Genomic DNA, 68000 nt, shown 5'->3' with positions numbered 1-68000 from the left:
TGATTTTGATGATTACAAAGCAGATTGAAGGGATACAATATTTTAAAATGAAAAAGTCCTTATGCTCTTCAAGGGCAAAATCATAATTTCACTAAAATCCTGATTTGATAGTATCATTTGGTAGAACAAATGATTTGAAATCTATTGGTGAAAATTTCATTGTGTTTGGACTTATATTTTTGAAGTTATGAAGGTTTGAAGTGCATGAGTCGACTCATGAGTCAACTCATGGCACTGTGAGCTGATTGGCACGCAAAAATTCTCCTTGGCACGCTAGTTTTCTTGGCTTGGCGACCTGTGAGTCGACTCATGAGTCGACCCCTGCTAATTTGAGCCAAGAAATTCCAGAAAAGCATTCTCTGGTTTTTGCAACAGAGGTCGACTCATGAGTCGACCCCTGAAGCATGAGTCGACTCATGAGTCGACCCCTGCGACGGGAAATGTCAGCAACGGCTATTTTTTTGCCCGTTTTAATTGCCATTTATGCTTCCTAAAAATCCTCTAACGGCTCTTTATCTGCCTAAATTGTTTTCTCTTGCTTCTAATGCTACAAAATGCTTAATTTGATGAAAGAAATTGCAGATTAAATAGCGGATCAAACGTGAAATCAAATGTGAAGAGAAAAAGAAAAGAAAAAAGAGAAGAACAGAAGAGAGGATCCGAAATTTGCAAGAAAAAGCCTGAGATCAACGAAATATCCATAGAGAAAAAAGAGAGGATCCACAATATACCAGAGAGATGTGAAAGAGAAAAGGAAGATCTTTCAAGGAGAGAATTCTTCATGCCTATCATTTCAACCTTGATCTAGAGATCGTTCAAGCTTTCAAGAGATCTTCAATCAACAATCAACCTCTTCTCAAGCGTTCAACCGTTCATTCATCTTGAGAAAATCTGAAAAAGGGGTTCTTCATTTGAGTAAAGCTTTTATGTTATATTTGCTCATTTAAGGAGCTGTTATTGTATTATCTGTGCTCTAAATATTCTTACTCTTTGTGAGTTTTTGCTCTTATTTTTGGAGGATTTCCAAAACAGGAAAGGTTGATCCGAACCTGAAATCGGAGTGTTTTGGGTTGCTTGTACCCGGAAAACAAGTGTTCTAGCTTGGGATAGCTAGGGTCGGAGTTTTCGACGTCTTGTATTCTAGCTTGGGATAGCTAGTGTCGAAGTTTCCAACGTTTTGTATTCGGGTTGAATACAAAGAATAGTGGATTGAAATTCCCAAGTGGGATCTTGGGGAGTGGATGTAGGTGCAAGGTTAGCACCGAACCACTATAAATCCTTGTGTTTGTGGTGTGCTTTATCGCTTTATCTTATTTCTTTATTATATCCTTGCAATACTACTTTAGGTAATTAATATTGATTTAAAGCCATTGTTTTGTTCTTCATAAGTTACTTGTTGGGCTTAAAATTTTTAGAAACCCAATTCACCCCCCCCCCTCTTGGGTTGCATAGCTGGGCAACAAGTGGTATCAGAGCCAGTGCTCTAGCCCTTCTTTGATCTAACAATCAAAGAGCCAAAGATCTATGGAAACCCATGTTGGAACTTCTCTAGCCGAGGGGCAATCAACAAACCGACCTCCACTTTTCAATGGGTCTAATTACACCTATTGGAAAGCTCGGATAAAGATTTTCATACAAGCACTGGACTATGATATGTGGAGTATCATAGTGAATGGTCCTCACACACCCACCAAGATTATAGATGGTGAGGAGTCAACCAACCCGAGAAAGAATGGGATGAGGTTGACAAGAAATTGGCACAATTAAATGCCAAAGCTATGAATGTTCTTTATTGTGCACTAGATGCTAGTGAATTTAATCGTATTTCTACTTGTGCATCTGCTAAAGAAATATGGAATAGGTTAGAAGTCACCCATGAGGGAACAAATCAAGTAAAGAGTCTAAAATAAACATGCTTGTACATAAATATGAATTGTTCAAAATAGAGCATGATGAGTCCATAACTTCTATGTTTACTCGTTTTACTGATATAATCAATGGTTTAAAGAGTCTTGGCAAATCTTATACTAACAGTGAACTTGTAAGGAAGATTCTCAGGTCACTGCCAAGAACTTGGGAAGCCAAGGTGACTGCCATCCAAGAAGCAAAGGACTTGAACACTCTACCTCTAGAAGAGCTTCTTGGATCCTTGATGACTCATGAACTTAGCATGATGCAACATCAAGAGGATGAAATCAAAAAGAAAAGAACCATTGCCCTCAAATCCACAACTTCACCTGATTATGAAACAGATGACTCTGAAGATGAAGATCAGGATGAGAAGATGGCTCTCATCATCCGAAAATTCAAGAAGTTTCTAAGAAAAAGGAAACAGGGGATGAGAAAAAAATTCACAAAAGGGGATCAAAGTATAGAAAGGAGAAAGATCAAACCCCTATATGCTACGAGTGCAAGAAGCCAGGACATTTCAGATCCGAATGTCCTCAATTGAAGAAAGGTCTAAAGAAATTCAAAAAGAAGGCAATGATGGCGACCTGGAGTGCGAGTGATGACTCAAGCTCCGATGAGGAAACCTCAACAGAACAAGCGAATCTGTGCCTGATGGCACATGAAAATGAGGTAACTTCTGAATCCACTAGTGAATTTACTTTTGAAGAATTGCAAGAAGCATTCTATGATTCAATTGATGAATTAAAGAAACTAGGGAAGAAAAACAAAGAGCTAAAATTGGAAAATCAGTCCTTAGTGAAACAAGCTGAAAATCTTTCAATTGAAAAATTCACCTTGATTCAAGAAAATCAAAACTTAAAGGATGAAATGAACAAGCTGAAATCTATAGTAGATAAGTTCACCTTAAGTTCAAACAAGCTAAATATGATCCTTGATAATCAGAAAGCTATATATGATAAGGCTGGACTTGGTTATAAACCCCTGAAGAAACAAAAATTTTTGAAAGATATTTATACAAATTATTCAAGCAAAAAGCCTACAAATATTACTTGTTTTAAATGTGGAAGAATAGGACATAAATCATACACATGTCTTATTAACAAATATGCAAACACAAAGAAAATATGGGTTCCAAAAGGAACCATTCTGACTAACCTGAAAGGACCCAAGAAAGCTTGGGTACCTAAGACAGAAACTTGATCTGTGCTTGCAGGTGTGTCTAGCATCCCAAGAAGGAAACAGGAAATGGTATCTTGACAGCGGATGCCGAGACACATGACTGGTGATGAATCACAATTCATCACGCTTGATGCTAAGGATGGAGGGATGGTCACCTTTGGAGATAATGGCAAAGGAAAGATCATCGGGATAGGTAACATTGGTATCACTCCCTCCAAATACATTGAGAATGTTTTACTTGTTAAAGGTTTAAAGCATAACTTACTTAGCATTAGTCAATTCTGTGATAAAGGGTATAAAGTAAGTTTTGAATCATCTGTATGCATTGTGACGAGTCCTATTAACGATGGCATTAAATTTATAGGACATAGGCATGGCAATATTTATATGGTAGACTTGAATGATTTAACTAAATTAGACATGCAATGCCTAGTTTCCTTAAATGCTAAAATAAATGAGACTTGTTGGCTGTGGCATCGTAGACTTGCACATATTAGCATGCATTCTCTTTCAAAATTAATCAAAAAGGATTTAGTTCTTGGTTTGCCAAAATTGAATTTTGAAAAGGATAGAATTTGTGATGCATGCCAATTAGGTAAACAAACTAGAGTATCATTAAAATCCAAAAACACTGTTTCAACCTCTACACCTTTAGAGCTCTTACATATGGATTTATTTGGACCAACTAAAACCACTAGTCTAGGAGGAAAACGATATTGATTTGTAATAATTGATGATTACTCTCGTTTTACTTGGGTTTTCTTTTTAGCTCACAAAAATGAAACTTTTCAAATTTTCACTAAATTTCATCAAAAAGTCACTAATGAAAAAGGGTTTTCAATTCAAAATATTAGAAGTGACCATGGAACAGAATTTGAAAATCATGAATTTGAAAATTTTTGTGATGAAAATGGAATTGGCCATAACTTCTCTGCTCCTAGGACACCCCAACAAAATGGGGTAGTTGAAAGAAAAAACAGAACCTTAGAAGAAATGGCCCGTACCATGCTCTGTGAAAGCAACCTTCCAAAATATTTTTGGGCGGAAGCTATTAACACAGCATGTTACATTTTAAATCGTGCTTTAATAAGACAATTTTTAAAGAAAACCCCTATGAACTTTGGAAAGGAAGAAAACCAAATATTGTCTATTTTCATGTTTTTGGTTGCCGATATTTTGTATTAAATAATGGCAAAGAAAAACTTGATAAATTTGATGCAAAATCAGATGAAGCAATCCTTCTAGGTTACTCCTCCACTAGTAAAGCATTTAGAGTGTTCAACAAAAGAACCTTAGTAGTTGAGGAGTCCATACATGTTGTCTTTGATGAATCTAACGATCTTCCTTCAAGGAAGAATGAGGGTGTTGATGATGCAGATCCACTAATAGAAGGTATGAAGGAGATCACTCTGAAAGATTCAGCAACTCCAGAAGACAAGGATCAAGAAGATGAACAAAATGAAAAAGGTGAAGAAATTCGAGAACAACCTCAAGGTACAAATGACTTACCCAAGGAATGGAGGTATGTTCACAACCACCCTAAAAAATTAATTATCGGTGATCCTATGCTTGGGGTAAAAACACGTTCTTCACTTAGAGATGTACTTAATCATTGTGCTTTTGTATCTCAACTTGAACCTAAAACTTTTGAAGAAGCTGAAAATGATCATAACTGGATTAATGCTATGCAAGAAGAACTCAGTCAATTTGAAAGAAATAATGTTTGCACCTTAGTAAAAAGACCTAAAGATTATTCAATAATTGGCACAAAATGGGTCTTTAGAAATAAATTAGATGAGCATGAAAATGTAATTAGAAATAAAGCAAGACTGGTTGCTAAGGGATATAATCAAGAAGAAGGAATTGATTTTGATGAAACCTTTGCACCTGTTGCTAGATTAGAAGCCATTAGACTTCTACTTGCTTATGCTTGCTTTATGAAATTCAAACTATTTCAAATGGATGTTAAAAGTGCATTTTTAAATGGATATATTTCTGAAGAAGTATATGTAGAACAACCCCCTGGATTTGAAAATCATGCTTTTCCCAATCATGTCTTTAGATTAAATAAAGCTTTATATGGTCTAAAACAAGCACCTAGAGCATGGTATGAAAGGCTAAGCAAATTTCTACTAAATAATGGTTTCTCAAGAGGCAATATAGACACAACCCTATTTATTAAAAGAAACCAAAATGATATTCTAATTATATAAATTTATGTTGATGACATAATTTTTGGGTCTACTAATGAATCCCTTTGTCAAGACTTTGCTAAGCTTATGCAGGGAGAGTTCGAGATGAGCATGATGGGAGAACTCACCTTCTTTCTCGGACTCCAAATCAAACAATCAAAAGAGAGAATCTCCATCACCCAAAGCAAGTACACCAAGGAACTACTCAAAAGATTTGGAATGGAGAACTGCAAACCAATTGGCACACCAATGAGTCCCTCATGTAAGCTTGACAAGGATGATGAAGGTAAAAGCGTAGACTTAAAATACTATAGAGGTATGATTGGCTCATTATTATATCTAACTGCAAGTAGGCCTGATATCATGTTTAGTGTTTGCTTATGTGCATGATATCAATCTAATCCTAAGGAATCTCATTTGAATGCTGTTAAAAGAATCCTTAGATACTTAAATGGTACACAAACTATAGGGTTATGGTACTCTAAGGACTCAAAAATTAATTTGTTAGGATATTCTGATGCTGATTTTGCTGGATGTAAATTAGATAGAAAAAGCACAAGTGGAACTTGTCAATTTTTTGGAGTTAACCTAATCTCATGGTTTAGCAAGAAACAAAATTCGGTGGCACTGTCTACGGCTGAGGTCGAATACATTGCAGCCGGAAGTTGTTGTGCTCAAATCTTGTGGATTAAGCAACAACTCGAAGATTTTGGAATCAAACTTAATGAAACTCCAATAAAATGTGACAATACAAGTGCCATAAATCTATCTAAAAATTCAATACAACACTCAAGATCCAAACATATTGAAATAAGACATCATTTTATAAGAGAACATGTTCAAAACAAAAATATAATTCTTGAATATGTTTGCACTGAAAATCAATTAGCTGATATCTTTACAAAGGCCCTTAGTGAGGAAAGATTCTGTGAAATTAGGAGAAATCTAGGAATTCTAGATCCATTTGTCTGAAATTTCTCAATTTTCAAAGAATAGATGTCAAAAACTCTTAAAGCTCAATTTTCAATATCTATCCTGGTCCCAAAAGCTCAGGTTTATCTCTCTAAAAACTTATCATTGAGCAAAATTCTTTCTTCCAAAATTTTGAATTTTTTTGGAATTTATTTGTATTTTTCCTGATTTTCTGAACTTCATGAGTCGACCCCCATGAGTCGACTCAATGGCAAACTTGTAAATCCCACCAACTTCCATCGGGTTCATTGTTTTTAAAACGGGAAACCCTGTTTATGAGACGACTCATCTTCTCGTCGTCTTCCTTCCGAAAGCCGTCCTCTCCAACTCTTTTTGCTCCAAATCCAAGGATCAATTCTGAGGCAATTCTCCCTCCTTCTCTCCACCAAAAATCGCCTCCTTGAAAAGAACTTTTCTGTGCTTTCTCGCAGTGATTGGCGCGGGTGGAACGTGCCCTAAAACTTCACCGTTCATTCAAAATCCACTTCTTTTCTCCACCAAAATTCTTCTTTACTCTTTTGTGATCTCTCCTCCACTGAATTCAAGTCTTCTTGTTTGCTATTTTTTGATATGGCTCCAAAGATGAAACTTCCCCAAAGAAGGAAATCAATCCGAGAGCCTGAGGAAATTATCCGAAAGAAAAGGCATGCTCAGTCTTCCAGTATTTCCGATCCAGTTTCAGTACCTGCTCAAGGTCTCTCTCAATCCTCCATAAGCCCCAGTGTAAATCCTCTTTCTGATAGAAAAGTAGAAACCGGGAAAAACATAGATTTTCGGTTCTTTGAGAAAGAAGGCTTTACTTTTGCTACCAAGATAAAAAATCAAGGATGGAAACTTTATTGCTCTCTTAAGGAAGTCACCTATGTTGATCTAGTCAGAGAGTTCTACCAGAACCTAAATTATGGAAACGGGTCTGTGACTTCAACTGTAAAGGGGATTGACATCTGTTTGGATTCTAGGATATTGGGAGAAATACTTCAGTTGCCTAGTGAAGGATACTCATATATGGAACTCCCAATTAAAGAAGAAGGGATCAGAATTATCTTAGGAGAAGCTTTTTCAGGAAGTTTAAACAGATTGGAAGCAAAGCTATTATCCATTGAGATGAGGGTCCTGCATCAGATTGTAACAAAACTCTTCTTTCCTAGGAGTGGTGGGCATGATCTACTATCTGGCAGAGATGTTTGTGTCATGTTTCATGTCATCACTCAGACCCCCCTAAACCTCCCTGCACTTATGATAGAGGCCATGAGAGAAACTTTGAACAGATCCAAGGCACACTTGCCTTATGGTATGGCCCTTACTAGAGTTTTTAGGAGGTTTAGAGTTAGCTGTGAGGGGGAGACACCTACCAAGCTCTCACATGTGGACACTTTCAACCAACACAGCCTGCATTGAATGGGAATTACAAAGACTGTTGGTGGTTGGATCAAGGGCTCTGGAGAAAGAGCTGAGGAGAGAGCTGAGGAAAGAGCTGAAGACAGAACTGAAGGCAGAGTAGAAGAAGAAGGTCCATCTTCTCCTGTACATGATTTCAGGGCAGCTTCACCAGATACCCAGTTCATTCCTGATACTGAGGCTGGCCCTTCTAAGTTTACTAGGATGCCCACACCAGTGTATCAGCCAGAGAGCAGAGCACCTCCATCAGAGTTCAGACTGGCTGACGATCAGATCGAGCATATTTCACAGCGTGTGGCTTCTTTATTGTCTAGCCAGTGGAGTAGTACTTCTTTTGCACTTGGAGCTACTTCTTCTGATCAGACCATTACTCCCCACATCTCCACTGTATTTCAGATGATTTCAGATTAGTCCGTCAGGATACAGCAGCTTGAGGATACAGTCTGGAGACTTACTGGCAGAGTTCTTGACTTACAGGGGCAAGTTCTTGCATTGGCCCATCCCCAGCCACAGGAGTCTACTATTGAGGTCACAGACCTCACTGCAGAGGCTGGAAGGCTCAGAGGAGCATTAGAAGGTGGATATGAGCTACTGAGGAAAGAGATCAGAGGATCGAGTGAGCATGCTACCACCCAGTTCACTGCTCTACTTCAATCTATTTCCAGAGCACTGAACGTACTTGATTCTATCAGACTCATGGTATCAGCCCTAGTATCTCAGCGTTCTCAGCCACCCAGTTCATCTCGTTCTCCTGCTCGTGCCAGCACCTCCACTCGTGGCAGAGGCAGACGGGGTAGAGGACGCACTTCTGATCCATCATCTCCTCACTCTATATCTGATGACTCCGATCATTGACTTATCTTGATCTTTACTAGATCCTAGGTGTTAGTGTCTTGTTCTAGGATCTATACCTTGGGGCCATATATTGACATTTAGCTGGTTGAATCTTATGTATTGAAATAATTATAATATTAATGGAATCATCTTTTACCTATATTTCTACCTCTTTGTAATGATTATATTTTGGATATATTTCAATCTCCGATACATCTGTTGAAATATTATCTTCTCCTTATTGTTGTTTGCTGTTGATAATTGCTATATTAAGGGGGAGCAAATATTTGTGAAAAACTCTAAAGAGGAGGAAATTAAAGAATATTTCAGAAAAAGAAAAGGAAGAGTTAACTATGTTTGATGATGTCAAAAAGGGGGAGAAATTAAAATTAAACAAAAATTGAAATTAGACAAAAAGCAAAACCCTAAATTATGAGAAAAAGAGAGAGAAATTAAATTAAAACAAATATTGAAGAAATTAAACAAATATTGAAGAAATTAAACAAATATTGGAGAAATTAGACAAAAACAAGGATTGAAAGATTAAACAAAACTTTGAGAAATTTTGGTATCAAAATTTGGTATCAGACAGAACTTTAACAAAAAGTCATCCATCAAAAGCAAAATCATGAGTACAATGCAAATAAGTATTTTTTTATATATAAGCTCTGATATTCAAACTTGCTTTTGAAATTTTACTCACCTTGATACATCAATAAGAAATTTGTTTTACTCTGATACATCCTACAATTTCTTTTAACTTGATCTGATACATGATAACATTTGATCCGATACAGTGTGAAGGTTTCTCTAATATATTATAACGTTTGCTCTGATACAGTGTGGAATTTTCTCTGACATTTGCTCTAATACAGTATGAAATTTTCTCTGATACATTAAAAATTTTCTTGCTCTGATACATTATAAAATCTTTTCTGATATCATTGTAAAAATTATTTTTGCTCTGATACATAGAAAAAGTTATTTATCTTCTCTTGCTCTCAAAATGATCTAATACCCTTTTCAAATCTTTAAGAAAATGGACAAACTATTTTTGCATTTATATTACATGCCAAAAGAATCATACTCTTTTCAAGCATATACACCTATAATGGATTCTTTTGAAATTAATGCATTAACATAAATATTTTTGTTCAAATATTTTGTCATCATCAAAAAGGGGGAGATTGTTGCTCCTAGATTGATTTTGATGATTACAAAGCAGATTGAAGGGATACAATATTTTAAAATAAAAAAGTCCTTATGCTCTTCAAGGGCAAAATCATAATTTCACTAAAATCCTGATTTGATAGTATCATTTGGTAGAACAAATGATTTGAAATCTATTGGTGAAAATTTCATTGTGTTTGGACTTATATTTTTGAAGTTATGAAGGTTTGAAGTGCATGAGTCGACTCATGAGTCAACTCATGGCACTGTGAGCTGATTGGCACGCAAAAATTCTCCTTGGCACGCTAGTTTTCTGGCTTGGCATGACCTGTGAGTCGACTCATGAGTCGACCCACAAGGCATGAGTCGACTCATGAGTCGACCCCTGCTAATTTGAGCCAAGAAATTCCAGAAAAGCATTCTCTGGTTTTTGCAACAGAGGTCGACTCATGAGTCGACCCCTGAAGCATGAGTCGACTCATGAGTCGACCCCTACGACGGAAAATGTCAGCAACGGCTATTTTTTTGCCCGTTTTAATTGCCATTTATGCTTCCTAAAAATCCTCTAACGGCTCTTTATCTGCCTAAATTATTTTCTCTTGCTTCTAATGCTACAAAATGCTTAATTTGATGAAAGAAATTGCAGATTAAATAGCGGATCAAACGTGAAATCAAATGTGAAGAGAAAAAGAAGAAAAAGAGAAGAACAGAAGAGAGGATCCGAAATTTGCAAGAAAAAGCCTGAGATCAACGAAATATCCATAGAGAAAAAGAGAGAGGATCCACAATATACCAGAGAGATTGTGAAAGAGAAAAGGAAGATCTTTCAAGGAGAGAATTCTTCACGCCTATCATTTCAACCTTGATCTAGAGATCGTTCAAAGCTTTCAAGAGATCTTCAATCAACAATCAACCTCTTCTCAAGCGTTCAACCGTTCATTCATCTTGAGAAAATCTGAAAAAGGGGTTCTTCATTTGAGTAAAGCTTTTATTGTTATATTTGCTCATTTAAGGAGCTGTTATTGTATTAATCTGTGCTCTAAATATTCTTACTCTTTGTGAGTTTTTGCTCTTGTTTTTGGAGGATTTCCAAAACAAGGAAAGGTTGATCCGAACCTGAAATCGGAGTGTTTTGGGTTTGCTTGTACCCGGGAAACAAGTGTTCTAGCTTGGGATAGCTAGGGTCGGAGTTTCCGACGTCTTGTATTCTAGCTTGGGATAGCTAGTGTCGGAGTTTCCGACGTTTTGTATTCGGGTTGAATACAAAGGATAGTGGATTGAAATTCCCAAGTGGGATCTTGGGGAGTGGATGTAGGTGCAAGGTTAGCACCGAACCACTATAAATCCTTGTGTTTGTGGTGTGCTTTATCGCTTTATCTTATTTCTTTATTATATCCTTGCAATACTACTTTAGGTAATTAATATTGATTTAAAGCCATTGTTTTGTTCTTCATAAGTTACTTGTTGGGCTTAAAATTTTTAGAAACCCAATTCACCCCCCCTCTTGGGTTGCATAGCTGGGCAACAGTAATCCATCAGATGGATTTGATATTTTGAAATACAATGTGGACAACCTGATCAGAGTTGATAGTTGAACTCTGAGGTGCCTTATGAGCATTTTGGTCAAGGGGATGAATTATATGAAAACTATATCTGCATGGCTTCTAAGGATGTTGTTCTACACATTCGACCTATCCGACCGTTGGGTACCATTGCTAGATGGTCACTTCGATTGGTATAGAAATTTATTTCTATGCCACCGACTTACATTTGGACCTATGAGTTCACACACATTAGAGTTCATGATCTGATCGGATGGTTGATCAATGATTAAAAATTATTCTAGGGTTAAACGATCAATACGATTGACATTTAACCTAGTGCAAGTGTTGTAGGAGGATCGATTAGCAATTCGATTGCTAATTGGCTTAATTTGATTAAGCCCATTAGATTAAGTCTAATTGAATATAATTTAATTATATTTGATTTGAACTTGATTGGATCAAGTCCAATTGATTTATTGGATAAGCCAAGTGCAAGAAAAAACTAATCCTAGTTCAATTAAGACTTGGATCAACCTAATTTTTAATTCAATTAAAAAATTAAATCAGATTTAAATCTAATTTAATCTGATTAAATTAGGTTCTTAATTGGGTTAAGATATATTTTAATTGGATTGATTTGGTTTTGATTTGATTTGGTTTGAGAAACCAAATTTGAACAAGTCATAGATTGAATCCTAGTAAGACTAGGATTCCACCTTGCACCACCTTAGCCCCCGCCCACTCTCTCTTATTTTGTGCGATAAAACCTTCTCTCCCAGGCCTTCACGCATGCCCAAAGCTTTTCACTCTTTCTCTTTTACATGGAATGTGGTTGTGGACCAAGTCAAAGTAGGAATTAGTTTGGATTTCAAATTCTATGAGATAGAATTTTAGGAAACCAAAACTCTTTCCTTATGGCACTGATTTTATCCAAATTTTTTTTAATATTTTCATGACTTTTATAGCACATATTGTGTACCTTTTGCTGGTGGTCTATGGCAAAAAAAGAAGGAGGAGGCACCCAAGAGTTGGGCACCCCTTGTCTTGCCCTGTTTGGATTTTCCTTGACTAGGTATTTGACCTAGACAAGGATTCTTCATATCTTATTATTTAAGATGGATTTCTTCTTGAAATTTTTATAGATTATAGAGAATTGAGACATCTTTGGGATGTGTGAAAATTAGGAAGAATGAGTATAGGCGCGTGGAGATATAATAGACACAAAACTAAGTGTCTGGGTTAGAGCAAAGAGAAGAAGAAGAGGGTCTTCTTCTAGGATTGCGAGTTCACCTCTTTCCTTCCTCTATCTGTGAGTTTTCTGAGAGTGTCTTACATCTAAAAATCCTTCTCCTACTTCTCATCTTTGGAAGAGTCTAAATCAAGAAAAAAAAGGCATCTGATCGACCATCGAAGAAGGATCAGCACAGTACTAGCATACTGTGCTGATTTCCTAGACCAGGACTTCTGATCGTGATTCGTGAGCTCGTATGGATGACTTTTAAAAATTGGACATGTGTGTGGCTCACAACATCATCCTCAAGTCCGGATCAATAAAGTTAGAACATCTAACTTGCAAGGTAATAGATCTGATCTATTATATTTTACATACATTAGATGTAGTATAGAAACATGTTGATATGATCAACATGTAGTTCTTGCTCTCTATATTTTAATTTTTAATTTAATATCATTTAATAATCATGTAATAGAATCTTAGATCTAGGGATTTTTTGATTTTATAAGATAAATTTTGATTTATTTTAGTCTTCTGCTGCCTGATCTTGAAAAAGTTTCAAGATCTAACCCTGAAACCCTAGATATGGTTCCTTCAGATTTATAGATACATGAAATATGAATGGTAATATAAATACCCAATAAGTATAAAACTATATCCTAGAAATATGAAATGTGTTAGCCAAGATTAGCTTCTAGGGCATACATTAAACAGTGATAATCCAGCAGAATAGAATAATTAGAACCTCTAGATATAGTTATCATGTGATTTAGTTCCTCTGTCATGAATTCCGACACGATGGAGGTTATGGAAACTCATCAAACCCCAACATCCATCATATGAAAAATTCAATTAGCTTGAGTCCAAATTGTGATACTGATAAAAATTTCTTTTCATCAATCATCTTGCAGTGGCCACAGACTTTAGGGCTCTGCCTCTCAAACCTCATAAGACTATTCCTTATCTAGTAAGGTCGATAGATCCCATTTAAGTATGCATCCTACTCCTATAATGAACCTACTGTAGCCAACATACACTATAAGGATCCAAATGGCTAGGAGACCATGTTTATATGCAATCAAACTACAGCAGCCCCATTAGGAGCAGCCGAAGCATCGTAGATCAAAGAACTACTCACACCATTATAGCATCAAGAAGATCACCGATGAGTAAGTAGACATCCATATAATCTCTTATTTAGTCACGCTTAGTATCGATATTCTCTAACAACTACCGCACTCCCGCTCAGTATCTCTACACCATAGACTAGAGACTCATCTACCCTGAAGAAAGTAATCCGTACGTCAATCTAATCGGATCAATCACCATCTCCGTAATGATCCATCGATCAAAAATATTTTAGAAATTAATCATACATATCTATGAGTCTCAATTCTTGAGAACATGTATCTTTAAATTATTAATTTCTAGAACGATTCTTGGACACATTAGATAAGAATGGATCGAAAAATTTTATTTTATTGATAAATTAATAGTTTAAATATAAATATATATCCTAGAACTATGACAATGTGTCTATCATATTGGCTTCTAGGGCATACATCTAACATTTAAATCCTAGGGCAGCATTATGTAACACTTTTTTTTCTTCACTCTTTTCGAACCCTTGCTGATGCCCATCTCCTCCCCACTCTCTTTGCTGCCACATTATTTTAAGAAGTAGCATGGACAATTATTTTTTCTTTATAAATCATATTGAATATTTTGGTCTGATTTATATTAATTATATGATGAACTAACTATAACAGTTATCTTAATGAAGACATCAAGTGGTTAATGATTTCAATTTCGGCTAGGTTGGCTGGGTCATGATATTTGAGAATGGATTTGCTAAAAAATAGGAGCCTTTTCTTGACCATTAGCTTTCGGAAGCAAGTGCCTCTTTGGTAAGCCATACCAACAATCCAAATTGGTTTATATTTAGGGCAAATTAAATGTTCATAATGAATTCTACATGTTATTTATTGGGCACCTCCTACAACATGTTAAAAATATGGCTTGCAATCAGTAATATTTATACTTTTTTTGTGTCCTTTATATAACAAACTTTGATTGGTCGGTAACTTCTAATTATTACATTCCATATTTACATACAAATCTAGCAGCCTATTTATAGTTGCACTATTTCTGCTTTAGATGTTTTATCATACTTGAATTCAATGCTACTAAATTATATTTTTTTATGTTGATGATGCACATCTGAGTGCAATTATAGCTTCAACAACCTATGCAATCAGTTGCAAAAATCTTGATTTTGTCATATAAGCACACATAGTAAGATATCAAGATGTAAAAGCAATAACATCAATTGCACTACACAGTATATGCAATTTTTATGTTCTTGCTATATTTATTAAAAAGCATAGGAATCCTTAAACATAAGCTTACAAAAATAAAGCTTTTTTTCATTTTTAAGGGTCTTAATCGGGTGGGAGGCTCAGAGCAGCCAAATAGGGAAGTTTAGATCTATTCTCAAGAGTCTCAATCGGATGGAAGGCTTGCAGCGGCCGAGGTAACTCTCTTTCTCCCTCTCTTTCTATCCTCTTTGTATTGTTTTTTTTTCATTAAAATTTATTATTGTTAGATCTCAAAAGGAAAGAGTTGTTCAGAACCTCCAAAACGAGATTTGGATTAGCAATTTTGCGCTATTAGAATTATTTTATATTTTTTATTGTATTTAGATATGGTTGGTATTTTTATTATTGTAGTTGTCGCCATAGTTTATTGAGAACTATGTATGTTTTTGATAAGTCATTGAAATATATGAAGATTTAATTATTTTATAAATTTCATACATACTTTGCTACATGCGCGCTCACCCAATCATCTAAACTATAAGTGGGACCAATGCCTCAGTTCATCTAGGCTATTTGGATTTAGTGGAGGGTCTGGTATGGAGCTGGGATTTAAAGATTCCTTTTAGCATAATTGGTGATGTGCTCTCTTAATATGTTTGTCACTGTTACTAGAATTTCAATTGATGTTGGTATGGCAAGAAAAATATATTCAAATTTTGAAAAGAATAAATGAACAATTTAACAAATATAACAAGCTTAGTTCTCTAATATTTTACTTAACAAAATCATAGAAGTTTTCTCATGTGAGTATATTTATTATAGATTATCTGGTATTCATGGCTATGCTGAAGTTTATTTTTTTTCAAAAAAAAATTTATAATACTATTTATTGTATTCCATGTTGTGGGCCAAGATAACCATAAACTACACCAAAGTGAAATCATCTATGAAATAAGATTATGAATCTCATTATTATTTTTTTTATTAACTCTTTATTATGTTTCTAGAATATGTTACTATTTTTATAGCTTTTAGTTTACAAAAAAACATGAATTTTAAAATCAAAGATGAAGTTTTCGAACGAGATGATGATATATGTAGCTATTTGTTGTGGCATTGTTAAGTACTAACTACTTTGCATTGAATTGATTGTATGTTTCTAAAGAGAAGAAATAGGATCAAGATAATTTTTAAAAGAAAAAGATATATGTTCTAAAATAAAAATATTATTTTTTATTATTATTATATTTTATTAACTATATTTTTTCATCATTTAATTAGAGTTTGCTGCATAGCGTAGGTTACTTACTAGTTTATAACTTATTATCTTTTTAATATTAAAATGATGAGGACATCACGTGCTTGAGAATGAGAGAGAGTCATAGTTGACTAATAAAAAGTGCCACATGAATTTACCTGGGCCGATTCTGCTTAAGCTTTTGAGCTGCGAATCCATGGCACTTGGCTAACCCCAAAGAGAGGAATAAGAGGATCTTAATTATAAGAGATAAGCTCAGGACCCAGTAGCAGAAAATAGATCTTAGAAGAGGATGCTGACAGCGAAGATTAAAAAGAAGAGAGAAGGATGTTACAGCAGGGGGGTAGAGGTTTGGTTTGAGATTAGGAGAACCAAGGAATACGGTTGTTTTTTTGTTGGCAGCTGAAGTGCAGTCGTCAAACACAAACAATATATGGTCTAGCATCGGGGCTGGAAAAGAGGCTTCAAAATTAAAACCGCGTCTTGCATCCTTCCAGATTCCCCGGCATCCAATAGAGCTCAAACAAATCAATAGCTGGGAAGGTTTCTTGATCAGAGATGGATTTTCTCCAAGCAGACCAAAGCTCCTCTAAGTATGCAGGTAGGAGGGGACGTGACTGGACTTACTGAAGCAGAGGGCGCCTGCAGATTGATCTGGAGAAGCTCAGCAGCTTCCTCATCCAAGCAACATAAAATAGGCAATAGTCTGGTCTTCTCTTCATGAGAATGTCCGAAGTGAGAATTTTATTGTGATACTGGGAGCTAACTGAAAACACTTCAACTTTCTCATAGACTGGCAGCTTCCGACGTGTCATTTAATTCCTCAGTTGATGAAAAACCTGTAGCAGTAATTAACTGAGAAATTTTCCTTCTATTTTTCCAGAAAATTTTGTCTACCCTTCTGTCTAGCGTGATGCTGACCAAGAGGTTATTCAAGACATACGGTTCAGATAAGCTGGAGGGGTCTGGGGATGTTCTTAAGTTGTTTGACCAGTTGTCAGAGCTCTCGAAGTTGGCTAGGGGTGGCAGTCCCCATTCACGAGCAAGCATTCCACAAGATGCACCATTTAACCAAACTGATCCACTCGAATACGCATATATATATATATATATATATATATATATATATATATATATATATATATATATATATATATATATATATATATCACTTTAAAGGAGAAAATGACATATTCTACCAAAAACAAAAAAGAAGAAAATGACATACATAAGTGGTTCGACCGTGAAAATTTCTGTCCACGATCAGGGTCTTCACAATCTGTCATTTGAAATCCAGCAGACAAATATTGCTAAAAATTGACAACGGGAGGTGGGGGAAAAATGCATTACAGATGACGCTGAATAACCATCATCCTAGTTCCATGCTTCCAATACAAAGGTCTGCTCTTGATAATATGCACACATCTATAACAAAAGGAGAGGGGAGCAACACAACTACATGTCAGAGTTGCCGTTTTTAGAATTCTCATGCAGAGTTTGTCCTGGCGCTCTTCGCCCTTGAATACAGGAAAACGCCAGCTAAGGCCAAACCAGTTCCTGCAGGCATAGCCCAAAAAAAAAAAAATCAATTTAAAAGAGAGACTTTAAATTGGACACTTGTGTGCCAGCAAGTTTTTGAGTGTCATGAATACCAAGACAATTAATAGGTGAAACTGGGATCCTGAAAAAGAGAACTGATGCCACAATGACCACCACACGCTTCACGCAATTGCCAACAGAGTGGGTGACAGGTGACACCCTAGCCAATATCATATATGAAATCTGTCGATATTAAAAAAACAAGGTCAATCCTGCATGAGGTTAAAATTTACACACATGCACGCACGCACAGAGGGATAGAGAGAAGATAAGAGAGAAGAGATCTAACACGATATGCATATCCCAAGCCTAAGATTTCTCTCCAATAAATTAATTCATAAAAAGAAAGGAAAAACATATCAATAAAGACAATCTGATATATGTATGGAAATCCTGTTTCTTTATAAATGAATGTTTTACCTATTTCTAAAAAAATGCATTCCAAAATAAATTGCACACCAGAGGAAGAAGGTATTTACTTGAGGCATCTGGTGTTGCCATATAAAGAGCCCATCAAAATTGTTTGAATGGACAGGAATCTACACTTTAGATCCTGATATATGAGTTAGAAAATATAGATATAAGATGGTTCCTTGACATATAGATTTCTGGTTTTGAATCTTTTTCTTTTTTGTAAACTTACCTGTCATAAGGGCTGCAGACATGCTATTGTTTTCAGAACAAATAAATGATGTCACATGCCACATAATCATAAGAAAATATCATGCCATATATGGTGCACCATGCTTTAAGAACAAATAAGTGCTGCTTCTTCATTAGTCTTCACATGCTTTTCTGACCATTCTACACATCAAAATCATGCTCCATCAATGATAACTCTCATATGTTTGTTGCACATGTCCATGCGGACTCAATCTAACTCCATTACTCCATACTATTGTGGAGCAACCATTATAAATTGTTAAGTATCCTTGCCACCAAGAGTCAAAACTTGGCCACTGTTTTGGTTTCAGTGAGATAAAATGAGTTTCAGTTTTAGCAGTTTTAACCATTTTATTCTACTTCAAGCAATTTCAGTTGCAATTTATAAAATACTTCTAAAACTTCAGTTAAATTAAGAAAAATGAAAAATGACAAATAATAATCAATCAACACTAGCAAATTAGACATCATTAATAGATTATGTATTATTTAAGAAGCAATGCATAATCAAAACTTAAAATTTTAATATAATGCTCAAAAGTCATGTTTAGAGCACACTCATGACTCATGACTGGCAATATAGCATATGATAACACGTCTATGAATTTAAGTTCTAGGACAGCGAAGGCTGCCAAAAATTTACTTGTCCAAATCTCCTTGGAATCTGAAGTCATAGTACTTCTAAACTGACAAATTCAGAAAATGTTCCTTCACTCAAAAAAGATTTAAAGAAGATGATTCCCAGCATTTAATATAAAGAGAAAAGAAATTATGATTTAAATGATATGATAATTGGTTTGCCTGATTCATTGTTTCTAAGCATTCAAACAAGGAAGCTTTGCTCCGGTGTGTTTTAGGATGTGCGGCTTGTGATCATCACTATGGATTCGTTCGGCTTCCTTTGCACGTTGGAACTCCTCAAATATCTATCCCTCTCTTTCCTTTTTTTTGACCATGCTTGTGAGACCTCCTCTTTCTTGGCTTCCTATTAGAATGGATAACATGGTCTTAAGTTGCCGTCATTGATTATAACAGTAAGATAAGTTTTACATGGAGCTGAAATTGAGGATGACATAGGTAGCAGGCAGTGAGACTCCCTCAAGGAGATCTTTAAGCATATTTAGACCTCTCAATTAGTCTTCCAAGGATGATTATTTGGCACCAGGGAATGAAGATCTTATCCATGATGAGAGTTAAAATCAGATGGCTAGGATTTTTCACCCTATCCAATCATTGAAATATGACACCTAGTATATGTGTTTGTCGTTGGAGTGACTCCTAATGTTTGCAAGTGTATGTGTGTACATGCACGCACACATCATCAGTGGATTTACAACTCATGATGATACATGATTATATAGTATATTCATCCACAAAAATTCAAAACAAGCAAGATTTGCCATACTGATTGCTATTGTTTTGAACCAATACATTATCTCGTGCCATACTAACACTCAGTATGCTTGACCATCTCATACCATACCACATACCATGTTGAGAAAAATGCCTTGAGATTCGGTCCACAATAAGCCTAGAACGAGGTTCAGGACGACGAACGAAATCCAATGAAACCAAGAACAGCCCAAACGGAGTCCGAATGGCAAAGATACGCACGATGGAAGTCCAAGAGGAGATAGTAGGCCCACGGGCCGCCGCAAGGGCCCACGGGCCAATGCAGGTTGGCGGCGGTGTGGGCTAGGCCCGACAGCATGCTGGGCCAGCCCAGACACACGCGCGGCCCACCTGGGTGTCACAGTCCACGAACCACGTGCTCTGTAGCGGCTCACAGACGCACATGGACCGATGGTCATTTTGGTGCGATCGAACGGCCTTCATCGCTTGCAGAGAGGATCCGACGGCAGAGACTTGATCTAGGTTTGAGCTAGATATCAGAGGCGTGATTCGACGGCTCTGGAGTGAGCCGATCGCGATCGGATGGCCTAGATCGAATCCAAGCATGATCTGGACCCTGATTATATGATCGAATGGCTCTGGTTCAAGCCGATCATGATCAGATGGTCTAGAAGGGTTCTAGGATTTATTTGAGCCCGATATCCTCATTAAACATATTTTGATGATTCTGGAGCCTATATAGCTTCGATTGACAAATCGTTTATTGCGTTGGATAGCTGATGATATTCTACTCGTACAGAGGATTTCAAAAGAGATTTTAGAAAGCTTTTGTGAAGATTTTGGAACTTCTTGTTGAGAGATCTTTGTACAAGGATTAAGTGGTGAGTTTCTCTTGTATTTATTTGATTTTCTCTCTCATAGTGAAGCTTGCACGTCTCGTAGAGGTAGGCTTGAGGCCAATCCACATTATCTTGATTTGTTTATGATATTTTTCTCTCTCTTTCTTCTTTCTTGCTCCCTTAACAAGTGATATTGGAGCACAACATATCGATACTATAATAGATGGTATTAGTAATAGGGTCCGATATTGAGATGGAAAACCTTGAAATGAAGACTAATTAACAGCATAAAACACCAAGGCAAAGGAATAAATACTCAAAATGGTTAACGGGAAAATCTAATGTGTTGTTCAATACTTCATGGGTAACAGCAAGAATGCTTTCCAACATTCATAAATTGTAGCCAACCGGATAGAACAACATTGCTTTTCCACTCCCTCAGGAGATGTATATTAGGTATTATTGGTGCATTAAACCAGCCTCATGATACGTGGCATCATCATATAAGATCAAAGAGATATCAATCTCAAAGGGCCAGATTCCAGCAGACCAATTTACCAGTTAGCAAATTCAGCTCGGTATTTTATCGACCTAAACGAAGGACACCTTTGTATTCTGTCCGGGTGACGTCTCAACTAACAAGGAAATATTCAGATCGAATATTTACCGACCTAAATTCTGGTGCCGTCTCTATCCGAAATGACTATTATGGCGTTCCTATCTCACCCCGATCATATACCGAAAAGAACTATCATAGTGACGAACTTGGTCATTCTGCGAACATCCATCATGATTTCTGCAACCCAACTACAGCTGGCTACGATCTCATATCCAGCTCATATGCACAGCTGTACGCCAGCTCACTTATAGGTGGCTCTCTAACCGCCTAACAAACTCCTCTAACAGCCTAACAAACTCTGGAACGGCCTCCTCATCCCCTCTATAAATAGAAGGTCAGGGATCCTCCATAGGTAAGTTCTGCTCTCTGAATGTAGGGAAGAGTTTGTCAGTAGGAAATTAGATCAGACTCTTGGCTTCTACCCAGTTCTCCTCCAGTTCCATTCAACCTCTCTTGGACTTCCACTCTTTTCCATCCATGTTCTCAAGGCTCGAACTGACTGAAACATCGGAGGATCAAAAATCGAAAGATATTTTTGGTTGATTTTGTAGATTGGAGGAATTCTCATCAGATCGTAAGGATCACTCTAGCCCAGCCTCACTAGATTGGAGGAATTCTCATCAGGTTGTAAGAATCACTCTAGCCCAACCTCACTCTAGTTGATCAACTCTACTCCAGATTTTGAGCATTGCAGCAACAGATTAGTGCTAGGAGGGCTTCCAATTTTTTTTATGGAAAAGATGGTCAAGGCACAAGCTCAGCATCCCTCTCCCTCCACTCCATAAAGAGCACCTAAAGTGCCACTACAACAACCAATTGCTGTTGATCCTCAACAATTCAGCCTCCTTGTTCAGCAAGTCCAAGCCCTGACAATAGCTATTCAATAGCTTCAAAAAGTAGAGCAACCGTCAAAAGAAGCTCCTCCCCTGAATGCTGTCTCAGCACAGCCCTCAACCAGTCCATCAAGATGAACACCACATTAATGAGGCTGATAGTGAGTTTGCCCCCAGTACTCTGAAAGTTCAAAGAGGGGGCAACCTGAAGCACAAGATCCTGGATCTTGAAAGGCGTCTGATGGAGCTTCAAGTAGGAGGTCAATCTCAGAATAAAAATAATTTCAATTTTCGATCTTCTTTCTCTCATGAGATCTTGAATGAACCAGTTTCAAACCAGTTCAAGATGCCCGCCGTCAGGTCTTTTGATTGCTCTGCTGATCCAATGGATCATATCGAGGGTTATAGGACCCTCATGACTTTGCAAGGAGCTTTCGATGCCCTATTATGCATCATTTTTCCTGCAACCCTCAAGAAGATGGCGAGGGTGTGGTTTTCTAAACTACCACAAGGATCCATCTTTTCTTTTGAGCAGTTTGGAAGACTGTTCGTCACTTATTTTGGTACTAACAAACCTCATTTAAGGCATGTGGATAGTCTTTTTCTGTTCAACAACAGAAAAGAGAGGATCTGTGGAAGTATGTGGCTCATTTCAACACGGGCACCCTGGAAGTAAAAAATTTCAATAAATCAGTTGCCATGTCTTCTTTGAAAAGGAAACTCTAGAGCAACCATCTAATTTTTTTTCTAAATAAAAACTTTTCAGATACCTACGACGAGATGCTTAACCTAGTGCGTAGGTATGCCCAGGCCGAAGAGGAGGAGACTATCTTAAGGCAGGTGAGGAAGGATAAAAATAAAAAAAAATGACCGACGGATAATGATGAGATACAGTAGACTGAAAATTCAAATCGACTCCAGAAAAATCTAAGCTCAAGAAGCCCACCTCGGCACTTTAATTCTTGTTGGGTATAAAATACCCTCGACCGAAGTTCTTGGCGGAATTGGCCCTCGCAAGTCTCTTCCGACTTTCGACTGCCGTTGGTGAACTCCCATCACTCCGTCCGGATTCCTACGGGAGCCGGGCTCCGTCCTCGACTCCAACGGCTGCAGACGGACTTCGTCCGGACTCCTACGGGAGCCGGACTCCGCCCACGACTTCGACCGCAAGTAGACTCCGCTCGGACTCCTACGGGAGCCGGACTCCGTCCTCAACTTCAACTGCCGGTAAGCCCCGTCCGGACTCCTACGGGAGCCGAACTTCGCACCTAACCTTAATTGCAGGAAGACTCCGCCCGGACTCCTACGGGAGCCAGGCTCCGTCCACGACTCTAAGGAAGACTCCGCTCGGACTCCTACGGGAGCCGGGCTCCGACCACGATGCCAAGGAAGACTCCGCCCGGACTCCTACGGGAGCCGGGCTCCGTCCACGACTCCAAAGGAGACTCCGTCCGGACTCCTACGGGAGCCGGGCTCCGACCACGATGCCAAAGAAGACTCCGCCCGGACTCCTACGGGAGCCGGGCTCCGTCCACGACTCCAAGGGGGACTCCGCCCGGACTCCTACGGGAGCCGGGCTCCACCCACGTCTTCAACCGCAAGGAGGACTCCGCCCGGACTCCTACGGGAGCCGGGCTCCGTCGCCAACTTCAACTGCCGGTAAGCCCCGTCCGGACTCCTACGGGAGCCGGGCTCCGTCCACGACGCCAAGGAAGACTCTGCCCGGACTCCTACGGGAGCCATGCTCCGTCCACGACTCCAAGGGGGACTCCGCCCGGACTCTTACGGAAGTCGTGGGTGGAAGGAGCCGGGCTCTGTCCACGACTCCAAGGGGGACTCCGCCCGGACTCTTACGGGAGCCGGGCTCCACCCACGACTTCAACCGCAAAGAGGACTCCGCCCGGACTCCTACAGGAGCCGGGCTCCGTCGCCAACTTCAACTGCCGGTAAGCCCCATCTGGACTCCTACGGGAGCCGGACTTCGCACCTAACCTTAATTGCAGGAAGACTCCGCCCGGACTCCTACGGGAGCCGGGCTCCGTCCACGACGCCAAGAAAGACTCCGCCCGGACTCCTACGGGAGACGGGCTCCGTCCACGACTCCAAGGGAGACTCCGCCCGGACTCCTACGGGAGCCGTGCTCCGTCCACGACTCCAAGGGAGACTCCGCCCGGACTCCTACGGGAGTCGGGCTCCACCCACGACTTCAACCGCAAGGAGGATTCCGCCCGGACTCCTACGGGAGCCGGGCTCCATCGCCAACTTCAACTGCCGGTAAGCTCCGTCCGGACTCCTACGGGAGCCAGACTTCGCACCTAACTACAGGAAGATTCCGCCTGGACTCCTACGGGAGCCGGGCTCCGTCCCCGGCTGTGACTAAAGGAAGACTCCGTCCGAACCCCTGCGAAAGCCGGATTCCGAGCTCCTCTTGCCAGACACTCCAGCCGGACTTCAGCCAACAGACCACCGCCCCCTGACGCGCTGCAGTAACAGCCGTGATTCTGCTCCATTCCCTGCGGCAGATCCCACGCAGCTCCATCACTCCACGACTCTGCCCGACTCCGTGCGGCAGATCCCACGCGGCTCCAGCATTCCACGACCCTGCTCCACCTCCTGCGACGGATTCTGCGAGGCTCCATCTCTCCTTGGCAGGCCGCAATAATGGCCACGGTCCTGCTCCACTTCCTGCGACGGATACCGCGCGATTCTCCTATCCTCTGGCAAGTCGCGACAACGGACGCCGCTCCGCTTCTCGTGGTCGACTCCACGTGGCGCGCCCCGGTAATGGCCACGGATCCACCCCACTACCCTCCGCAATAAATTTCTCCTGACTCTGGGCGGCCCACTACCAGACGGTTACAGGCGTCGCTATCAATTTGTTGCCCCCTCCGTCTATAAAAGGGGAACCCCAGATACGTTATTCTATAAGCTCTCGTTTTTACCTAAAAACTCTGCTAAAATTTTCGTTCGAGCACTCCATTCTTGTTGAGGCAGAGAACTGACTTGAGCGTCGGAGGGTCTTGCCGGAGCAACCCCACCTCCAGTTTAGACTTCTTTTGTAGGTCCCGGCGGCGACCGCGACTCCCTCGACTCCAGCTTCTCCGGCGCAAGCGGATTTTTGCACCAACAGGATTGGCGCTAGAGGAAGGGTCCGTGTCTTCGCAGCATCCTTGTTCTTAAAGGAGCGCTCAACGGAGCCACCTCCGGTCATCTTCTCCGACACCCACTCCTCCTTTCCCCCACTGGATCCTCACCTGATGCCTTCTCGCGAAGCATCCGCGCAGCTACCCACGGCCTCCGCAGCCATATCTCGGACCCCGGTCTCGCCTCTGGTTTCCCAGGCCTCGCGCCCTCCGGCTATGATCGCCGGCATGGAGTGGTCGGGCGATCGGCCTCCGACGGATTCCGCCAACACCATCTCGGGAGGATCCCGGCAGAAAACGACCAACATACCGGCTGTATCCCCTAAGCGGCAAAAGACTGAAGAGCCCATAACCTTTACCGAAGAAGACACTCAGGGAGTCCAATTCCCTCATAACGACGCGGTCGTAGTTTCCTTGAATATAGCAAATTACGACGTCCATCGCGTTCTCGTCGACAATGGAAGTTCGGCCGACATCTTGTTCTACGACGCCTTTTCAAGAATGTCCACCCTTGACAGCCATCTGAAGCCGATTAGCTCCCCTTTGGTAGGGTTTACCGGCGACGCCGTTCCGACGGAAGGAATAATAACTTTGACCGTGGCCGCAGGTCAATACCCAAGACAATCCAGGGCCCTGGTGAATTTCTTGGTGGTGAAGGCGCCATCAGCCTACATGCAATTCTCGGCCGACCTGGCCTCAACGCTCTCCGAGCCGTCGTATCGACCTACCATTTGAAGTTGAAGTTCCCCACCAACCAGGGGATCGGAGAGATCCGGGAAGACCAAGCCCTGGCCAGACACTGCTACAATATAGCCTTGCAAAGAAGCGATCAATCCGACCCCTGTCCCGTCGATGGACTGGATGCTCGCGATGATCTCGCCGAAGAAAGGGGCGCCCCAATCGAAGATCTGGTACCAATCCCTTTGAATGACGGGAACGCAGAGCATGTAGCGATGATCGGCTCCAACCTAGGGGAGGAGGTGCGGACGCGTCTCATTGATTTTCTACGAAGGAATGCGGACGTTTTCGCTTGGGTTCCAGCAGACATGCCAAGGATTGACACGGAGGTCATGAAGCATCATCTGGCCGTCGATCCAAAGCATCGACCGACGAAAGAAAAAATCCGGAGTCACGCTCCGGAGAGGCAGAAGGCGATAGCCGAGGAAGTGGATAAGCTCCTTAAAGCCGGATTCATTAAGGAAGTCAATTATCCCGATTGGATTTCCAACGTTGTCCAGGTCAAAAAAGCAAACGGCAAGTGGAGGATGTGCATAGACTTCAAAAAGCTGAATAAGGCCTGTCCGAAGGACAGCTACCCCCTTTCCAGAATCGATCAACTGGTGGACGCGACCTCGGGCCACGAGCTCCTCACCTTCATGGACGCGTTCTCCGGCTATAATCAAATTAGAATGGCATCGGAAGACGAAGAAAAAACAGCCTTCATCACTAATCGTGGCCTTTACTGTTACAGGGTCATGCCTTTCGGCCTCAAGAATGCGGGCGCAACCTACCAACGGTTGGTGAACAAAATCTTCAAGGAGCAGATCGGCCACAACATGAAGGTCTACGTGGACGATATGCTCGTAAAAAGCAAGTCTTCCAGAGATCATGTCGTCGACCTCGAGGAGACCTTCGACACTCTTCGAAAATATAGAATTGTTGGGTATAAAATACCCACAGCCGGAACCCACGGCGGAACCACCGCCATCAGCAAGTGCAGCTCCGCCCGGACTCTTACGGGAGCCGGGCTCCACCGCCATCAGCAAGTGCAGCTCCGCCCGGACTCCTACGGGAGCCGGGCTCCACCGCCATCAGCAAGTGCAGCTCCGCCCGGACTCCTACGGGAGCCGGGCTCCACCGACGGCATCAGCACAGCTCCGCCCGGACTCCTACGGGAGCCGGACTCCACCACCATCAGCAAGTGCAGCTCCGCCCGGACTCCTACGGGAGCCGGGCTCCACCGCCATCAGCAAGTGCAGCTCCGCCCGGACTCCTATGGGAGCCGGGCTCCGTCCTTAGTATCAACTGCTGGTAAGCTCAATCCGGACTCCTATCAGAGCCGGACTTCACCCTTGGCTTTGTTTGCAGCGCAGCTCCGCCCGGACTCCTACGGGAGTCGGGCTCCACCGACGACATCAGCACAGCTCCGCCCGGACTCCCACGGGAGCCGGGCTCCACCGCCATCAGCAAGTGCAGCTCCGCCCGGACTCCTACGGGAGCCGGGCTCCACCGACGGCATCAGCACAGCTCCGCCCGGACTCCTACGAGAGCCGCACTCCACCACCATCAGCAAGTGCAGCTCCGCCCGGACTCCTACGGGAGCCGCACTCCACCACCATCAGCAAGTGCAGCTCCGCCCGGACTCCTACGGGAGCCGGGCTCCACCGCCATCAGCAAGTGCAGCTCCGCCCGGACTCCTACGGGAGCCGGACTTCGCCGCCAACATCAGAACAGCTCCGCCCGGACTCCTACGGGAGCCGGGCTCCGCTCACGACGGCTCCGACCGTTATCGAGCTTCAATCGACAGATCCACGCCCCCTGACAGGCCCTCAAAACGGCCGCGACCCTGCTCCACCTCCTGTGGCGGACTCCACGCAGTATCATCATTCCCTGACAAGCCGCAGCAGCCATAGCCGCCCTGCTCCACTTCCTGTGGCGGACTCCGCACAGCTCCACTATCCCCCTGGCAGGCCACAGTGACGGCCACGAACCTGCTCCACCTCCTGCGACGGATACCATGCGATTCTCCTGACGACGGACGCTGCTCCACCCCTCATAACAGATTCCACGTGGCAAGTCGAGATGATGCCCGCGTGTCTGCTCCATTATCTTTCGCAATCAATTCCCCTGACCGTGGGCGGCCCACTACCAGGCGGTTACAAACGTCGCCATCAGTCCGTTGCCTCCCCCGCCTATAAAAGGGGGGACTCAGATACGTTATTTCTTAAGCTCTTTTGCCTTATCTCAAAACTCTGCTAAATTCTCCGTTCGAGCACTCCATTCTTGTTGAGGCAGAGAACTGACTTGAGCGTCGGAGGGTCTTGCCGGAGCAACCCCACCTCCGGTTTAGACTTCCCTTGCAGGTCCCGGCGGCGACCGCGGCTTCCTCAACTCCAGCTTCTCCGGCGCAGGCGGATTTTTGCACCAACAGGATTGGCGCTAGAAGAAGGGGTGTGTCTTCGCAGCACCCTTGTTCTTGAAGGAGCGCTCAACGGAACCGCCTCCGGCCATCTCTCCGTCATCTACTCCCAATCCTCCCCCGCGAGATCGACACCCGATGCCTCCGCGCAGGGCGTCCACCCGGCGGTCCACGGCCTCCGCGGCCAGATCTCAGGCTCCGGCCTCCCCTCCCGTTTCTCAGCCAGCTCCTCCCCCTCCGGCGACGGCGGTCGGCGCGGAGCAGTTTGACTTGCTGGCGCAGCAGGTCAAAGGCCTCGTCGAGGCCGTATAGGCAATGCAGCAGCAGCCGCCGCAGGCGTCGGCGCATCCGGAAGAGGCGTCTCCGGAATGCCAGAACCCGGCGGTGGGGCGGGCCACCTGGGCCAGCCACCCCGTCCTTCCCGGGAAGGCGAATCCAAGGGTGGAGAGCCCTCAATCGGACCACGACTCCACCCCTGGGAGATCCCTGCCCCCGTTCTGCCAAAGGACCCTCGAGACTCGAAGTCGAGAGGATTTCCTGGACCGGAGGCTCCAGGAGATGAACCGGCGGATCGAAGAACTCCGCCATGCGCCTCCCGCTTACGGTGAGGATATCTGCACTGACCCTCCCTTCTCCCAAATGATTATGCAGGAACCGATCCCGCCGAATTTCAAGCTCCCCCAGTTTGAAAGCTACGACGGGACGTCGGACCCGGTGGACCACCTGGAGGCCTTCCGAACGATGATGCTGCTTCATGGTGCCCCCGACGCCATCTTGTGCCGGGCTTTCCCATCTACTTTGAAGGGAGCAGCAAGAAACTGGTACTCGGCACTGAAGCCGGGTACCATCTTCTCCTTCGACCAAATGAGCCACCAATTCGTGGCCCATTTTGTCAGCAGCCGACGTCCCCGGAAAGGTTCGGAGTCCCTCATCAACATCAAGCAGAGGGAAGGGGAGTCCATACGGGCCTACATCAACCGCTTCAACATCGCGGCGTTGGAGGTCCGAAACTTGGACCAGTCGGTTGCCATGGCCGCCCTGAAAGGTGGCCTTCAGAAGAATGATCTCTTGTACTCCCTGGAGAAGAAGTACCCCAGGGATTTTGCTGATCTGCTGGCTCGGGCTGAAGGATACGCCCGAGCGGAAGAGGCCTTCAAAATGAAGGATGAAGAGACTGCGAGGGAGCGTCAGGCGGGAGATTCTGGCAAGCCCGCAGTTGAGAAGAGGCCAAGGGAAGTCCGGCCTCGCTCCCGATCCCCTCCTGGGCACAAGCGCGCCCATACTCCACCCCGGGCACGCAGGCAGAGAAGCCCGGACAACAGGTTTCGGCGGGGTTCCCCGCCAGGGAAGTTCCGCAGCTACGCCCCCCTCAACGCTTCGAAGGCCCAGGTACTGATGGAGGTCAGGGGGCTGCTCCCTAGGCCGGAGAGGATGCGCACGCACCCCGGGAAGCGCAACCCCGATAAGTTCTGCCTCTACCACCGCGACCACGGCCACGACACCGAAGAGTGTATCCAGCTCCAGGACGAGATCGAGGAGCTCATCCGGCGAGGTCGGCTCGACAGATTCATCCGCCGCCGGCCTGAGGGTAGAGGAGACCGGCCAAGAGCCCTCCCACCGCCCGAACCGCAGAAAAGGGAGGAGCAGCCCGGGGACCGGCCTCCTATCGGGACCATCGACTCCGTCGCCGGAGGGCCTCAAGAAGGAGCGGGAATACTGTAAATGTATCGCTTACTATTTCGCTTTGAATCTACTTTTCTTTTTAGCTAACATGCTCCTCCCACCTAGCATGGATGTATTATGACCGGACATGATTCCTCCAAAAGAACGGCCATGTCAGGAACAGGAGGAGAACCTCGTCCTGGCATGAGCAAAGTCGAAGGCCCGGTTCTTTTAGACTGGATGGGGGGAGAGGCCTTACAACGCCCTAATGTGCCCCCACAGCCCTGTTAGGGACAGGAGGAGAACCTCGCCCTAACTTGAGCAAAGTCGAAGGCCCGATTCTTTTAGACCGGATGGGGGGAGAGGCCTTACAACGCCCTAATGTGCCCCCACAGCCCTGTTAGGGACAGGAGGAGAACCTCGCCCTAACTTGAGCAAAGTCGAAGGCCCGGTTCTTTTAGACCGGATGGGGGGAGAGGCCTTGCAACGCCCTAATGTGCCCCCACAGCCCTGTCAGGAACAGGAGAAGAACCTCGTCCCGACATGAGCAGAGTGGAAGGTCCGGACTCCCACGGGAGCCGGGTCCCCACGACAAAGGTAAGCATCACCCGGACTCCTACGGGAGCCGGGTTCCACCGCCCAGGGAAACTCCAGCGGGACTCCTACGGGAGCCGGGTTCCGCCGCCAAGGTAAAGCTTCACCCGGACTCCTACGGGAGCCGGGTTCCGCCGCCAAGGTAAAGCTTCACCCGGACTCCTACGGGAGCCGGGCTCCGCCGCCAAGGTAAACTCCAGCGGGACTCCTACGGGAGCCGGGTTCCACCGCCAAGGTAAAGCTTCACCCGGACTCCTACGGGAGCCGGGTTCCGCCGCCAAGGTAAAGCTTCACCCGGACTCCTACGGGAGCTGGGTTCCGCCGCCAAGGTAAAGCTTCACCTGGACTCCTACGGGAGCCGGGTTCCGCCGCCAAGGTAAAGCTTCACCCGGACTCCTACGGGAGCCGGGCTCCGCCGCCAAGGTAAACTTCAGCGGGACTCCCACGGGAGCCGGGTTCCGCCGTCAGGAAAGCTTCGCCCGGGCTCCTACGGGAGCCGGGCTCCATCCGCTACTTCACCAGCAAGGGTTAAAAACGGTGGCGAGGCTCGGCCACGTGACGAGATCGGATGGAAAGGAAGAGCCCTTTCCCACGACGACCTCTAAGCCAAACAGGCCAAACAACGAGAAAGGGTCAACGAACAACAATATTGGTGCTACGCGCGGACAAAGTAACACAAAATGCTTTTTCTCATTTCCGATATATGTACTACAGGACCAGGACGGCCAGAGAAAGAGGGACAAAACGACAAGAAAAAAAAAAAAAAAAAGAGGGGAGGCAGCTACAAAAAGGGAGTGTCTACAAAAGAACTCTAAGGAGGTCCTGCTCCCTCTAACCTAGGGTGATCACCACCATCCCCCAACCAGGACTGCCTCAAGCCATCCACGGTTTCCTCTAGTTCTTCCTTCTTTTGCAGCATATCCTGGAACGCCTGACGAAGTCACCGGCTCTCAGCCTCCGCTTCCCGATGCCACTTCCGCAAAACTTCGGACTCCGCTTCTGCGTCCGCGACGGCCTTCCGCTCAAGCCCCAGCTGGATTTTTACTTGTTGAAGCTCAGCTGTCTTCTCCCCAAGGGAGACAGAAATCCCTTCGACAGTGCCTCTCAGGGCTTGGAGCTCTTCGTTATCTTGGGCGTTAGCAAGCTGCGCCCTAGTAACCAACTGCCTCTGGAGACGAACCACCTCGTCCGCCGATCGATGGAATCTCCCCTTGTACTCCTCTACCTGTCGGCGCCAACTGGCCCGCTGCACATCGTGGCTCACCTCAGCATCTTGAAGCTGCCTCTGGAGGTCGGAAACTTTTTGTGGCCATATCTGCTCATCCCGCGCTGTGAGCCGGGATGAGTTCCCCTCCAGTTGGCCGATCCTCCTCTTTGCAGCTGACAGCTCCACCTTAAGGGCGCTGATCCTGGCTTCTTGAGCCCAAGTTCGGTCGCTGGCGCTCTTCGTGCATTCTTCGAGCTCCTTCGCGAAGTTCGCCTTCCTCCGACTGTAGTCCATGATTGCCTTCACCTGGAGACTCCTGAAGTGGGCGGCCTCAGCGGCGGCCTCGGAATAGCATTTTTTCGCCTGGCGGAGCTGCACAGGTAGTTGGAAGGGTCATAATTGCGCCGTACCTAGGCCAGCGTACCTGCGGGGTCTTCGAAGTGTCCCCTCGTACCGCCCCAATTCGAAAAGACTCCGGCACGCGCTCATTTAATGCCAAAATATCTGGGAGCGGCGGGGCGCGGGATTCGAAAAGACGGTTCCGGCTGTACTTCTGTGTACTTCCTTTGTTTGAAATTCAAAACTCGGATGTAGGAGGACTGGTGTTAGGTATAAAATACCCACAGCCGGAACCCACGGCGGAACCACCGCCATCAGCAAGTGCAGCTCCGCCCGGACTCCTACGGGAGCCGGGCTCCACCGCCATCAGCAAGTGCAGCTCCGCCCGGACTCCTACGGGAGCCGGGCTCCACCGACGGCATCAGCACAGCTCCGCCCGGACTCCTACGGGAGCCGGACTCCACCACCATCAGCAAGTGCAGCTCCGCCCGGACTCCTACGGGAGCCGGGCTCCACCGCCATCAGCAAGTGCAGCTCCGCCCGGACTCCTACGGGAGCCGGGCTCCGCCCTTAGTATCAACTGCTGGTAAGCTCAATCCGGACTCCTATCAGAGCCGGACTTCACCCTTGGCTTTGTTTGCAGCGCAGCTCCGCCCGGACTCCTACGGGAGCCAGGCTCCACCGACGACATCAGCACAGCTCCGCCCGGACTCCCACGGGAGCCGGGCTCCACCGCCATCAGCAAGTGCAGCTCCGCCCGGACTCCTACGGGAGCCGGGCTCCACCGACGGCATCAGCACAGCTCCGCCCGGACTCCTACGGGAGCCGGGCTCCACCGCCATCAGCAAGTGCAGCTCCGCCCGGACTCCTACGGGAGCCGGGCTCCACCGCCATCAGTAAGTGCAGCTCCGCCCGGACTCCTACGAGAGCCGGACTTCGCCGCCAACATCAGAACAGCTCCGCCCGGACTCCTACGGGAGCCGGGCTCCGCTCACGACGGCTCCGACCGTTATCGAGCTTCAATCGACAGATCCACGCCCCCTGACAGGCCCTCAAAACGGCCGCGACCCTGCTCCACCTCCTGTGGCGGACTCCACGCAGTATCATCATTCCCTGACAAGCCGCAGCAGCCATAGCCGCCCTGCTCCACTTCCTGTGGCGGACTCCGCACAGCTCCACTATCCCCCTGGCAGGCCACAGTGACGGCCACGAACCTGCTCCACCTCCTGCGACGGATACCATGCGATTCTCCTGACGACGGACGCTGCTCCACCCCTCATAACAGATTCCACGTGGCAAGTCGAGATGATGCCCGCGTGTCTGCTCCATTATCTTTCGCAATCAATTCCCCTGACCGTGGGCGGCCCACTACCAGGCGGTTACAAACGTCGCCATCAGTCCGTTGCCTCCCCCGCCTATAAAAGGGGGGACTCAGATACGTTATTTCTTAAGCTCTTTTGCCTTATCTCAAAACTCTGCTAAATTCTCCGTTCGAGCACTCCATTCTTGTTGAGGCAGAGAACTGACTTGAGCGTCGGAGGGTCTTGCCGGAGCAACCCCACCTCCGGTTTAGACTTCCCTTGCAGGTCCCGGCGGCGACCGCGGCTTCCTCAACTCCAGCTTCTCCGGCGCAGGCGGATTTTTGCACCAACAAGAATGAAGCTGAACCCAACTAAATGCGCTTTCGGAGTAACCTCAGGAAAGTTCCTGGGCTTCATGGTATCAGGGCGCGGGATCGAGGCCAATCCAGAGAAAATTCGCGCCATCCAGGAGATGGCCGCCCCAAAGTCGATAAAAGAGGTTCAGTGCCTCACGGGGAGGATAGCGGCCCTTAATCGCTTCGTCGCAAGGTCAGCCGAACGGTGCTTGCCGTTCTTTCAAACCCTCAAGCAGTCGAAGAACTTCTGTTGGACCTCCGAGTGCCAACAGGCGTTCGAAGAATTGAGAAGCTACCTTGGCTCACCCCCGCTGTTAGCAAAGCCTGAGCCTGGGGAGGAGCTATTTTTATACCTGGCGGTCTCTCCCATGGCCCTCGCGGCCGTTCTTATCAAAGAGGAAGCGAAAGTCCAGCGGCCAATCTACTACGTTAGCCGCGCGTTGAGGGACGCCGAGACCAGGTACACCAAATTAGAAAAACTGACTTACGCCTTATTGATTGCAGTCCGGAGGCTCCGACCCTACTTTCAAGGGCATACCGTGACGCTACTCACCAATCAACCAATCAAGGCGGTTTTGCACCAGACGGACACCTCCGGGAGGATGGCAAAATGGGCGATCGAGCTCACGGAATTCGACATCAACTATCGACCCAGCCCAGCGGTGAAGGCCCAAATACTGGCAGATTTCATAGTAGAGTGTACCATCCCAGAGGAAGCTGAACCTGAACAAAGCAAAGTTGACGACCTGAAGTCCCAACCGAACTCCCCCGAAGAAGAGGCCGATCCCTCTGATCGCTTTTGGGCCCTCTATGTGGACGGATCTTCCAACATGTCGGGCGCAGGTGCAGGCCTAATCTTGGTCAGTCCGGAGGGAGTCATCGCGGAATACGCTCTGCGTTTCGAGTTCCCCGCAACAAACAATGGAGCGGAATACGAAGCTCTGATCGCAGGACTAAGGATCGCCAAAGAGCTGGGAATAGGTCAGCTCCGGGTGCACAGCGACTCTCAACTAGTGGTGGGACAAATCAGCGGAAGTTACGAAGCGCGGGAGGACAATATGGCCAAATACCTTGAGAAGGTAAAGGAGCTCACTCCCGCCTTTAGCAGCTTCAACATTAGACAGATTCCAAGGTTGGAAAATACCAGGGCTGACCTTCTCTCCAAGCTGGCGACGTCGGCTCCGGCCGAATTGCCCCAAGGCGTTCTCTTTGAAGTTCTAAAGCACCCGAATACAGAAGAATCGCGGCCCGTTATGGAGATTGACCACAAGCCCAGCTGGGTCGACCCACTGATAATCTATCTCAGAGATGGAGTTCTCCCCCAGGATGCGAAAGAAGCTCGGAAGCTCCGAAATCAGGCCTCCCGGTACATCCTTTATGAGGGCAAGTTGTACAAGAGATCATACTCCTTGCCCCTCTTAAAATGTCTCCGGCCCTCGGAAGCTGACTACGCCTTGTGGGAAGTACATGAAGGAATTTGCGGAAACCATTTGGGGGCTAGATCTTTATCCCACAAGTTGCTCCGCCAGGGATATTACTGGCCAACAATGCATCATGATTCGATTGAATATGTCAAAAAGTGTGATCGATGCCAGAGATATGCCAACGTCCAGAGACAGCCCGCCACCAAGCTCACACCCTTGAGTGCCCCATGGCCTTTTGCACAATGGGGGATGGACATTCTCGACCCCTTTCTCCTGGCGTCTGGGCAAAGGAAGTTCCTCCTTGTAGCGATCGACTACTTCACCAAATGGGTTGAAGCCGAACCATTAGCAAAAATCACAGAAGCAAAAGTGCAAGATTTCGTCTGGAAGTCGATCGTGTGTAGGTTCGGTCTGCTTAGAACCCTAATCACTGACAATGGACGGCAATTCGCGGGAGCAAAATTCGCCGAATTCTGTGAAGATCTGAACATCTCCCACAACTTCACATCAGTAGCCCATCCCCAGGCGAATGGCGAAGCTGAGGTGACTAATCGAACCCTTTTGCAGGAGATTAAGACAAGGGGAACTTGGGCGGACGAATTTTATCATGTGTTGTGGGCGTATCGAACTACCCAGAGGCTACCTACGGGGGAGACCTGCTTAAACTCCCGTCGGCACAAGTCGTGGCATTCGACGAACATCAAAATTCGCAAAGTCTTAGAGCCAATCTCGACCTGCTGGAAGAAAGACGGGAGATAGCTCAGGTTCGAATGGCAGCCTACAGACAGAAAGTCGCTCGATATTACAACACCCGGGTCAAAAACAAAACCTTTAGAGCAGGAGATCTAGTGCTTCGACGAGCCGCTGTCTCGCAACCTCAGGATCGAGGGAAACTCGCCCCAAACTGGGAAGGACCGTATGAAGTCAAAGAAGTAGTCCGGCCCGGAGCTTATTATCTTAAAGAACTCAGAGGAGCCGACCTCCCGCGACCATGGAGCTCGGAAAACTTACGGATGTACTACCAATAACTTCATTTTAATCGAAAGTTGCATACCTGTATGTCTTTGGACAATTCAAACAAACTGTATCAGAAACTAAAGGAAAACCTCATCCCGACAAAGTCGAAGGCCCGGTTCCATTTAGACCGGATCGGGGGAGAGGCCCTGCAACGCCCATATGCGCCCCCACAGCCCTGTTAGGGACAGGAGGAAAATCTCGCCCTAACTTGAGCAAAATCGAAGGCCCGGTTCCATTTAGACCGGATGGGGGGAGAGGCCCTGCAACGCCCATATGCGCCCCCACAGCCCTGTTAGGGACAGGAGGAAAACCTCGCCCTAACTTGAGCAAAGTCGAAAGCCCGATTCCATTTAGACCGGATGGGGGGAGAGGTCCTGCAACGCCCATATGCGCCCCCACAGCCCTGTTAGGGGCAGAAGGAAAACCTCGCCCTAACTTGAGCAAAGTCGAAGGCCCGGTTCCATTTAGACCGGATGGGGGGAGAGGCCCTGCAACGCCCATATGCGCCCCCACAGCCCTGTTAGGGACAGGAGGAAAACCTCGCCCTAACTTGAGCAAAGTCGAAGGCCCGGTTCCATTTAGACCGGATGGGGGGAGAGGCCCTGCAACGCCCATATGCGCCCCCACAGCCCTGTTAGGGACAAGAGAAAAACCTCGTCCTAACTTGAGCAAAGTCGAAGGCCCGGTTCCATTTAGATCGGATGGGGGGAGAGGCCCTGCAACGCCCATATGCACCCCCACAGCCCTGTTAGGGACAGGAGGGAAACCTCGCCCTAACTTGAGCAAAGTCGAAGGCCCGGTTCCATTTAGACCGGATGGGGGGAGAGGCCCTGCAACGCCCACATGCGCCCCCACAGCCCTGCTAAGGACGGGAGAAAAACCTCGCCCTAGCTTGAGCAAAATCGAAGGCCCGGACTCCTACGGGAGCCGGGCTCCGTCCGCGACTTCTACCGCAAGGACTCCGCCCGGACTCCCACGGGAGCCGGACTCCGTCACCAACTTCAACCGATGGTAAGTTCTGCCCGGACTCCTACGAGAACCGGGCTCCGTCGCCAACTTCGACTAATGATAAACCCCGTCCGGACTCCTACGGGAGCCGGACTTCGCACCTTACTTGCAGGAAGACGCCGCCCAGACTCCTACGGGAGCCGGGCTCCGTCCGCAACTCCAATCACAGGGAGGACTCCACTCCGCCCAGACCCCTACGGGAGCCGGGCTCCGTCACCAACTTCAACGGCTGGTAATCTTCGTCCGGACTCCCACGGGAGCCGAACTTCGCCCCGACTTCGCCTACGAGAACCGAACTCCCGTAGCCTCGCTGAGAACGGAGGAAAAATTCCAGACGAAAAAGAAAAAAGAAGGCGATGGGCCACATCAGCGACGATTGGAAAACAAACAGCATCCAAGGTGCGGAGAACCCTATCGCGGCAAGGATTGGGGCCCTCATCAGGAATCCCAGCTTTCAAGAAAGCTTTCTACGCAAATCCAAGGTAGGACAACTTCCTCGGGGTGACAGAAGCTCAGACCTCCGAGCTCAAGCCCTGAGGGGGGACGCCAAGCCCGAATGGCCCCCAGGCGAGTCTGCGGCCACTGACGGAAAGGATGGGTCGATATGATGGCAACCGAGTATCTTCGAGCGATGCAAAAACCGAAAAGGAGCTCGGCAAATGACAATTCAACACGAATAAAAGAGCCACCGATGACCTAAGGGCGACGTCAAAAAAAAAAAAAGAAGAAGAAAAGGGGAGAAGAAGAAGAAAAGATGAGAAAGGGAAGGAAGTTCGGCAGACAACAATTCACGAGGTAACGAAATCTCCTTCTCATTTTTCAACTAACAAGATGTACGTTACAAGACCCGGAGGGCCAGAAAAGAATACATTATTACAAGGCTCGAAACACGACTTGGAAAGGATACACCGGAGGCCGCTTCAAGCTGCAAACTTCTCTTCCCGTTCCTGTCCTTCCCAGCTGCGTTTTCCAGCGCGTGTGGCAGACCTATCGGCTCTCGTCCCGCCTTGTTTCGCTCCACCTCCGAAATCCCAACCCCAGGGGGAAAAGGATGGGATAGATTCCAGGGGGCAGTCAGGGCAACGGCAGTGGCGACGAAGACCTGTTTCAAGAAGAACCGGAGTCACCCCGGAGGCAGCGGCGGCGCCAGAGATATGCGCTATCACCAAACGCTCCGCGACAACCACCGTCCAAAGTGTTCCGACAAGGTCGGCATGCGCTACTTCCACCGTCCCCGCAACAAGTTTTACTGCCCCATCATCGACGCCGACCGCTTCTGGTCCCTCGGCCCCGACGACATCAAGGATCCCGCCACAGCTTGCGACGACGGCTCTGCCCTCCTGACCGGTGTCACCCTGTCTTGCTACTCCGAAATTCTCAGGCAGAACGCCTTTACCGGCGGTCTCCGTCATTAAACCCCTGTTGTTGAAGGAATTCTTCCTCAAACCCCCTTTGAAGCGACGGGGACCTTCAGCGGCCGCTCGATGACCGGAGAACTCGCAGACCGCTGTTCTCCTTCTTGCCTTCCTCCAAGCCCTTGGCATCCTCTTGAGGATGGCCTCTGGGGTGGAGGACCTGGCGGGGAGCCCCTTAAAGAGGAATCGGGGGGCTGAGGATGGCAGAGAGACGGCAAAGACCGGCGCGGAGGACGCTCGGAGTTGGCAGGGGCACCGAGGGAGTGGCTGAGTAGCTAGGCTCTCAGACGAAAGAAAGGTGCCGTCTTTTAGGCGGAGTAAAGCCCCGAAGGAAGGGTAGGGGGTTTAAATAGGCAGCGAATCTTAGCGCAATTATGGTGGCGGGTATCCCTAGACCAACCGGTGCTTCCCACATGTCCCGCGTGTCCCACTCGCCGCTATCGAGGATTGACTGTTCGCAAATTTCCACGGCACGACGCTTGGGATCGCATCTCGGTGGGAGTTCCGAAAAGACTCTTCGGATCACCCTAATCGGAAAAAGGGCTCTGGCATGCGCGCATTAAATGCCGACATATCCGAGGGCGGTTGCGTCGGGACGTCAGGGAGGAAACTTCGGCTGCGACAACCTCTCTGAACTTCATTCGAAATTCAAACTCGGAAGTGGGGGGACTGGTGTTGGGTATAAAATACCCTCGACCGAAGTTCTTGGCGGAATTGGCCCTCGCAACTCTCTTCCGACTTTCGACTGCCGTTGGTGAACTCCCATCACTCCGCCCCTACGGGAGCCGGGCTCCGTCCTCGACTCCAACGGCTGCAGACGAACTTCGTCCGGACTCCTACGGGAGCCGGACTCCGCCCACGACTTCGACCATAAGTAGACTCCGCCCGGACTCCTACAGGAGCCGGGCTCCGTCCTCAACTTCAACTGCCGGTAAGCCCCGTCCGGACTCCTACGGGAGCCGGACTTCGCACCTAACCTTAATTGCAGGAAGACTCCGCCCGGACTCCTACGGGAGCCGGGCTCCGTCCACGACGCCAAGGAAGACTCCGCCCGGACTCCTACGGGAGCCGGGCTCCGACCACGACGCCAAGGAAGACTCCGTCCGGACTCCTACGGAAGCCGGGCTCTGTCCACGACTCCAAAAGAGACTCCGCCCGGACTCCTACGAGAGCCGGGCTCCGACCACGATGCCAAGGAAGACTCCGTCCGGACTCCTACGGGAGCCGGGCTCCACCCACGACTTCAACCGCAAGGAGGACTCCGCCTGAACTCCTACGGGAGCCGGGCTCCGTCGCCAACTTCAACTACCGGTAAGCCCCGTCCGGACTCCTACGAGAGCCGAACTTCGCACCTAACTTTAATTGCAGGAAGACTCCGCCCGGACTCCTACGGGAGCCGGGCTCCGTCCTGGACGCCAAGGAAGACTCCGCCCGGACTCCTACGGGAGCCGGGCTCCGTCCACGACTCCAAGGGGGACTCCGCCCGGACTCTTACGGGAGCCGGGCTCCACCCACGACTTCAACCGCAAGGAGGACTCCGCCCGGACTCCTACGGGAGCCGGGCTCTATCGCCAACTTCAACTGCCGGTAAGCCCCGTCCGGACTCCTACGGGAGCCGGACTTCGCACCTAACCTTAATTGCAGGAAGACTCCGCCCGGACTCCTACAGGAGCCGGGCTTCGTCCACGACGCCAAGGAAGACTCCGCCCGGACTCCTACGGGAGCCGGGCTCCGTCCACGACTCCAAGGGAGACTCCGCCCGGACTCCTACGGGAGTCGTGCTCCGTCCACGACTCCAAGGGAGACTCCGTCCGGACTCCTACGGGAGCCGGGCTCCACCCACGACTTCAACCGCAAGGAGGACTCCGCCCGGACTCCTACGGGAGCCGGGCTCCGTCGCCAACTTTAACTGCCGGTAAACTCCGTCCGGACTCCTACGGGAGCCGGACTTCGCACCTAACTACAGGAGATTCCGCCCGGACTCCTACGGGAGCCGGGCTCCGTCCCCGGCTGTGACTAAAGGAAGACTCCATCCGAACCCCTGCGAAAGCCGAATTCCGAGCTCCTCTTGCCAGACACTCCAGCCGGACTTCAGCCGACAGACCTCCGCCCCCTGACGCGCTGCAGTAACAGCCGCGATTCTGCGCGATTCTGCTCCATTCCCTAAGGCAGATCCCATGCAGCTCCATCACTCCACGACTCTGCCCCACTCCCTGCGGCAGATCCCACGCGGCTCCAGCATTCCACGACCCTGCTCCACCTCCTGTGACGGATTTCGCGAGGCTCCATCTCTCCTTGGCAGGCCGCAATAATGGCCACGGTCCTGCTCCACTTCCTGCGACGGATACCGCGCGATTCTCCTATCCTCTGGCAAGTCGCGACAACGGATGCCGCTCCGCTTCTCGTGGTCGACTCCACGTGGCGCGCCCCGGTAATGGCCACGGATCCACCCCACTACCCTCCGCAATAAATTCCTCCTGACTCTGGGCGGCCCACTACCAGACGGTTACAGGCGTCGCTATCAATTTGTTGCCCCCTCCGTCTATAAAAGGGGAACCCCAGATACGTTATTCTATAAGCTCTCGTTTTTACCTAAAAACTCTGCTAAAATTTTCGTTCGAGCACTCCATTCTTGTTGAGGCAGAGAACTGACTTGAGCGTCGGAGGGTCTTGCCGGAGCAACCCCACCTCCGGTTTAGACTTCTTTTGCAGGTCCCGGCGGCGACTGCGACTCCCTCGACTCCAGCTTCTCCGGCGCAAGCGAATTTTTGCACCAACAATTCTTATGCTCCTTTGTCCGCTCCCTGAGCTCAGATTCTAATGAAAATTGAAGGAGAGAGATATCTCCAAAGGTCTAATCCCTTGAAGGTCCCTTCAGAGAAAAAAGATAAGTGGAAGTATTACCGCTTCCACAGAGATCATGGCCACAACATCGAGGAATGCAGGCAGCTGCATGATGAGATAGAAATCTTGGTGCGTCTGAGTTACCTCGATAAATATGTCAGACCAATCAAAATCAAAAAATACAGGCCTCCAGCAGAAGGAACTTCTGATGACCACACCGACCAACTACTGATGTTATCAATATGATATCCGACGTCCTACCTAGCACTGATGACCCATCTCCCAAGAGATAGAGAATGTTAGATGTATATCTTAGGAGCCAATCTGGTTGACACATTGTAATAAATCTAGAACATAATTTTATATTTAATATATTGATTTGATTAATAAAAAGATATTTTATTTTTATTCAAGAGTAATATGTCTTTGAATTGTCCATGAAATTAATATTTCGATATATATTCTCAAAGTATTGAGAATTAAAAATATGTATAAAATTTTTAAATGCTTTCGATCATAATATCATGAGGACGGTGATCGATCCGGATAGACCGACGCACAGATCGCTTCCTTCTAGATAGATATATCTTTAATCTACTATGTAGAGACACTGAGCGACGAGTGTAGATAGTTGTTAGAGAATAACTAATACTGAGCATGACCATACGAGACATTACTTGGATTGCTAATCAATCGTCAGTGATCGTCTCGATGCTGTAGTTATATGAATAGTCCTTTGACCTACGATGGTACGACTGCTCGCAGTGAGACTGTTGGAGTTTGACTGACACATAAACATAGCCTTATTGAGATCTTGTAGTAGATGTTGGCGACAGTTGGTCCACTGTAAGAGTAGGATGCGCATCTAGATGAAATCTATTGATCTTGACAGAGATGAGTAGTCCTATAGAATTTAAGAGACTAAGTCCGAGAGTTTGTGGCCGCAGGAGTATGATTGATGAAAAAAATATTTCATGAGGATCACAATTGGACTTAAGCTAATCGAATTTATCATATGACTGATGATGAGGTTTGACAATTTATCTATGACCTGCCATCTAGTTGAAACTCACGATAGAGGGACTGAATCATATGTGAACTATACCTTAAGATTCTTTTTCGATTCTACTAGATTGCCACTACATACTGCTAGGTATCACTAGTGGATTGTGAGAGCTCACTAAAGTTGCTTAGGATCGGTAATCCTTGATGAGTTAGAGTAGAATCGTTCCGATCTGTTGAAAAAAATTTCAATGATACTATAACAGAGATCACTGTATATCTCACTACCAGATAAAATTGAACCTATGAGATCATACAACAAAGAGATTAGATCTGAAATAAGCAATTGAACTTATAAAGTCTCATTTGGATTTAGAGAAATCCTATTAGATTTAGAATAACCTTGCTAGCACATGATTGAACCCAATTTCCTTTTTGATGAATTAAAGTGAAATTGTTCCGACCTATTGAAAAAAATTTGAATAATACTATGATAGAGATCATTGTATATCTCACTATCAGATAGAATTGAACGTATGGGATCACATAACAAAAAGATTAGACCTGGATTAAGCAATTGGGCTTATAAAGTCTCAATTAGATTTAGAAAAATCCTATTGGATTCAAGATAACCTTGCTAGCATATGGTTGAAAATTATATCTCACTATCAGATGGAATTGAATCTATGGGGTCACACAACAAAGAAATTAGACCTGAAATAAGCAATTGGGCTTATGAAGTCGCAATTGAGTTTAGAGAATCCTATTGGATTCAAGATAACCTTGCTAGCATATAGTTGAACCTAATTTTCTCTTTGTATTTGAATTTCTTATTTAATAAGATTAATTCAAGTTAATTACCTACTAATAATCTTAAATGAATTAGATTTATTAAGTTTCAATTGTCGAGTGCCTAAGATTTTTGGATCATATGTATTAAGGGTTTAAAACCTTAATCAATTTTCTTGATTATTTGCATGGGGCGCCACTTGATTTGATCAAGTTGGACGTGCCCACCTTAAAGAGAGCATGTGGGATCAGCATGGGGCATCCCCTAGGCCCCATGTGGCATGTGAAAAAGTGGGTGCAAAAGCTCCAACAGTTGGGGCCTAATGGATCTCCTAAAAGGGGTCAAACATCTAAGGCTACAAGGATTCCTAATGCAAGTAAGACTTGTATTAAAGGGGCTATTTGGTTTTGAATAGGATTCAAACCTTTTGCCTGTTTAAAAGAGCCTTCTCTAAGGCTCTTATTGTTAGATGAGTGCCCTAAAAGTCAATTGATGGCTAATACATTTTGTAATTCTAAGACTTAATTTTGTACTTGTAATATTTTTATATTAGTAAAAGATTTTTATTTTTCAATTATATTTATGTGTCCATGATTTGTCCTAAAAATTAACAAAGATGATTTTTGTATATTCTCAAGGTATTGAAAATTTGAGACATATATTAATTAGTGGTTAATTTCTAAATGCTTCCGATCAAAGGATCGTCACGGAGGATAGTTATCAATCTATTTAAGATCGGTGCACATTCACCTCTCTTATAGGCAGATGAGTCTCGAATCTGCAATATAGAGATACTAGGGTTAGAGTATGGGTAGTTGTTAGAGAACTGCACTGAGCGTGACCAATACGAAAAATCACTTGGATGTCTACTCACTCGTCAGTGGTTATCTAAATACTGCAGTGGTGTGAGTGGTCCTTTAACTTACGATATCATTGGCTATTCACAGCAAGGCTACCGAGTTTGACTGCACGTTTTCTTAATCCCTAGCTATTCAGGTCCTTACTGTGCATGTTGGCTACAGTAGGTTTATATTCCCTGTTAGAAGTAAAATGCACCTAGAAGGAATCTATCGATATTGATAGAAAATGAGAAGTCCTATGCGATTTGCGAGACTGAGTTCAAAAAGTCTTTGACCAAAAGCAAGTGTGAATACTAAAAAAAAATTTTTACGAAATTCACAAATGAACTCGAGTCGAGCCAATCTAGCATATGACTGACGATGAAATCTCACGAATTCTCCATGACCTCCATCAAGTCGGAACTCATGATAGAAGGACTGAATAATACAATAACTGCACCTAGAGGTTCATCCTTTCATTCTACTGGATTACCACTACATACTGTTAGGTATCACTGGTGGATTATGGGATCATTGGATGTCGTCTTGATGATCGATAATCCTCGAAGGATAAAGCTAGAATTGTTCCAACCCACTAAAAAAAATTTCGATGATATTATGATGGAGACAACATATCTCACTACCAGATAGAATAAAACCTATGGGGGTCACATATTAAGGGATTTAATCTTGAATTAACCAATTGGACTTGTGAAGTTCTAATTAGATTAGGATTTAATAAAATCCTATTGAATTTTTTAGAACCATACTAGCACATGGTTAAACCTAATTTTTTTCTGAACTTCGATTTTTTATCAGATAAGGATTGGATCAAGTCTATTGCCTTGAACCTAATCTAAATCCATTTTGATTTAGGTTTAGTGGGGCACTTTTTTATGGGCCCAAATGGACTAGATTAAGTCAATGAGTTGGCAAACTAATCCTCTTATTTTCTGTCTTATTTTCCTTTTATGGCGAGGATTAATTGAAAAGAAGAGATGCCGCTTGCCCTTGGATAGGGCGTGAGATAGAGTGAGGGGCCCACCTCCTCTTTTGCTTAGGTGTGGAAGGAGAGAGAGAGGGGCCACGGCCCCTATCTTGTGCATGAAAACCCTAAGGGGGCGCCAACTATCTGCCTAAAAATCAAGTGGTGCCACTCATTTTGCCTTATAAGATGAGGGCGCTTCATCCACTTGACTTTTAAGATAAGGGCCTTTCCAATTAGGTCTGATTTTTTTGGAAAGAAAATCAGATTAAAAGGTAAGAGACCTTATGAGATAAGATCTAATCTTTTTACCTGATTGGATAACGAATTAGAATCAAGAAAGGCCTATTTAAGGAGATGGTCTTTCAGGGTTTAATGTGAATTGAATTTTGAGAATTCAAAACTCCTCTCCTTCTCCATGCCTCCCCTCTTCTTCCTCTCTTTCTAATGCCCAAGTGTTTGGCATCCCATCCTCCCACATGCCCAGGTGAAGGGTGGCTTCTTCTATATCAAGCAAAGGGAGAGGCTGCAGTTCAAGTGTTGACACCGCCGTCAGAAATCAACATGTGATCAAAGATTCAAAAGACTGAGATTCTACTTAGAGAAGAAAGATCTACAATGAGAAGAAGAGTTCAAGGTTGATCCTAGTAGATATCCGTAAAGGCCGGACACATGTGCGGCTCAAGAACCTTCAGATTTAAGATCATTGGTTGCGATGAATTTCAACCCGTGCAAGGTATTAAGATCTGATCTCAATTTTATTTTAATTTTCAGATTATATGCATATCTTAGATTCAGGACTCGAATAGATGTAGATTAGATCTACTGCATGTGGCGTTAAAAGGTTTAATCTATATCTGTTTTTGCTGCTACAAAAAAGTTTTGAAATCTATGCATGCAACCCTACCCGATTTTCTAACGTGGTATTAAAGCAAGTGGTTTTTAAGACATGTATAATCTGATTTTTAGTCATAGATCTGAAAATTTAGATGATTTAAAATTGATATTGTGATGGTATAAGGTTGTTCTGGTATAGGATTTACCTCCTATATTGAAAAAATTGTCCTAGCACAAGATTGATCGATTTTGAGAACTGTTATCGAAATATTTAAATCAATCTTTTAACTCTAAAAATTGATGTATATGATATGTCTTTATTCATGCTAGATCTGAAATTAGAATGATTAAAAGTTCACATCGGACTGATATAAGGTTGTCCTGGTATAGGATTTAACCCCTATATTGAAAAGATTGTCCTAGTTTGATGCGAACCGATTTTTTGAAAACTGTTTTAATCATTATTTTAGATCTGATTTTACATGTATTTGATATGTGTAATTCTTGTTTTAGATCTACAATTTAATATATATGTGATATATGTTCAAAGTTTAGATCTAAAACTTGATATATGCGATATATAATATTAGGTTTAGATCTAAAATTATTTCAAGATCATAAGTCACTAATGCATGCAATGAAACATAATCTAAAAAATATTTTTAGAATCTGAAAATTATGTTATTACATGTGAGTATGGGTTAAATAAATTAGGTCTAGTGATCAAACTATAATTAAGATCAATTGATTATATCAGACTAGAACTCATTATCGATTTTGAACAGTTGATTGAACCTAATCATTAGTTGGTTAGGATTAGGTCAAAGGGGCTCAAAGTCAGTTTAGTTGTAGTTGGTTGCATCAATTCATATTTTGATGTAAATTGATTGACTCAAAATCAAATTTGGCTCAGTAGTTCAGACCCATTTCAATAAAGTAACCTGATTGATTCTAATCGACCAATTTGGTGTCTAAAGTAAGTATCTAGATGATGGTTATTTAATTGGTTCCGTTGTCTGACCAGGCCAATTCGTTGGTGTCTAAAGAAAGCAATGGGGGCACCCCCATTTATCTTAACTTGGCCATTTTGGAAGATTCAGTTTCATGCTAGGTTATTTGTTGACTCGTGTTCACCTATGCCAACTAGGTAAGTCAGACATGGATTTGCTAACCTGAACTTGATCAGTCGGATGTCATATCTGTTGATTTAGAAGAGATTTAAACCTAAATCTTCTCACTAAATATTAAGTCTAGAGGTCTTTCATCGTTATAGAGATGCGGGTATCTTTCTGGTGTTGATCGTTCTCGGCTAATTACAGTAGTTCGGTTGCATCGGAAAAGTACAACCACTTTATTGACATTTGATGTCCCAGGGTAGAGATGGGATTGGGCTCAATAACTGTTAGGTGAAAATCCCAATGACGGTTTTGTGTCCGCTGATGAACGATGGGTTTAACTTAACCAAAAAATATGCCAATAACTATTAGGTGAGGCCACAAGACTTAGAAATCAAACCCGTTGCATCTTGCTTAGTGAAGCAATGGACAAGGGGTTATCCACTCACTGATCTATGCTCACTAATAACTGTTAGGTGAGATACGTATGGATCAATGGGACCGCAGTATCCATTAGAAATCGATCATGTATAGATTTTTGTTTCTCCATCTGAGTGTGGGAGATTCGAAAAAATAGTGAGAGCCTTTGTTTGTTTTTAAAATCTCCAGAACAAACATTTAATAAGTACAAATATCTAACTAAAACTGTTCTCTTTGCAGATAACCATGTCGAATTCCAATACCTTAGCTCGCACCCTTGACACAAATAGGTTGACCGAAATGAACTACAAAGACTGGCTCTGGAATTTGAAAATCGTTCTCAATTCCAAGAAACTAATCCATGTTCTAGACCAAGATGTGCTTGTGTTACCAGCACGTCTATCCCCTAATTAATGAGCAGCACTTGATAAATGGGTGGATGAGGACAATAAGACGAAATGTTACATTCTAGCGTCCATGTCCAATGATCTTCAGCGACAACATGAAAACATGAGGACTGCTAAGGAGATGCTGACTCATCTATAAGAGTTGTACAGTGAGCAGAGTCCCACAGCTCGCTTTGAGGTCTCTCGATGACTATTCAGAGCAAAAACGTGTGATGGACAATCCGTCAATGATCATTGTTTGACAATGATCAAGGACATCGAAGAACTTCAGAAGCTCAGGATGAACATGGATAAAAAATTGCAAGTGGATTTGATCCTCTAATCTCTTCCTAATTTGTATAGGCAGTTCATTATAAACTACTATATGAATAAGATTGATAACACTTTGTCCGCATTGCTGAATATATTGGTGACAGTTGAGGGCACCTTGAAAAGTTCCAAAGATACAGTTCTGACTATGGAGCGGGCTTCATCTAAGAGAAAATCTTCTTTCAAGAAAAAAAAACCTACAAAGAAGCAAAAGAATGAGACCAAGCCCAAGAAGCAAGTTTCGAAGAAGACTGATGACAAGAAAAGTTTTTCCATTACAATGTCGAAGGCCACTATAGAAGAAACTGTCCGGCCTAGCTAGCAACTGTGAAGAATAGGAAGAAGGATGGGCCTTCTAAAGGTACGTCTGACTTACTCGTAATTGAAACTAATCTCACGATTTCCTCTTCTTCTAGTTGGGTTCTAGATTTTGGTTCAAGTGCTCATCTGTGCACTTCTATGCAGGATCTTGAAGAAGTTAGAGAGCTGAGGAAAGGCAAGATCACTCATCAGGTCGGCAATGAAGCAAGAGTTGCTGCTGTAGCCGTCGGGACTTACCCTTTACGATTACCATTAGGGATTAATTTAATTTTGAAAGACTGCTATTATGTACCTGTAGCCAGTAAGAATTTAATTTTTATATCTGTGCTAGCACAGGATCACTATAATTTTCATTTCAATAAAAATGTGTGCAATTTATTTTAGAAATAAAATTGTTGCACATGCTTTCTTGATTGACGGTTTTTATCATTTGCATATGAACGTGAGTGTTAATATTAATGAGCAAACTGTGAATACCGTAGGGTCTAAAAGACTTAAAGATCAAATTAGCCAAAAGTATCTATGGCACTTTAGGCTAGGCCATATAGGAAAGGACAGACTTAACAAACAAGAGAAAGATGGTCTTCTCGGACCATTGATATTTGAGTCTTATCCAGTTTGTGAATCCCGTCTTTAAGAAAAAATTACTGAGCTGCCATTTGTGGGACAAGAAAAAAGAGCCACTGAGACATTAGCCCTGGTAAATACTGACGTGTGTGGTCCATTCGATGTACAAGCCAAGGGTGGCTATTCTACTTCATAACTTTTACCAATGATTATTTATGGTATGATTTTGTGTATTTGATGCACCAAAAGTCTGAAGCCTTTGAAAAATTCATAGAATTCAGACATGAAATAGAAAAACAGACCGAAAAATCTATAAAGATTCTTCGATCAGATCGAGGAGAATACCTTAGTGGAGAATTTCGGATCAATCTCAAAAATAATAGCATAGTCTCACAGTGGACACATCCAGGAATACCTCAGCTCAACGGGATATCTGAAAAGAGGAATCGGATCCTATTAGATATGGTCCGATCCATAATGAGCTCCACAGATCTTCCTATATTTCTCTGGGGATATGCATTACTTTCTGCAATCCATCTTTTGAATCGGATTTCTTCTAAATCCGTTCCCACCACTCTATACGAGTTATGGCATGGTAAGAAGCCAACTCTTGGATATCTCAAGATTTGGAAATATCCGACCCATGTCAAGCGACAGCAGGCGGATAAGTTAGAGGCTGAATTTTTTAAAGCTCATTTTATTGGGTATCCTAAGGAAACCATGGGATACTACTATCTTCCTGAGGATCACAATGTGATTGTGAGCTGTCATGCCGTCTTCTTAGAAAAAGAGTTTATCCAAGATGAAGGCAACGGGAGAAAGATTGAGCTCAAAGAGAAGATCTCAGAAGAGATCGAGTCCAAGAACCTGAACCCAATAGTGAGCCAGTAGATGTGGTATCTCCTCCACCTCGTAGATCAAGTAGGATCTCCCGTCCTTCTGAAAGATACTCAGGTATTCTTACAGAGAATTTAGAAGAAGCGTTCCTTGTGAGAGATACGGACATTAAGAATGATCCTAAGACCTACGATAAGGCAATGTTAGATGTAGACTCCGAGAAATGGATGGAAGCGATGAAGTCGGAAATTGACTCTATGCATTCCAATCGGATTTAGTCCTTAGTAGATCACCTGAAGGTATTGTTAGATATAAATGGATTTATAAAAAAAAAAAATAGATCGGATGGTAAGATAGAGACCTATAAGGCAAGGCTGGTTGCAAAAGGTTACAATCAACGCGAAGGTATTAACTATAATGAAACCTTTTCACCCATGACCATGCTGAAATCCATCCACACTTTGCTTGCGATAGCAGCTTTTCATGATTATGAAATTTGGCAGAAGGATGTGAAAACTACCTTTCTAAATGGATATCTTGAGGAAGATATCTATATGCAATAGCCTTTAGATTTTACATCTAGTGATAGTGATCACATGGTCTGCAAGCTGCAAAAGTTCATATATGGACTCAAGCAAGCAACTCAAAGTTGAAACACTCGCTTTAATGATGTGATCGAAACGTTTGATTTCATCAAAAATGAGAAGCCGTGTGTATACAAAAAGATCAGTGGAAGCACTGCCACATTTCTCGTATTGTAAATGGATGACATCCTCCTAATTGAAAATGATATTTCCATCCTGACATCGGTCAAAATATGGTTGTCAAAAAAATTCACCATTAAAAATCTAGGAGAAGCTTCCTACATTCTTGGTATAAAGATCTATAGGGATAGATCTAAGAGAATGATAGGACTCTCACAGTGAATGTATATAGAAGAGGTGTTGAAGAGGTTTAGCATGAAAAACTCCAAGAGAAATCTCTTGCCCCTTAGACATGGCATTAATCTCTTCAAGGAGGGGTCTCTTACCCCTTAGACATGGCATTAATCTCTCCAAGAAGATGTGCCCTGACATATCTGAGAAAATCCAGTGCATGAGCAAGATCCCTTATGCTTCAGCAATAGAGAGTCTCATGTATGCCATGTTATGGACATGACCTGATATAATCCTTGCCATAAGTATCATGGCAGATATCAGATGAATCCAGATGAAGAACACTGGATTGCTATAAAGAACATCCTTAAGTACTTGAAAAGGACTAAGGATTTGTTCTTGATCTTTGATGGAGGATCGAAGCTGAAAGTGGAGAGATACACCAATTCAGACTTTATGACTGATGTTGGTGATAGAAAATCTACATCGAAAAATATTTTTTTGTGTAATGATGGTGCGGTTAGCTAGAAGAGTTTCAATCAGCCGGTCATTGCAAATTCAACTATAAAAGTCGAGTACATCGCCGTCTCTGAAGCTGCTAAGGAAACCTTTTGGTTCAAGAAGTTCGTTGTGGAGCTAGGTGTGATGCCATCACATGCCATTGCACTGCACTGCGACAACAACGACGCTATAGCTCTCGCTAAGGAGTCCAAATCTCATCAGAAGTCCAAGCATATAGAGCGGTGCTTCCACATCATACGCGAATATCTCGAGAAGAAATTCGTCGAGATGTAGAGAGTCGACTCCATGCATAACGTGGCGGACTCGCTAACCAAGTCTCTCAGCTAACAGAAGACCGAAGCTCATCTTGAGAAGATGGGCCTTAGGTAGCCAATTGGCTTTAGGTCAAGTGGGAGTTTGTTAGATGAGTGTCCTAGAAGCAAATTGATGGCTGACATATTTTGTAATTCCAGACTTAATTTTATACTTATAATATTTTTATATTAATAAAGAGCTTTTTTTCAATCATGTTTATGTGTCCATGATTTGTCTTAAAAATCAACAAAGATGATTTTTGTATATTCTCAAGGTATTGAGAATTTGAGACATACATTAATTAGTGATTAGTTTCTAAATGCTCTCTATCAAAGGATCATCATGGAGAATAGTGATCAATCCATTTAAGATCGGTGCACTATTCACCTCTCTTATGGACAGATGAGTTTCGGATCTGCAATATAGGGATACTGAGGTGAGAATATTGGTAATTGTTAGAAAACAATTTGCACTGAGCGTAATCAATATGAGAAAGGGTTGCTGCTGTGGCTGTGGGGATCTACTCTTTGCGATTACCGTTAGAACTTAGTTTAATTCTTAAAGACTGCTATTATGTACCTGTAATCAGTAGAAATTTGATTTCCATCTCTGTGTTGCCACAGGATAATTATAATTTTCATTTCAAAAAAGATATGTGTTCAATTATTTCGGAAATAAAGTTGTTGTACGTACTTTTTTGATTGACGGTCTTTATCATTTGCATATGGATGCGAGTGTAAATATTAACGAGCAAATTGAAAATGCTATAGGATCTAAGAAACTTAGAGATAGGATTAGCCAAAAATATCTATGACACCTTAGGCTAGGCCATATTGAAGAAGACAGACTCAACAAACTGAAAAAAGATGATCTCTTCAGACCATTGACTTCCGAGTGTTATCCAGTTTGTGAATTATGTCTTCAAAAAAAAATGGCCAAGCTCCCCTTTGTGGGACAAGGTGAAAGGGCCACTAAGATATTAACCCTAGTACACACTGACATGTGTGGTCCATTCGATGTACAAGCCAGGGGTGGCTATATTTACTTCATAACTTTTACCGATGATTATTCACGGTATGGGTTTGTGTATCTGATGCACCGAAAGTCTGAAGCTTTTGAAAAGTTCATAGAGTTCAAACATAAAGTAGAAAAACAGACCGAAAAATCCATAAAGATTCTTTGATCAGATCGAGGAGGGGAATACCTCAGTGAAAAATTTCGAACCTATCTCAAGGATAATGGCATAGTCTCACAGTGGACACCTCCAGAGATATCTCAACTCAACGGGGTATCCGAAAGGAGCAATCGAACCCTATTAGATATGGTCCAATCTATGATGAGCTTCACAGACCTTCCTATCTTTCTCTAGGGACATGCATTGCTTTTTGCGATCATCTTTTGAATCGGATTTCCTCTAAATCCGTTCCTACCACACCATATGAGTTATGGCATGGTAAGAAGCCAACTCTTGGGTACCTCAAGATTTGAAGATGTTCGACCCATATCAAGCGACAGCAGGCGGACAAGTTAGAGGCTAGATCCTTTAGGGCTCGCTTTATAAGGTATCCTAAGAAAACAATGAGATACTACTTCTATCTTCCTAAGGATCACAATGTGATTGTGAGCCATCATACCATCTTTTTAGAAAAAGAGTTTATCCAAGATAGAGGCAGTGGAAAGAAGATTAAGCTCAGAAAAAATTTCTGAAGAACATTGAGTCCAAGAATCTAAACCCAGTAATGAGCCAATAGATATGATACCTCCACCTCGTAGATCAAGTAGAGTCTCCCGTCCTCCTGAAAGGTACTTACGTATTCTTACAGAAGATTTAAGGAAAGCATTCCTTGTGGAGATAGGCACATTAGGAATGATCCCAAGACCTACGATGAGGCAATGTTAGATATAGACTCCGAAAAATGGATGAAAGCGATAAAGTCAGAAATTGACTCCATGCATTCCAACTAAGTTTGGTCCTTAGTAGATCCACCTGAGGGTATTATACCTATTGGGCATAAATGAATTTATAAAAAAAAAAAAATTGGGTCAGATGATAAGGTAAAGACCTATTTGCGAAGGTTATAGTCAGCGCAAAGGCATTAACTATCATAAAACCTTTTTGTCCGTGGCTATGCTGAAATCTATCCGTACTATGCTTGCAATAGCAATCTTTCATGATTATAAAATTTGGTAGATGGATATGAAAACTGTCTTCCTAAATGGATATCTTGAAGAAGATATCTATATGAAGCAGCTTTTAAATTTTACATCCAATGATAGTGATCACAAGGTCTGCAAGCTGCAAAGGTCCATATATGGACTTAAGCAAGCATCTCGAAATTGGAACTCGCTTTAATGATGTGATCAAAACATTTGATTTCATCAAAAACAAGGAGCCGTGTGTGTACAAAAAAGTCAATGGGAGTGCTGTCATATTTTTCGTATTGTACATGGATGATATCCTCCTGATTGGGAATGATATTCCCATACTGTCATCGGTCAAAGTATAGTTGTCAAAAGAGTTTGCCATGAAAGACCTAGGAGAAGCTTTCTACATTCTTGGTATAAAGGTCGATAAAAATAGATCTAAGAGAATGATAGAACTCCCACAGCGAATGTACATAGAGGAGATGCTGAAAAGGTTCAGCATGTAAAATTCCAAGAGAGATCTTTTGCCCCTTAGACATGACATTCATCTCTCCAAGAAGATGTGTCCCGACACACCTGCAGAGATCCAGCGCATGAGCAAGATCCCATATGCTTCGACAATAGGGAGCCTCATGTACGTCATGTAATGTACACAACCTAATATAGCCTTTACCGTGAGTGTCATGAGCAGATATCAGACGAATCTAGGTGAAGAACACTGAATTGCTGTTAAAAACATCCTTAAGTACTTGAAAAAGACTAAGAATTTGTTATTGATCTTTGGTGGAGGATCAGAGTTGAAAGTTGAAGGATACACCGATTCAGACTTCATGACTGATGTCGATGATAGAAAGTCTACATCGGGATGTATCTTCTTGTGTAATGGTGGTGCGGCTAGCTGAAAGAATTCCAAACAGCCAATCGTTGTAGATTCGACTATGGAAGCCGAGTACATCACCATCTCTTAAGCTGCTAAGAAAGCTTTTTGATTCAAAAAGTTCATTGCAGAGCTGGATGTGATGCCATCAGATGCCATTACACTGCACTACGACAACAACGATGCCATGCCCTCACTAAGGAGCCCAGATCTCACCAGAAATTCAAGCATATAGAACGGCGGTTTCACATCATACACGAATACCTCGAGAAGTTCATCGAGATGCAGAGAGTCGACTCCGCGCTAAACGTAGCAGACCCGCTGACCAAGCCTCTCAGCCAGCAGAAGATCGAAGCTCACCTTGAGAAGATGGACCTTAGGTATATGGCCAATTGGCTTTAAGTCAAGTGAAAGTTTGTTAGATTTGTGCTCTATAAGCCAATTGTTGGCCGACACATTTTGCAATTTTAGGGCTTAAACTTATACTTGTAATACTTTTTATTATCAATAAAGGACTTTTTCATTCCAATCATATTTGTGTCTATGATTTGTCCTAGGAATTAACAAAGATAATTTTTGTATATTCTCAAAGTGTTGAAAATTTGAGACATACATTAATTAATGGTTAATTTCTAAATGCTCTCGATCAAAGAATCATTACGAAAGACAGTGATCAATCCATTCGAGATCGATGCACAGTTCATCTCCTTTACGGACAGATGAGTCTCGGGTCTGCAGTGTAGGAATACTGGAGTGAGGGTACAGGTGATTGCTAGAGAACAACTTGCACTGAGCGTGACCAACATGAGAAACCACATGGATGTCTACTCACTCATCAGTGGTCTTCTCGATGCTACAGTGGTGTGAGTGATCCTTTAACCTACGGTATCATTGATTATTCGCAGCAAGACTACTGAGTTTGACTGCACGTTCTCTTGATCTCTAGCCATTCGGATTCTTACTGTGTATGTTGGCTTCAGTAGGTTCAGGTTCGCTGTTTGAAATAGGATGCACCTAGATGGAATCTATCGACCTTGATAGAAAAGGAGAAGTCTTATGCGATTTACGAAACTGAGTTCCGAAAGTCTTTGGCCAAAGCAAGTGTGAATACTGAAAAAGAGTTTCCATGAGATTCACAAATGAACTTGAGTTGAGCTAATCTAGCATATGACTAACGATGGAGTCTAACGAGTTCTCCATCACCTCCGTCAAGTCGGGACTCACGATAGAAAGACCGAATCATACGATAATTGCACCTAGAGGTTCATACTTTCATTCTACTAAGTTGCCATTACATACTGCTAGGTGTCACTGATGGATTGTGGGACTTATCGGACGTCGACTTAATGATCGATGATCCTCGAAAGATAGAGTTGGAATTGTTCCAATCCATCGAAACTCTTTTCGATGATATTGTGATGGAGATCACGATATATCTCACTACCAGATAGAATGGAACCTATGGGGTCACACATAAAGAGATTTAATCTTGAATTTATCAATTGGACTTATGAAGTTCTAATTGGGTTAGGATTTATTAAAATCCTATTAGGTTTAAAAGAATCATACTAGCACATGGTTAAATCTAATTCTTCTCGGGACTTCGATTGAATCAAGCCCATAGCCTTGAATCTTACTTAAATCCATTTGAGTTTAATTGGGCTTCTAATTGTGAGCCCAAGAGGATTAGATTAAGTCAATTAGTTGGCTAAATTATCTCCTCATTATCTCTTCATTATCTCCTAATGTGTGTGTGGGATAAATGGAAAGAAGAGTGGCACCTTCCTCTCTTTTTGGCAGGACCAAGGGTGCTAACCCCTGGATAATGCAAAAGGGGCCCGCCCCCTCTTGTGGATTGGCGTGGAGGAGAGAGAGGGGCCACGCCTCCTTTCTTGAATGAAAACCCTAGAATGGGGCGCCAAGGGTTGGCGTCCCAACTACCTGCCCTGTATTCCTTGGGTGCCTATTCAGATTTCCATATCTGACTGGAGCGCCTCATATTCTTATCAAAGGAGGATGATAACCTACCAATTAAGTCTGATTTTATTGAAAAAAAATCAGATTAAAAAAATAAAATTTCTTATGAGATAAGGATGTACCTTTTTAAGTTAATTGGATTCCTCTTTTGAATCAGAGAAGGGCCTATATAATGAGGTCCCCTAGAATTTTATAGTTAGTTTTTATTGACTAAAAACCAGATCTCCCTCCCTCTCTCCCTTCTCCACACTACACCCTCTCCCTCTTCTCTTTCCCACGCCCATAGGTTGGGCGTCTTACCTTTCTACACGTCAAGAGTTGAGGAGTAGTTCATCTACAGCGAGGAACGAAAAGAAAAGGCTGCAAATTAAAGAGTTGATTCCGCAATCTAAATCAAAGGGTTAATCAAGGTTCTAAAAGGTTGAAATCCTACTTGGAGAAGGACCTACTACAAAAAGATCAATTCGAGATTGATCCCGATGGATATCCGTAGAGGCAGGATACATGTGCAGCTCAAGACTGGTTGCACCACAGCTTGTACGCCTTCATGACCTCCACTAGGACCTCTTTAGGAACCCTTTCCTAAAAGATCTCACCACACAAAAATTAAATCAAATGTTCAATACTTGAACAATCTAATTTTAGAACAAGTATCTCATGCTTTCCTTTTTCTCTTCCTTTCTTTTCTATTTTTCTTTCTCTTTTTTCTTGTCTTTATCCAGACTTTTTCCTCTCATTTTCCTCTCATTCTCATGCCAACTCTCAGACAGAAAAATGGACATGGAACCAAGGTGTAGCACCCCCTTTAAATAGGTAACAAAGGGGCGCCATATAATCTCCAAGGGATGCCAACTCTTGGCGTCCCAACTTCTCCACGCGGTGATTTCAATAAATCACCACAATTATATGGCGTGTGGGGAAGTTAAGGAGCAGAAGGACTCTTCCTTCTGTAGTCCCATAAAAATGGCATATAATAGTTAAGAGACAAGGGAGAAAAATAAAGTTTGGCGCAACATCATCCCATGCGACGTCCCATAACTTCCACCAAAGATTAAATTCTTTATATAGAAGTTATTTGGGTGTGGAAGAGCCTTCAAGTAGGACTCCTCCACTTCTATGTCAATATAACTCCAGAAGCCATCAGATGGTGCGTGGAGTAAAAGGAATGCGAGAAATAAAAGGAAGAATTAAGAGTCCAATGTGAAATGGACTCTTCCATTTCAATGCCCAGAAAATGAGGCATCCCAAAATATTTTGGTGTGGAGTTCCTTCTCAGAGAAGGACTCCTCTTCCACGCCTCATATCCCAAGCGCCATCCCATGACACGAGGATTAATGGAAAACGCATGGAACTTGAAAGAATTTTAAGATACCATGTTAAGAAGGACTCTTCCTCCTTAACGCCAAAATAAATGGGGCGTTAATTTTATTCTTGCGTGGCTTTTGGCATGGAGATGGTTTAAACCATATGGAACACTTCCATAAAAATCAGATAAACCAACTAATAAATTAGATGGTTCAAACCCAATCACATTAGATCAAGGCAAAAAGCAAAAGGTTAGCACAAACATATTTGCACTGAATCCAATTGGGAACTTGGGTTAATTCATGTGCTAGCAATTCAATTAACCTATTGGATTTATAATAAATCCAAATAGATTGGACCAAGACTAAATCCCTATTGTGTGTGACCCATTGAGTTCAAAATCTAACCAGCAGTGGACCCAAAACCTTGACGTAACCCTAATCCGATTAGATTAGGTCAACTCAAGAGTTTCAATCAACTAGGACTCTTTTTAATTGATTCTTGAATTAAACTCTTTTAATTCTGATGAGTCCACAAATCAAGATTGACGTCTAACAATGTGTCGTGACTACTCGGAAGATTTGAAATTTGATGGAAATACCAAAATTATCTTTCCTTGGTGAGTTACCATGCAATTCAATCCTTCGATCACACAACATCCTGAAAAGGCCATGGATATAGAAATATGTCAAATCCAAATACCTATCTATATATATCTCGATCCGATGATGATGACTCGGTTGATGAATCAGTAGAAATATTTTCTACTGTTCATCCTTGCTCTGGTCAAAGACTCTCAGAGTCATCATCCTATGAGATCACATAGGATGTTCTCTCCTCCTACAAAGAGTGATCGATTCCTTATTGACCACTCACAACTTCCATGCACACTTCGCCATACCCAAAATATCCCACACACATCTCAAAATGGTATGCTAAGGAATAAACCAAAGTAAGGGTCCATGTATATAAGGTACTATGGTGATCTCAGATCAAAGGATCACATGCACCACTCCCACTGAAGAACCATTGTTGACATGCTGTAAGGCTCCATCAGATATTCTTCCTACAGGTTAATTCAGTGAACTCATTCTCTAATAAGCACCTACATATTTATATTAGTGTCACCATATAAGTGATTATGAGATCAACCACCCTCTCCATCGAGCATACATAGGATGTACCGATCTTGTCGGAATCATCGATCTCTGACTCGATGATCCAACGACTGAAAATATTTTAGATTGGGACTATCAAGATTTTAGGTCTCACTGGCATGATCTCATTATGGCCCTAAAATCATTGTCCTAATCTATGAGGTTTATCATAATCATAAAAATATGATACAGCATATGATAAAACATAATACCTCATGAATAATAACTAATATCATGTAAATAAGTAGGAAGAAAATATAGAAAAGTCCCTTCGCATTCCCATGCGATTGGCTTGTAGGGTACTATTCTTTCACCGTCTAGACAACGATGGTAGAAGATCTAACGGATCATTTCCTAAAATGTCAAGATTCTTCGTTTTCAACCAAGAAATTAATTTTAATACCCTCAAGGTACGACGCATTTATTCCAGACGGCGGCAACACCAGCTCGGAAAGTTTCGAAGTAAAATATGGAGATAAGATCTCCTAGTCGGTGAACGACAGAGCCAAAAGCAAGTGCGGAGATAAGATCTCCTAATCGATAAAAATTGAATCAAAAATTCAAGTGTGATAAGATCTCCTGATCGATGAACGACTGAGTCAAAAAGTCAAATGCGGAGATAAGATCTCCTGATCGGTGAACGACCAAGCCATAAAGCAAGTATGGAGATAAGATCTCCCAATCGATAAAAATCGGATCGAAAATTCAAGTATGGAGATAAGATCTCCGAACCAGTGAAAATTGAATCAAAAAGCAAATGTAAAGATAAGATCTCCTGATCGATAAAAATCGGATCGAAAGTTCAAGTATGGAGATAAAATCTTCTGATCGATGAAAACTGAGCCAAAAAGCAAGTGCGAAAATAAGATCTCCTGATCAGTGAAAATTGAATCAAAAATTCAAATGTGGAGATAAGATCTCTTGACCGGTGAAAACTGAGCCAAAAATTCAAATGTGGAGACAAGTCCTGACCGATGAAAACTGAGCCAAAAATTCAAATATGGAGATAAAATCTCCTGATCAGTAAAAACTGAGCCAAAAATTCAAATGTAGAGATAAGATCTCCTGACCGATGAAAATTGAGTCAAAAATTCGAGTGCGGAGATAAAATCTCCTGATCAATGAAAAATCGAGCAAGATAAGATCTCCTAGACGATGAAAACTGAGTCAAAAATTTAAGTACAAAGATAAGATCTCTTGATCGGTGAAAAACTGAGCCAAAAATCAAATGTAAAGATAAGATCTCTTGGTTAGTGAAAAACCGAATAAACAATTCAAGCACAGAGATAAGATCTCCCAATCGATGAAAAACTGAGTCAAAAGACATACGAAAATGAGATCTTCTGATCGGTAAGAAATCGGACCAAAAATTTTAATTCGGAAATAAGATGTCCTAACCGGTAAAATCCGATATCTAAGGCAAATGCCTCCTAAATTAGTAAAAACCCAACTTTATGAAGATACTTTTACTTCATAGTCCGATCAAAAATTTATCACCTCGGATATAGGAAGTAGAGGACAAAGTGTTGGTGCATTAAACCAGTCTCAAGACACGTGGCATCATTGTAAGAGATCAAAGAGATACCAATCTCAAAGCGCCAGATTCCGACAGACCAATTTATCAGTTAGCAGATTTAGCTCGGTATTTTACCGATCTAAATGAAGGACATCCTTGTATTCTATTCGGATGATGTCTCACCTAACAAGAAAATATTCAAATCGGATATTTACCCATCTAAATCCTGGTGTCGCCTCTATCCGAAATGACTGTTATGGCATTCCTATCTCATCCCGATCATATATCGAAGAGAACTATCATAGTGACAGACTTAGTCGTTCTGCGAACGCGCACCGTGATTTCTGCAACCCAACTACAGCTGGCCATGAGATATGCACAGCTATACGTCAGTTCACTTATAGATGGCTCTCTAACCACCTAACAAACTCTTCTAACGGCCTAACAAACTCTGAAATGACTTTCTCATCCCCTCTATAAATATAGGATCAGGGATCGTCCATAAGTAAGTTCTACTCTCTGAATCTAGAGAAGACTCTGTCGGTAGAAAATTAGGCCAGACTCTTGACTTCTACCCAGTTTTCCTCCAGTTCTATTCAACCTCTCTTGCTCTTCCACTCTTTTCCATTCCGTTCTCAAGGCTCGAACTGACTTAAGCATCAGAGGATCAAGAACCGGAAGATCCCCATTCGGTTTTTTGATTGGTTTTGCAGATTGGAGGAATTCTCATCAGGTCGCAAGGATCACTCCAGCCCAACCTCACTCTAGTTGATCAACTCTACTCTAGATTTTGAGCCTTACAGCAACAGGTATCATGTTATTATCAAAAATTAATCCAAGGGCCCTCTTTTCATTTTAGTGTATGTTTCAATCTTGAGTAAAAACATAAGCATAAAGCAGGCAATACTAATTGATTCAGAGCACAACATTCTAAGAGTAATAAATATAGCCACATTGAATGAAGAATGCTTCACCTGTTGATAAGCATGAAAACAGAGCGCAGCAAGAAGAGACCTCACATATATCTCTTTAAGATTTAAACCCTATAAAGCAAGGATAGGGGAAGAGGTATAAAAAATTAACAATTTAAGAAGTATGTACAGTAATATCTCAATGAAAAACCATACAAGTGATTTGGTTTCACAGTAGCATACTCACAGCAGAATACCCATATGATGGGGTGAAGTTGATGCCTTCCATAAATAGAGCTAGAGGGGCTGACAAGAAAAATGACATAATTGTAATTATGGAAAAGAGATTTATGTTGTCCAGAGATTCCTGTTTAAGAAAAGATTGTTTGTTAAGAATCAAAATTGATAATGATAGCCATATGGGCATATGGCACAGTAGATATGGCAAGACATAAGTAGTTACTTCACTATTATTATTCTCTTAATAAAAAAAATATTAGTATCAATCAGGTGGACTGCAGTGTGAGCAATTAAGCAAGTACCAAAAGCTTGCATTAGCAGATGGACTGACACCTATTCTGAAAATCCCAGGTTACCTCTTTCTTAACCATGAATTTCTTGCTGATTACATTACGAGATTGATTGGTAAGATTGGATGCCATTGCGCTCCAAAATCCAGCCCTATTTTCCAGAATAACAAGTTTGTGAGAATAACTTATGGCCTCACACATGTGCACGTGCATGCATGCCCACACACACACACACACACACACACACATAGAGAGAGAGAAAGATTTGAATAGAAAGAACAAATTATTAACAGTTGGTTCATGCACAACATTTTGTAAAGGCTGTATTTGGTTTGGGAATAAGAAAACTGTGAATAGGGAAACTTGTGCCACGGCGAACCTTGGTCACACAATTGAGTAATTTCAATTATCCTTTGGCTACAATTTATAAATTTTGGATGAGGGATATTTCTGCCCATAAAACAAAGGTAGGTACATATGATGGCTTTATGATTGGAATAGCTTATTGCATCTTCCCCTTGAAATAGTTATGCTCAGCGTCAGTGACTTTGATCAGCATAACTATTCTCTGTTTACGTGTGTTTGTCAAAAGCTGTTTGGCAGACATGAGGCTTATAATAAGCCATATCCTACTCTATTGTCAAACCAGATGCCATCTAATTTCAGTATGAATTACTTACCAGTTAAAAGATGCTTCAGTGAAGGATGCCAAAACAACACCACCAACAATTGGCACAAGAGAAGCCAAAACTGAAATATTAGGAAGCTGCATACAGATTTAACCAAAAATAAATAAATACATTGATGCATTATGACAACTGCAAATTGCAGTAATTGTTTAAAGTATTAAAAGGCACAAATATATGAGGCCACAGCATGTAAGCATTTGCTGATAATGACACATTCAATTCCCCTATATTTTGATGAAAACATGGAGTGTACTTGGCACCATTGCATTAAGGATATGAAGGCACGTTTGATCTTATAATGAAGTTTAGAATTTTGTCCGAGTGGATCACCATTTCAGAAAAAGGAGCACAAAAATACTACCAACTATAAGAATCCTACCAGAATGAAAACAATAAAAGTCTAGACTCTAGACATAACCATTATTTATTTTCTGAGGCCACTGTTTCTAGAGGATGCAACAAGTGTGGTCAGTGTAGAAAATTTTACCTCTCCTAGGAACAAGGCAGACAGGATGACTGTGAAAAAAGGCTCCATAGCTTTGATTGTGTGAGTGAACGAAACAGCAACTTTTCCCAAGCTCATATTAGTGAAAAGGTTGCCCAATGTGTGGAAAATAGCCAATGGCAGGATTGCTACAAGCTAGCATTTAGATACCCACAATTAAGATGCAAGATTTGTGACTTTGCATCAGTCAGAGTTATCAAAAAACAATCCATGCACGACATTTGAAATACCTGTGAAGAAGAAAGCTTAGGTCTTTTGTAAAGGTTTGTAGACCACATCAGAAGGACAAGAACTGTACCTATGGCAACTTGAAAAGCTGTGATAGTTATTGGGAAAGGATAAACTTTCAAAACCTGTCATACACAACAATCACATTCAGCAGATCTCTAAAAAATCTTGTTTCCGAAAAAAGAAAACATTTTCTTTTGCGAAGTAGAAAATTTAACCTACAAAAAAATGTTAAAAAATATTAACACACCAAATGGAACACATTGCCCCACAATGAGCTTTTCAGTCAATATCACAGAAGAGATGAAGCAGGAAAATGTTCCTTGACTTATTTACCCTCGAAACGAGAGCTTTACATTACTGAAAAATAAATTTTAATCTTATTTCTTGGCATTACTTCAACTACAAATAATGTTAAATGCCAACCTAACAACAAAGAGATGCTCAGATACCGAGTATAATTCACCAGAGGTCATACATGAGTAGTTTACATTCTTCCTAAGGATACGGTCCAGATAGCCGAAACCATTATAAATACAGGCTTATGTATGCATATGGCACCTCTCTTCAAAAACTCGCTGGGATCCCTCCATGTAGCCACCTTGCATGGTGACCATTTTTTTTCCCCAACCAGAATACAAATATACCACAAGTCACTAACAAGGTATTCTGTCTTTTAGATGGAAATCACTGGAGCTCTTAGAGATCCCAAGTTTCTAGTGATCACACAGTATGAGTGCATTGATACTCATAAAAAAGTATTATGGTCAATTTAGGGAATCATCTTTCTTCGCAGCTTCCTTCTGCTGTCCTTTGGAATTTCATCCATTCTGCTTGTCGCAGCCATAAGTTTCAACTCCGAACAATCCTTCACTACATGAAGCTTACCAGCATGGCTGACATTTCAAACAGATCCAAGAAAGGATCCTCCAAATATGGGTTGAAGTTCCTACATTCTCCAGGAAATTTGATGGAAATGTGACTTCTTGTGGGGTTATCTGACCTCACATTCCTATATCCTGTTGGAGAATGTATCTGTATCCTCCATGATTTCCAATGGCTTAGCAACATACAAATTGATATCATCCTTCTTATTATCCTTTATACAGAGAAAGGACAATTAATTGCCCATAAACTACAGCACCTATTGTTGCCGCCTTTACAGGGAAACCAAAAAAGGAAAAGAAGCAGGGGACAGACGGGAGGAGCAAGGCTACATTAGACGTGCACGCAATTTCAGCTTGCAGGGGGTTTTAGGGAGGAAGAGGGGGGGGCTGTTAGAGAAGAGAAGGAAAGAAAAGTTTACATAAGGCAGAGAAAACGCACGATGAAGAGTATAAGAAGAGGCACGGTGAAGAGTATAAGAGAAGGGCATGGCTACATGATTAAAAACGAGAAGCGCATGAGAAGATCGACACCAAACGGTACAAGGCACGCGACATGTCGGATGATCCAACATCAGCCAACGTTTTCTTTTTCTTTTCTTTTCTTTATTATATAACGAAGTTAGAACGAACGTGAATTAAAAAAAAAAAATCAGACAGAAGAAAATTATTTTAGAAAAAAAAACAGAGAGAGAAAAGGAAGACGAGGAGGAGGAGAGCTGACCTGTTTGTTGTATATATTAAAGTAGATGTTGAAAATGTACCAGAGAGCGAAAAGAGCTCCTAGCTGCAACGCTTCCGCCAGAGCCTCCGACCCGGCCTTGCTCTCGCCGTCGGTGGCCGCACGGACTGCGGTGGCCCGGCGACCCGGGAGGGGGGGGGCGTGGCGGCGGCGGGGGTGGGACGGGAAGAAATGAGGACGACAGGCGAGGGAGAGGGAGAGGGACCTCCATCTACCGCGGATGCCAACAGGGCTTGGCCCGAGCCTGATCCTGGGGCGGCGGTACCCCGGGAGAGGGGCAGTCGGCGAGATGGTGGAGAAGGCCGCCGCGGAGCTCTGCTGCATCTTCTCTTTCTTTCTTTCTTTCTTTTCTTTTTGTCTTTTAACTTCCGCGACCACCACGCCAACTGGAACCAGAGCACGAAGACAGAGGCGAGACGAGAGTATCCAAGTCGGAGACGACTGCGTGCGTGGGTGTGCTCCGGGGAGGAAAAGGCGGGGCAAGGCGGCTCGCTGAGTTGGTTTGGTTTCGCTTCTCTGAAACAAAATATAAATATATGTATTTACAACTGTTGATCAAAAAATAATTATTTCACCTAAAATAAATTAATTATTTTAAGTTGACCCTGCCGCCTGCAGCCTGTCTCCTGTTACGATGCTCCTGCGGTTGGGGCTCTATCTTTAATATTGATGGCACGCGAATCCGCCCGACCGCTTGCGTGGATCCTCTTATCATTTAATATTATTGATTCCTTGCACGGGGGCACTTGCGTGTGGGTGCTGGGGCTCGCAATAAAAGTATATCACATATAATATCTGTTGGGTATAAAGTATCTTCCGATCGAAATTTATAAAGGATCGATTTTTTCTGTGCTCTTCTGATTTCCGACTTTGTACGTGGCACCTCTCCGAACCTCCTCGATCGTCCGAACTTCTCCGATAATGAACTTCTGCATTCGTCCATCGGACCGCCCCGAAGACCCTCTGGGGCTCACTGTCAGCCGACCTTCTACAGCAACCAACTACCCCCGAACTTTTTTCGGACTTCGTCAGTATCCGAGCTTCCCCGACAATGAGAGTTCTATGGTAACCAAACTCCACCCGAGTTTCTACGGCAGCTGACCACCTCCCGGATCTTAATCGAGCTCCCACGAGAACCGAACTTCTACTACGAACGGTCTACTCCGAACACCTACAGCGGGTTGTCTACCTCAAACATCTACTGTAAGCAAATTCCATTCGAGTCTCTACTATGAACAAAATTTTTTCGAACTTCTGTTGCAGGTAGACCTCAGCCGAGCTACTCCGTAGCGAGGGGATTCCGAACGAACTTCTACAACACTCTGATTTTCCACGACAATTGGTCCTCGCCCAAGCTCCTACAACAAACGGCCCCCTTTCGACCTCTCGCGAGAACTGGATCCCGTCCGAACTTCTCCAGCAGATGGATTCCGGACGAGCTTCTATGACGAACGAGCTCCAGCAGCTGGGTCCCTGCGATGGTCGATCGCCCCCGATGTCTGTCGAGCCTCCCCAGCGCTATCCGAAGTCCATCGCCGACCGACCTCCTACCAGTGTCCCCATAAAATCGGGCTTCCCCAGTGGACGATCTTCGGATGAGCCTCCACATCAGATAAATCTCAGACGGACTTTCCTAGCGATCGGACTTCCCCAGCGATCGGACTTTCCCGGACTCCGCCAACAGAAAATCTCCATCCGAGCTCCTGCGGCAGGTGACTCCCGCCTGAAACATCAGCGACCTCGGAACATTCGAGCCTCTCCCAGAATGACGATGTGAAGAGCCATTCTGCTCCATCAAGCGTCCCAGCCGAGCTTCAACCGATGGATCCGAACTCTCTGACAAGCCACGACAAGAGCCGTCACCCTACTCCACTCTCTGCAATGGATTTCACGCAGCTGCACCACCCTCTAACAAGCCACGACAAGAGCCGTCACCCTGCTCCACTTTCTGCAATGGATTCCACGCGGCTCCACCATTCTCTTGCAAGTCACGACAACGGACACCACTCCACCCTCCGCAGCAAGCTCCACGTGGCCCTGGGCGACCTCTGATGCCACTCCTCTCCGTAACAAACTCCGCACATCTCTGAATGGCCCACTTCCAGATGGTTACAGACATCGCCGTCAGTCGGTTACGCTCTCAGTCTATAAATAAGGACTTCCAGATACGTTCTTTTCTAAGCTCTAAACTCTATCTCAAAACTCTGCCAAAATTTTCGCTCGAGCACTCCATTTCTGTTGAAGCAGAGTACTGACTTGAGCATCGGAGGGTCTTGTCGGAGCATCCCCAACTCCGATTTAGACTTTCTTTGCAGGTCCCGATAGCGATCGCGGTCATCCCAACTCCAACTTCTCCGACTTCGACAGGATTTTGCACCAACAGAATTGATGCTAGAGAAAGGGTCCGCTGTGTCTTCGCGGTACCCTGTTCTTAAAGGAGTGCTCAACGGGACTGATTCGGTCATCTTCTCCGACATCCTCTTCTCCTCCCTCTACTAGATCTTCACCCGATGCCTCCCCGCAAGGCATCTCCCAGGTGATCCACAGCCTTCGCGGCCAGATCTCAGGCTCCGGCCTCACCCCCGATTTTTCAGGCCCCTCCCCCTCCTCCGACAATAGTGGTCGACAGATCCATCCGACGCCGGCCTAAAGGTAGGGAGAATCGACCGAGGACCCTACCATGACCGGCGCCGCCGAGGGAAGAACAACCTGAAAATCGGCCTCCAATCAGGATCGTCTGCACCATCTCTGGAGAGCCTCGGAAGGGAGCGGCCAGCGGATCGACCGGACCGCCCAAGCGGTAAAGGACTGAAGGACCCATAACCTTTATTGAAGAAGACGTCCGAGAGATCCAGTTCCCCCACAATGATGCGGTTGTAGTTTCTTTAAATATTGCTGATTATGATGTACGCCACATCCTTGTTGATAGTGGAAGCTCGACTGATATTTTGTTTTACGACACCTTCTCAAAAATGTCCATCCCTGACGGTCGTTTGGGGCCAATTAGCTCCCCTTTAGTAGGGTTTACCGACGATGCTATCCCGATGGA

At 43.9% G+C, this 68000-nt stretch overlaps 1 protein-coding gene across 2 annotated transcripts; it reads right to left on the bottom strand.

The window, feature by feature from the left end:
* Positions 1-17203: 17203 nt before the first annotated feature.
* LOC105035045 (phosphoenolpyruvate/phosphate translocator 1, chloroplastic-like) lies at positions 17204-65465 on the bottom strand. Of its 2 annotated transcripts, none has more exons than XM_073248018.1 (9): positions 64934-65465; positions 63328-63450; positions 63080-63232; positions 62584-62669; positions 61970-62054; positions 61621-61740; positions 61437-61505; positions 17663-17792; positions 17204-17567 (listed from the first exon to the last, which is right to left on the bottom strand). In XM_073248018.1, the coding sequence occupies exons 1-9, from the start codon at positions 65273-65275 to the stop codon at positions 17497-17499; spliced, it is 1179 nt and encodes a 392-aa protein (XP_073104119.1). In that variant the 5' UTR covers positions 65276-65465; the 3' UTR covers positions 17204-17496. The 2 variants fall into 2 exon arrangements, with proteins under 2 accessions (XP_073104119.1, XP_073104120.1); XM_073248019.1 differs by having other exon boundaries at positions 64974-65465.
* Positions 65466-68000: the final 2535 nt, after the last annotated feature.

This window comes from Elaeis guineensis, chromosome 13 (assembly GCF_000442705.2).
Source record: "Elaeis guineensis isolate ETL-2024a chromosome 13, EG11, whole genome shotgun sequence".
Taxonomy (NCBI): Eukaryota; Viridiplantae; Streptophyta; class Magnoliopsida; order Arecales; family Arecaceae; genus Elaeis; species Elaeis guineensis.
Note: the sequence above shows the minus strand (reverse complement) of the source record. Positions and strands in the feature narration are given on the sequence as shown.

Excerpts from the sequence above, each read along its gene's own strand:
- LOC105035045 (XM_073248018.1), bottom strand. The coding sequence starts at position 65,275 with ATGCAGCAGAGCTCCGCGGCGGCCTTCTCCACCATCTCGCCGACTGCC. Across the intron at positions 62,670-63,079 it reads CTGCCTTGTTCCTAGGAGAG|CTTCCTAATATTTCAGTTTT; the intron begins GTAAAATTTTCT and ends ATCTGTATGCAG. Across the intron at positions 62,055-62,583 it reads ACTGAAGCATCTTTTAACTG|GGCTGGATTTTGGAGCGCAA; the intron begins GTAAGTAATTCA and ends TCTGGAAAATAG.